Below are 72,089 nucleotides of genomic sequence, written 5' to 3' on the forward strand. Positions count from 1 at the left end.
GTAGGCTCTCAACATTTATAGGAGTCAGTTTCCACCCACCAGGTCTTTAGAACACCAATAAAATGGCCTCTTAATACTATAATTACAAAGTGAGTGGTTCCTGGTTGTATTTGGACCACAATTAGACAGTTGGTTTAGGGCCCTTGGGATCCTAAAGTTTATGCATGGTCTTTTTACTCACCTTGTTTTGGACCTGCTGTAAAATAGGCTGTTTGTTTTAAAAGTGCCAAGTGATTGGGAGATTGCCAGTTGTAATCCGACAGAATTGGGATGGTTGGCTTTCGACCCTCAGGCTCTTAACATTTTCACAAGGTGTTTTTCACCCATTTTGGCATTTTGGGACTGCCTTTAAAATAGGCTCTTAGTTCTAAAAGTGTCAAGTTAGTGTTTGTTTTCCTTTTCAAATAGGAGACACGGAGAAGGGTAGTTTTTGGCCAGTTATGAGGAGCAATGGTCACTGGTGGGCGTGGCAAATCTGCTAACCTGAGCCTATTAGCATGTCAGCTTTCATGCTACAGGTGTGTCATAGGTGGCACCAACTCATATTTAGAAGGTGGCAGGATCACTACCACCCTTGCATGAAGAATTCCATTAGAAGGAATAGTAGCTGAAGGCATACCTGGACAGTTTATGCTGTGTGAAAGCCATTGGCTTGGGTGATCAATCTCCTCATCTTCCTTGGGCGGGGTTCTTTATGCCATTTTAGAATTAATAATCTGATACTTGGCTGTGCTCCCATAGACGTTTTACGGCACGGGCAATGTGCTCTACTGCCTAGGGCCCCCACCTTCCAAGGGACCCCCTTGGAAAGTGAACTTTCAGTCCATTTGACCTCTGTCTCCCCTGCTTCTCTATTTAAACCTCTCTCCCTCTCTGCCTACCTCTACCTCCGATTCTGTCTCTATACCCTTTGTCAATTTAACGATATTTTGGGATCCTGAGAAAAACAGTTTTCAATGATTTTATTTGAGTTTAACATAGGGTTGGACGTATGACTATTTCGTTTTGCGAGTCTCTAATTGGGATTTTTTTGCAACTCGCTATTTGACATTTGCAAAATAAAATGTACTAATGTGTCTCAGACACATTAGCAATTTCCAATGGGGTTGCAATTGACCTGCCTCATCAATATTTATAAGGCAGGTCGCAATTTGCAAACCATTGGGAGTAGGCAGTAACACAGTGATGATGCCTTGCTGGTGACAACAGAACACCATGTCTGTGTTTACTTTTAAATAAAGCAACTTTAAAAAAAAAAATGCGCCTGTTTCTTTTAAAGGAAAACAGGATGAGTTTCAAAAAGAAAAAGCGACCCCATTCCGGCCGCAAAACAATTGTACATCGCTCTGTGACTTGTACCATGCCAGAACTGTGGATTTGTTTTAAACCAGCCCATACCAAAAGTGGTGTATGGGTGGGGTGCACATGGCCTACCCCATAAATATTCATTATGTATTTGTAGCACACACCTCTCATTACACATTATAGGGCGAGGAGGGACGGAAGCCTGCAGGAGACAGCATATCTCCATCCCTCCATGTGCATTTGTTAATGCTTCTGAGTCTGTGTATAACATTTGTACAACTTAGCTAGGTTTCACACTTCAAATGTTTTAACAGAAACATTCTCAAACTAAAATCTTTCTTTTTACACATGAATACGCATGAAAAAAGTAGATTTTAGTTAGTATTTTCTCACAAAAAAAAATTTGTTTGCAGCATTTTCCATCCAATTATTTTGTTACTTATCCAACTTTGTTAAGTCGGTGAAATAATAAATCTCCCAAAGTGTGTGAAAGCAAAAATGATCAAAAAGCACACCCCTACACACAATGTAGTTACCCCTGGTTCTCAGTGCAGTTGCCACTAGGGAGGCAGGTGGCAGTTCCAAGGAACCTATAGATGCATTTTCCAATGCCAGCAGCTGCTCTGAGAGAAGTTGAGTCTGCCCATCAGGATGGACTTCATGAAATGGAGGGTTAGTGCCTGCTTAAGCAGCTTTGGCACACGAATGTTGGTAGCCCCATTAAAGATGACAATTTGTTGTGTATGTATTTTTTTCCTTAGCAAGAATGTTGTTTATAGACCATTTGTTGCAATCTGATGCACTCTTATGGTAATTTGGAGACTCAAAAAAGGTAGCTATATACAATGTCCTTAACTGTAATATTGGCTCTATGCCTACAAGAAGGTGGTAACCACCAGGAGCAGGGCAAAGGGTTTGACATGATAGTTAAAATACTGGTCGGTCGTCCACTCCCCTGGCCATGTGACCAATGGTACCCTTGTGTTAAACAATCGCTGGACTGTGGTTGCCTTTAGCAGCCGCAAACCAATGATATATTCCCCTTGCGACATTCAAAAGGGAGGTTCTCTGTCTTGTAGCTCCCTTTTCTCTTCTGGCTAGTTTGAGGCCATAAAGAGACTGAAATTCCAAGTTTAAATTTCAGTTTACCCCCACAGTGAAACTACATACAGAGGCCCAGATTTACAAACATTTTGCATTGGATGTCCTTTTAATGAAAATCCAATGTTAAGTGAAGTGGTGGTATTTGCAATTCAACACAAATCACAATTTACGTTGCAGTGTAACCAAAAGTCACGCAAAGATGTGCAATGCTCTTACTTGCATTGGTTTGGGTCAAGGGGTATTCCTTGGATGATGTATAGTCATTCTCATACAACCACCTATATGATTGGATGCAAATCCCTATCTGTAGAGAATTGTAGACAAGGATTTGTGGAGAAATTCTCCACCTCCTTGAGACAAGCGTAACAATGAGAAATGGAAACGTCTTAAAGCAAAGTTTTAGTTCTGGAAGAAATCCCCTCCAATTCAAAAACTATGCTTCCCACAATTCAGACAACTTAAAGTGCAAGGGTATCTGTTTTCATGCATGGCAGCCAAGAAGGCACTGGCACAGGGAGGAAGCAGAACAGAGGCACATTTTTTGTAGATATGGTGCTCTGCCTCTCTCTCTTGTTCACACAACTCAGCACAACAACTTTACTTACTGTGCTGTGTTGCTTGAATTGTACATAGATCTGGGCCTGAATCCTGCCCTATGCCCAGCCTGGGAAAATATGCCCTCTTTATGCTAGTGATGGGATGGTTACTCTTCAGAATATCTGGATTTAAAATGTGATTGCCTTTCTACCTGCACAGCATACATGGAAACAATGGTACGCAAACTAAGGATACCATTACGATTTGCCCGCCACCGTAACGGTATGCGGGACCGTACGCCAGGGGTGTGGCGGTCCCGCACCTGCAATTAGGATGCCACCCCATTCCCAACATTGTGGTGGGTGGTGCTCATAGCACCGCCCACCACAATGCTGGGAATGCACATTGTGCCTTGGCATGCACAAGGTGACAGGCACCGAGCAGTGCCTGCCTGCCACCTTGTCCATGCCAATGTAGGTGCACCCCCCAACACTCAGGGGGCCCACAACAGGCCCCCACAAGTGGAAACCGCATGGCTTTCCAGAAAGGCTCATCTCCACCCTAATCATAATATGGATGGCGGTGTCTTGCAGACACGCCACCATGTTATGCCCTTTTTCCGCCCGGTCGACGAGTTGACTGGCGGAAAGGCGGCGGACGGTCTATTGTCTGCCACGGACCCCCAGCCATACTAATATGGGGGGGGTCATTCAGGCAAGGATGGCGTGCAGATTGCCCCCCCCCCCCCCCCGGGCCAGCGGTGGCTACCGGCCGCCCGGCGGGGGCGATCCTCACGCCATCCTAATGCACGATTCAAAATGTGAGAATCTTGCCCTCCGATCAAAGGTAAATTTGTAAAAACTAAATCAAAGTAAAGTTGTCATGAAGGTTAGTACAACATCCCTGCCAAAACTTTAGAGAGCTTGTAAGTATCAATAGAGTGCACAGAAGATGAAGTTCATCAAATAAGCTGACCATGGGGCCTAAGAACAATCCCTCAAAGAGATAAGTGGGGAGTACTGGACCATTCCTGTAGAGCTTTCATAATGACCAAAACAATGATACAATTAGGCAGCCTAGTTTTACAGTATACAAAAGGGATTTTAACAATGAACCTGGAAGCTCTGAACAATGCATGTTTCCACAATACAGTGCCAAGCTTTACACAGAGGTAGGGAGCAGTGCACACATGCAGTTTACTGGATCACAGAATACTATGACAGTCATGCTATCCCAGCATCAGCCTGTGTTAGACAGTCCATATCCTATTTCATTCCAGGTTGTCCAAAATGATGCAGACTGCACACGTGATTTTATTGCAAGACCGGAGGCTACCATTATACAATAACCTTTTATTGCTGCCCCAACATGCAGCCCTTAAAGAACATAAAGTGTATCATAAGCAAAACATTCCATTTTCAGAACTTACAAGACAGCATGTAACTCCACATTACTAAGCATTGTTCTCTTTTATTTGCTGCTCCTTGACTAGATAAGTGCCTTGATGTTACTAATGCTTTTATTTACAATGTTTACTTAATGTAAATATATCATTTTGCAGGTTTGGACACATCCCTACTTACTTCAGATAGGTTGGTGTTTTCTCACTCTTCAAATTTATGGCTGGGTTTCTTCGCGTTTTGTTCATTTTTGAATATACGGTGGCTGTCCTGTGGTTTTAAGGGGCCTGGCAGCAGGCCTGGGTGGAGTTCGTGGAGTTCTGCTATGGGGAACTCTGCATAGTGACAAAAAAACTATGCAGCATTATGCAGAGTCCCTCCAGCGGCAGAGTGCGTTAGAGTCATGCTGTTCATGGTGATTTTGAGTGCCGGGTGTTCATCTCACCCTGTCAAATCAACGCGAATAGCACCATGCACAGCGCCAGAGGGTGAAGCTTCCTTTTTGCTGTTTTAGTCGATTTTGTACTCAAGCAGCTGCTTTCTCAACGGGAACGGGAGGTTTCTCAACGCGAATGGTTGCGACCTGTAGCGACCACTCTCATTAGAGAAATCCAGCCGTCTCCGTTGAGATATCTCACCAAGAGGTTGATTTTTCTCGGTCGCGCTTGCCAACTGCACCTTGGGGAGTGATGAAAAATCTCACCAGGAGGTGGATTTTCCTCACTCGCACTCGCCAACTTGAAGTATTTGGGAACTCTGCGTGACTGTGAAGCGCAAAGTGCAGAAAACTCCGCAAACTCTGTGAATGGAGCAGAGGTCACTGCTCAGGGTTTCCTGGCAGCTCAGTTATCAACTGGGCGTCTCTTTTTCCCAATTGTTGCTCAGGCTTGGGGCACTCCCTACAGTTTCATAAGATTTGTTCAAGGCCCACCCACACATCTTTTAAAAGACACGCAGGCTTTCAGGCCTCAGAGACGCTCTCTTGCATTTCGGGAAGAGCACACAGATTGCAGGCATTAGAGGTGCTCTACCGTATTTCGAGAAGTGTGCCTCTGCCTCCATTGGCCGCCCATCTTGTCCTTACATCTTTCGAACATAGTCAAGTCCTTAGTTAAGGTTGAAAGAGGACTCGGCCTACCGTGGGCCATTTTCCCATGGGCTGTAAGCGCTGTGTGTAGATGCACTCAATGAGGGTACAGCATTGCAATATCAACGCGGTCTCCTGTCAATGGTTACTGTTTCAAATGCAAACCGGTAGGGAGCGTTTGTGGTAGCATTTTAAAACTGTCATGTTATATTTTTTTTAAATGGGGGTAGGGAAAGTGTTAGCAGAGCCAGTCTAGCTTGTTTCGAATTTGTGAAGCAGGTCGTACCATTATGTCTGATGAGACCTGTACCCAGGGGACCACTGACCCTGCGCTAAGTGGGGAAACTTTCAGAAGATTTTTTTTAAAAGAAGTTCAAATCTTCCCTGAAAGAAGCATTGTAAGCTGATTTTGCAAAAGGGGATTTACTCTTTGAGGAAGATTTAACCTCTTTTTTCAGAGGAGGAGATTCCTTCATTAGTCAGGAAAGGCTGTAAGGCAACTAAAAAGTATAAACACCTCATGGATGAGGAACACCCATTGGGTAGCCTGAGCGCTACTAAAGACAGTGGTGTCCACATAGCTACACAATTAGCAGAAGCAACAATGTTGGCTCAATTGATGTAGGTGTCCCTCACAGCACGAATAGAATGAGAGCCCTTCATGGCACAAGAGACTGCAGTTTAAATACTGATGATGGCTACTCATATGGCAATAAGGTAGAGGATGAGGTGGATGAGTATGTCTTGGATCCTCAGGAAACTTTGGAGACTGATTTCCTTGATGGGGATTTGGATCAGCCTTCAAGTTTGAAGGCTATCATAGACCCTCAGGTGTGGATATGTTCAATCCTACCTTTATTATGCTCCCAAGGGACTTGGACTGGTGGCCTATGGACCACAAGACTCCTTTATTAAATTCTGGATTCATAAGTCTCTCCATAAGGAGACGCAGATTCTGATGAAAGCTGAATGTCCTAGACCACTCCTGGATAATAAATAAGGAATAGCTCCTAATCTGGACCCGGAGCTATTAACCTTCCTTTTTACGTCAGAGAAAGATTGGAGGAAAGGCCTGGAGTGCTGTCTGAAGCAGTGCCAAGACAGATTATTGGACCCTCTGGGCTCATTGGCCAGGATCCTGGATATAGCGAGGAAGCCTCCTTTACGGGCATGCATGTAGATGTGGAACTACTCCAGGGCTGGAGCCAATGGGCTTTATGCCTGCTTGACAATGCCAATGCCTGGTTAATTACCTAGAGAAGGAGAGCTATACTGATGAGGATCCACCCAAAGTTGGGCAATTTAGTCAACAAAGAAACAACAGGAGTCAGTGTGGCCTTCTCTTTGGGGAGAGTTTTATTAAACTCTAGGAAAATATGTCTCAATTCTTACTGCCTTCAGTAAGGCCTAATCCAACATGAGACAGATGTTCAATAATAACATTTTTGGAAGGGCCGACCGGAGGTGCCTGGCCGTTAGACGTGGGCTACTAAGGCTCCGATATTACACTCAAGACCCCCAGGGATATGGAAAGAACTTTCATGAAAACAGTAGCTTCTTCCTGCAAAGAGGGCAAACCCCTCGCCCACGAGGAAGCAGGGGCAGATTCCAGGGAACTGGAGATCAAGGTAAGCTTCAATCCTCTAGTTGACTCTTCCCATAAAAAAGTAGGGAAAAGGTTACATTTTTTTGCCCAAAATTAGTTAGCCATAACAAAGGATTCTCTGGTGTTACAAATTGCGAGGGGTTTCAAAATAAAATTTTTGATTACCAAAGGTGTCAGCCAAGAGAGTTGTCCTTAGACCAGAAACAATTGACCCTGGTAGATACAGAGGATAACCAAATGTTACCTAATACTCAAGGATACAATTTGCATGGTTATGGACTCAGAAATTGATTTTGTAAGGACTGTCTTCCCAGTGAAGAAGGACAAGGGTTGGTTACCTGTAATAAACTTGAACGAACTAAACAGGTTTTTGGTTTACATGCACTTCAGGTTGAAAGGTAACTATCTTCTGCGAGACATTTTACATGAAAAATACCCGCTTGTAAAGTTGGATCTGAAAGAGGCCTAATTCATAATTCCGATGGATCTAGATTTGCAGAAGTACTTATGGTTCAGTTGGAGAGGTATTTTATACCAGTTTTCCTGTCTTCCCTTAGGTCTGTCATCAGCCCCTTGGTTCTACATCATGATGCCTTATGATCAGGGGGAATTGCTGAAGCACATGAAGTAGTCAACGAGTCTCTTAAAACCTTATGTTTTATTTAACCCCGGGCGTTGTACTCCGCTTCACCCACGGAGTGTACGTAGCGCTGCCTGCTTCGCGGTTTACGAAGTAGGCACACGCCAGGGCCACGCCAGGGCGAAGCAGAGCTGCCTGCCACCCACCGCTCGCCGCCCGCCTCCCGCCTCCCGCCTGCCTTCCTTTTAAAATAAGGTAAACTATGATAAAAAAACAAATAAAATGCCTTACCTGCAGCGCGGCGTCCCGGGGCTCCCTCTTCCTCATTGACGACAGCTTCTTTTCAAAAATGCGCATGCGCAGACGCCCGCGCATGCGCATTTCTCGCGAGAAATGCACATGCACGGGCGACCCAGGCGATTCCCTGTTTGATACCAGGGAGTCTGGGACTTTTGGCAGGGCAGGAAGGAGAGGAATGTTCTTTAGAGCTAGAAGGAAACTTGAACCTTCTTGTTTGGAGGATTTCTGGAGATCTGGTAGATACTCTGGGCTTTCTGGAGAGGCTAAGAATCTATTGGATGAACAAAGTGGTGTAGTTCAAGCTTGGAGTGGAATATGGATCCCATTCAGGCTCCTATAGTAGAAGAGGCAAATTACCTTGCCGAGTTGTTTAAATCAGACCTGTCTTATAGAACTGTTACCTGTTACATATTTAGTGTTTCGGCAGGACATTCCTTGGTAAATTACTTTGCTGTTGTCATTGATTCTTTGATCCACAGAGTAATGAAGGGAATAAAGCTTAAAGGATCACCTAGGGCTAGGTATGATTCTTTATGGAATATTAATCTTGTTATTGAACTTTTTGTCTCCTGGTCAGATAATTTCGATCTTTCTAGGAGACGTTGGCATCTTTATTCTGTCTAATATCTATTAGAAGAGTCTCTGATATCAAGGCATCAGAGGTTTGTAATAGGTTTTATTCCCCTAATGGGGTCTACTTTGAGATCTGGAAGAGGACCAAAACCATGTCTGAAACATTTGTATCCCTTTTTTAATGAGTGCAAGAAATTGTGTGTAGTGAGTTGCATAAGAGTTTATGAACAAAGAATGCTGGAATTTAGACCAGATAGTGAAGATCAGTTATTAATTTCCTATGTAAAACTCAATAGGGCAGTTTCAAAAGCTACTATTTCATGATGAGTGAGAGCAGAAATATCTGAGGCAGACATTGATTTATCCAAGTTTGGTGCTCATTCTTCTAGGAGTGCAATGGCCAGTAAAGTGTTTTGGTCAGGTGGTAAACTTACAGGCACTCTGAAAGCAGCAAAGTGGTCAAGTGCTAGCACTTTTGTGAGCTTTTATCTTAAGCCACTGGAGCATGTGAGCAGTGTGACGTTGGGGAGCTTTAAAGATACATAATGGTAGCATCTGGTCGTTTAATGAAATAGTGATTCTCCAACTTACATACAGAGAGAAACTTGATTTCATGAAAGGCTACTGAGGCTAACATTTTCCCAGCCACCACTCCCATGTAATTTAGTTTCATTTGTGCATTTCAAGTTATTCATTATGATTCATTGTGGTTTTATCATTAATTCCTTTACAGAGGTAGTGATTATTTACTTCAGAATGAATTTTTGAGTGGTATTGCTTGGTTTCTTCTTTCCTTCAGAAAACTCTTTGCAGTAAGAATTTTGTCCAAATAGGCAAAGGAACATCTTTTGTTTTCGTTGCAGCATAAACAAGGATTATGCTTACTGATGTGGAGGTATATACTGTCTTGAAAGTTTTAAAAATTGAATGTTTTGTTTAGAATGTATTTTATGTTCTTTGAAGGGTAACCTGTTGAGGCAGCAATAAAAGATTATTGCATAATGTTAGCCTGTGTTGTCTTTAATGAAATTAAGATTCTCTTTGTATGTTAATTGTATAATCACCATTCTCCTTGACTGGACAGGACCCCTTCAAAAACACAGAAATCAGCTCTAAATCGGTGAAAGGTGGCCAATAAGAATTTCCAAAACAATCTGCAGTGGTCTTCTCCTCAGAATTGGGCTAAACATTTAGACCATTCTGATGCCTCCTGGACAAAGAACGCGAATGTCCTGAGGTAGCCAAAGCTTTCTTGGTCTGTACATGAGCAGCCTGAGTGGAAGCAGTTTTCTGCACCTGTGGATGGAAACTACCCTTCACCTGGGGAGGGTGGGCCAATTTTTGCCATAATGCAAATCAAATTACGCTCTGCAAGCAATGTAAAAAGGTCTGTGTTCTGAAAAATTTGCATTTCACCTTATGTTTTTTATATACCCATGGAACAAGAATTTGTGGACAGGACAAGCTTCCAAGCCACAGATTCCTTTACTTGAAAAGAACTGTTTGCAAATGGTGGCAACAAATCAAGAAGTCAAGCTACAATATAGAAATTTATTAAACTATAAACAGGGCCATTGAAAAATGTTGTGCTGCTGCAACAAATGATGGACGGAATGCTGAATGAATCAAACATTCACCTCAGTCAAGCGATTTGGGGTATATCCATCATTCTTTTGTTCACTACGCCACCCCAGTTTGGACCCAGCCATATGCAAATCAGTCATGACTCTGTCCCTCATGGAAACAGTCCAGCCTGTACTGCCAAGCATTTTTTTAAAAAGATTTTGGCGGGAGTAGCTTAGAGTCCACAAATTCCACAGAATTTTGGTTTTTGAACGGAGTGTGGTCGCCCGCGCTTCTTTTCTTTTAAGCCTTTGAGTGAGCCAGTTCTTGGGGCAATTGTAATTAGATATGCGGAGGGTCCATGCAGCCCTGGGGACTGCCACCTCCCCGGGTCTATGTTTATTAAGTGTGGGGGAGCCACCTGGGCCCCCCACAGTCCTGGGGACTGCTACCTTCCTGGTGTTATTTATGTGAAAAGCGTGGGGGCCATGTGGCCCACCACAGCCCCGGGGACTACCACTTCCCGGGGTTATTTACTAATTAGGCATGGGGATTTCCTACCCCCATGCACCGCCCTGAGGACCACCACATCCCCGGGGCTATGCTCAAATATTGTATAGGGGCTCAAGCCCCTCCACAAAGCCCCAGGTACCACCTCCTCCCAGGACTTTAATATTGTTGGAGGGGGCCGCGGTGCCCCCTTCTGGAGTCGTAAATGGCCCTGTGGACCGCCACTGGGATATTGCAATTTGCTATGGCATGGCAGGAGCACTGCTCCTGCCGTGCCATAGCAAACTCTGGTCCGCTTCGTGGAAGTGAGAGCATGGAAAATGCTCTCGCTTCAATGAAGCGCAGTAGAATTTCTCTTGGGCAAAGGGAGCTGCATGTTTGCAGCTCCCTCTACCCAAAAACAATGCCAGCTGCAGCAGGAGGCAGGAAGCCGGCAGGGATCGCGGTGGCCTTGAAGCTCCACTTGCGGTCTCTAACAAGAGGCCAAGCCCGGGGAATGGGGTTCCTGGGGCCAAAATTGCTAGGGAGGGGTTCCGCGTGGCCCTCCTCCTTTAAAATAAAGAAAAGAAAAAGAAGTGGCCAAGCCCCAGTGGATGGGGTCACTGGGGCCAAAAATAGTTTGGGGAAGGAGCCCTCCCTTACATTTTGTTTTTTAAATGGCCGGGCCACGGAGGATGGGGTCTTCTAGGCGGAAATCGGTCTCTGGAGGGGGGGGCGCGTGGCCCTAATCCCTTTTTAGTTAAATAAAAAAAAAAAAATGGGTGAGGGCCCAGTGCTCCGGTCCCCGGGGCCAAAAAGCACCAAGGGAAGGGGAGCCACGCAGGCTCCTTTCATAAATAAAAAAAATACACGAACCGGTAACTCGCCGGAGGCCCTGCCGCCCTTCTCTACCACTCTACAAACGCACCTCCTGGTGCGCTCTTGCTTGGTGGGATGAAGTCCCCATCACTGCTGAGGCTCATTAGGGGCCCACTAACCCACCAGGTACCTCCAGTAAGCCCCACACAGTGGGATTGTTGAGAGGTGGTCAAAGGCCATGCCCCTTTTTACACAACTCTGAAAACCTCTTGTTGCACTGCTGGTGGGGGGATGAGGTCCCCTTGTATCCTGAGGGCCTCAATCTAATGTGGACTTCATACCCAAGCAGCAGTGCACCAGGAGGCGCTTCTTGGTAGAAAAACGAGGCATGGCCTCAAACCACCTCTCAGCAATCCAGCTATGTGGGGCTTATTGGAGGTAACAGAAGGGCTAGTTCGCCCCTATGGACCCCTAGCAGCGAAGGGGACTTCATCCCCCAACCAAGAGCGCATAAAGAAGCGAGTTTGCACAGTGGTGGACAAAGAGGGCATAGCCTGCTATCAGAACGCAACAATCCTGCTGTGTGGGACTTACTGGAGGTAATAGGATTGGTAGTTGGCCCCAAAGGACCCCTCCTGTTACCTTCAGTAAGTCCCACACAGTGGGATTGCTAAGAGGTCTTCAGAGGTCATGTCTCCTTTGTCCACCACTCTGCAAACGTGCCTCCTGGTGCACTACCGGTTGAGGGATGAAGGCCACTTCACTCCTGAGGGACCTTGGGGGCCAAGAAGCCCTCCTAGTACCTCCTGTAAGTCCTATGCACCAGAATTCTTGAGAGCTGGTTAGGATGCCCAAAATCTTTTTCCACCACTCTACAAACGTGACTGCTAGTTAAAAAACCTTAGAAATTCACTGAAAAAACAACAGGTTTTTGGGACTTTATAGTTAGGAATTAGCATTTTAAAAACCATAGAAATTCACTGAAGAAACCACAGATTTCAGGGAAGTTATAGTTAGAAACCAGCATGTAAAAAACCTTAGAAATTCACTGAAAAAGCCACAGGTTTCAGGGATGTTATAGTTAGAAATTAGCATTTAAAGAACCTTAGAAATTTACTGAAAAAAACACAAGTTTCAGAGACCTTATGGTTAGGCTGACATTTCACTCGTACAAGACCAGAGAAATTCAGCCGTTATAGTTAGCTAAGCCAACGTCACTTTTTACATCACAAATGACATCACTGATTACATCATTCAGTGACTGTGAGTGTTTCTAAAAAGTTTATTAATGTTATATATATATATATATATATATATATATATATATATATATATATATATATATATATATATATATATATATATATATATATATATATATATACATATATATATATACATATATATATTACCTACAGGCAGTCGCCAGTAGGTAGTTACAGTTAGGACCAAGTTTCCATAGGAAGAGCATTTTTTGTTTTGCTGATAACTTTGGCGTCGTTTGATGAATCTTCATGAAATTTTCCAAACTAATTCTTTGTTCATATCAGCTCCTATGTGGGAAGTTTGGAGGTGATTTGTCAAGGGGGGGCCAAGGAAAAAGGGGGGTCCCAAACGTGCGTTCTCCATGTTAATTTCCATAGGAAACTTTAGACAAGGCTACAGGTCGAACGGGTGAACGGAATTACCTCAAATTTGGCAGGGAGAAGGGTCTTGGTCTAGAAAGCACACTTTTGTTTATTTGGTGTAAATCTGTTCAGTAGTTTTTGAGCGATATCGAAATTTACAGATATGGATTTTTGGGAATTCTGCCATCTGATTGGCTGAGGCATTACGAGCACGAGCTGCTTATTGGCTGCAAGCGGTTGCAAGTAGGTAGTGTTGGCCGCCATTTTGTAATTCCATCGAAGCGAGAAAGAGGGAAAGGGTGAAAAGAGTAGGAAGCAGGAGGATAGGAGCACTGTAACCTCAGTGGGGGAGTGCAAAGTGAAGTAGTCACACCTACCGGTCTGAAAGTGCGGTGTTGCTCAGAGTGACATAGTGCTGAGATGAGATGATGCTACAGTCGGGTATGAAACCTAGAGCCTAAACCGGGAGGTATTTGCTGTAAAGAGATGAGCTCTGGTGTTTGTAGGATACCTGTTGAAGTAGTGTTAGTAGGCGTTTATACCATACAGGGAGTGGGAAGCGAACTACTGAGCTCTACCGTGCGTTTATACTGTACCGGAAGTGGGAAGCGAAGTACTACGCCTACCGGAGTGAAGACTCGGGGATCAAACCGAGCTGATTGTTGTAAAGTGATGGGCTGTGGGCGCTGTAGCATACTGGCCGCTGTAGTATAACTGTAAGTAGTGTTAGTATGTGTTTATACTATACAGGAAGTGGGAAGCAAACTACTCACCCCTATCGGTCTGAAGACTCGGGATTAAACCGTGAGCTCATTGTTGTAAAGTGATGTGCTCTGTGTACTATTTCAATGTAAGTCATAGTACAATGTTACTATGTAATGATACTATAATGTAAATATGTAATGTTAGAATGTAGGGCTGTCATGAGGGGAATATTGGGGAATTTGTACACAATGCTGGAGAAGACAGATGTCTTGGTGTCTGGTCCTGTTGGTGGCTGTTTAAGCTGTCTTCTTTTCCTGCAATAAATCTACTTATCGGATCCACTGCTGTCTTCCTGTTCACTACATACATTTGGCGATGAGCGGGAGAAGGTGAAAAAAAGGAAGCACTCACTAAGATTTTGCGCTTGCTTGCGTTGTGCTGAAGACCCATTTTTTTTGTGAATCTGTTTCTACTCATCCCAGGGTCGTGTGCTGAAGACCCGTTTTCTTGGTGAATCTCTTTCTACTCATCCCAGGGTCGTTGGCTGATCGAACTATGTGATCCTACCTGTAGTAAGATTTATATTTTTTTCATTTTGGGCTTCCTCTGCCTCTTCACTATTCTCTGGTTGCTGTACCACACGTGTGCAAGTAGTGTTAGTATGCGTTTATACAAATTCTGTAGTTATGCATTAAACAAAGCATCATGGTCCCATGGAGCGCCACCTCCCAGACGCAGGTCATACAATGTCCCGGGGTGTGCAAGCACGGGACATTTATGTTTGCTATTACAGGGCGGGAGCATTGCTTGCACCCTGTGACAGTAAATTCTTGTTTGCCTCGTTGAAGCGAGAGGAGGAAAACCTTGTATTGTTTCAAGAAAGCGGAACCGGATAGTAAAAATGAAGGAAATAAAATGAAGCGGGGTCTCACCCATTCATTTAAATGAACACCCTGGTGGGTAATGTTCCTGGGCCAATCCTATTATTATATTGGGGTCTCTGCAGCACTGGGGATCGTAATCTCACATGTAAATTAGGCGCGGGAGGGTACAGAGAAGTTTTGCAGATTAGGGGATAGACACCTCCGCGGGTATTGTTTAAGAATTGTTCGGGAGCCTTCGAGGCCAACTCAAGACTGGGGATCGGCAAACTCCGGGGCTTTATTTAAATATGGAGGGTGGGCCTCGCCAGTCCTTGAAGCCTTGGTGGTCCTAGGGAGTGCCATATTGGTTCTGAAATCACACGGGCAGTACTCATTGTGTTATAAAGTGATACACTCATAGAACTCTTGCGGTTGTACAATTACCCAGGCTTCATTTGTGTAATAGTGTGTTGGTTTATATTTGGTAGGTGCACCGGAAAATTAAACAAAATTTCCCTTATAACCTACTATCAACCGCCGATTTTCACAATAAACTACAGACAAGTGTTGTCAGAAAAAGAAGAGCCATACACTCAGTTATTTATTGGTAAAAAAAAACAAAACTTTTATTTACCAGGTAAGCAACTTATTTTCTTCTCCTGTATTGGATATTTCATAGATTCACATGCTTGAATCAGAATAACGATCAGTTACAGTATTTGTAAAATCTTTATACTAACAACACAAATAGTGGAGTGTGGGCATGGAGACAGATACAGAGAAATATTCATATTAGTGTTTTTATTGGAAGAAGTATGGGAATGCTAGGTGTTAGGAATTTAATGAACCCTCACAAATAAATGGAAATTTAACTTTATTTTAGAACAACAGTAAAACATGAAAGAAGTGGGTGGGACTCCTCCGGAAGCAGCATAAAAAACCTGCAAGACAAAAAAAAACATATGTATGTGTGCCATGTCTAAGAGAAAAAGAACGGTAGTGAGAATGAAAGGAAGAAAGTGAGAATGGGACAGAGAGCGAGTGGGTGGAAGGGATAAGGGGAGGGAGAGTGAAAAGAACAGAGGGAGGAGGATACAGAGCACCGGCCTACTGCACCCAGGCCTCACTGTTCACCTCCCGTCACCCGTGTGTCTGGGACGCTGGGGTCCGCGAGAAAGAGTGCGGTCCATATGAATGAGGCCAGAGATTACATTATTATCTATGGCAACATCGCTTGCCTGCACCTGTGCACCCAGGCTGCTGCACCCCAGCCCCTTCCCCCGCACTGTGTTCAATTGCAGCTCCTGCACGCCGAGGCTTGACTGCTCACCTGCCACAACCGGTGTGTCCAAGGACGTGCCAGTGCGAGCTCCAACTCCGGGATGCCGCTATCAGGGTGGCCCAGCAGGTCTCCGGTCGGGGACGGTGTCTTGGCTCCACTAACCCAGTGTCTGAAAAGGGGGAAAAAATATAATGTTGGAAAGGTCTTGAGGTAAATGAAGGTTTCTTTCAACGTTAAAAGAGAACACCAGTTGAGTGCATCCTTCCTTCTTGAAGTACGATCTTTGAACTGCTAGTGGTAATCGTGGTTCAAAGAGGAGTTGGAGTGCACGAGAATACACAAGGTTAAATAATAATATGTTATGCCAACGTTCACATACAAAGGAAAACAGCGCATGCTAGAAGTATAATTTGCATGTGTATTGCAGTGGCGCAAGCCTGTGTGCATGTACACTTAGTAATCAGCTCACTACAATGCCCCAAAAGCCAACACCACGTGTCTGTAGGGCAGCGCTGCCCGCTGGCTCAGGCCTACAGTATGGTTCAGCAGGTCCTTAAAATGAGACAGAGATGTAACTGAATGAGGTCAGAGATCAAATCAGTATGCAGGTTAACATTGGTTGTACGCACCTTTGCACACAGGTTGACGCACCCCACCCCTCCCGCAGCACTGCGCTCAACACGTGTCTGTAGGGCAGCGCTGCCCGCTGGCTCAGGCCTTCAGTACAGTCCAGCAGGTCCTTAAAATGAGACAGAAATGTGACTGAATGAGATCAGAGAACACATTATTAAGCAGGGCAATATCGCTTGTTTGCAGCCCCTGTGCACCCAGGCCACACTGCTCACCTGCTGTCATTGTTGTGTGTCCAAACACGATAGGCAGCAGTGTTCACAATTCAGGTGCAGTGTTGATTGCGACGATGGTGTACGCCTCATGGATCCCTTTTTTTATTGGCAATTGTGATATGCACGGGGGATGCGGCGATTTCACATGAGGCAATGTAGAAGAACTGGGACATGTGGCGTCATCGTTATCCTATTTATACGTTCGCAAAGTGGGCTGGGCTTGCATATGCCAGGCGAGCGTAGGGGTGTGAATAATAGTACCAGGGACCTGAGCATTGTTCAGTTCCTGCCTGGCCAGGAAGTGTACTTATTTGTGTTTCTGTTGCAGTTTTGATGTCGCAGAATGCGCAATTTACATTAATGTGGCATGTACCGGTAGGGCGGGAACTATCGCTAATGAGATGCTGTTCGAAAACATTGAATGGCCAACATCACATCTCGTTGTCAAGTTTGTGGATATGCGCATCCTTTACGAGTTTAAGATTCATGTGGTGATGGAGCTTGGTACACTTCCGGTATGGGAGTGCAGTTTTCTCAACAAAAAAAAAGATACACATATTTTTTGGAGAAGATATAAAACATTACTTAATTTTTAAAGTTAAAAAAAGAAGTATAATAGAGTTGCAAAATATTACAATAAAAATAGAAAAAATATAGGTTTTATAAACATTAAAATATGAAATTAATATTTAAAAAACCTTCAAAATTCACTGAAAAAACCATAGGTTTTACAGACAATATAATTAGGAATTAGCATTTAAAAAACCTTAGAAATGTACTGAAAAAACCATAGTGTTCAAGGACGTTATAGTTAGTTGGACATTTAACTCATATAAAACCAGAGAAATTTGCCCGTTAACGTTAGTTGAGCTAACTATAACTTGTGCGCCCGCAATGCACTGCTGATGACGTCACATATTACATCACTCATGACATGGTCAGTGACATCACTGATGACATCTCAAATGACATCACTGATGACATCACTGATGGCATCATCCACGTGATAATCTGATGCACATGCTGAGGGCCTAATATAAATTTTGATACACACACTCTAAAATACAGACTACTATTTTTTAAATCATACACACAACAATGCCAGATACTACATACCACCCACTATTTCCTAGGTCTACACTCACATCCACTCTCTTATACATACAGTACTATAATATGCACTCATATACCTATACATAGAGTCACAGTCCGACACTCATCCATAGAGTTACTCACACACCTAGTCAGTCATGCAAAGAATCAGTCACATAGGCATTTACTCATGTATACAGTTAAACACACCAACTGTGTTATTTATACACACACCACATCACTTATTTATGCAGATACTAACACATACTTACTGTCTTTTACAATCACTGATACAAGCAGACACTCTTTTATACACCCACTCTTCAAATAACTTACTCTCACGTATAGTCATTTATATACTCCAACACTCACATATACTGCCTTAAAACATATGTAGTTACTCACACATATACCAGTGAGACATTCACTCACCAACACACCCATACACACACTAACTCATCCATGCAGCCCTTCCCAGATGCACTTTTTAATCCATACAACCAGTGAATCACCCACTCAGACATGTATGCCCAGAGACACACACCCCCAGCACCTACCCATACAGACACTCAGGCACCCATACAGATACACAGACAACAAATCAATAACCCATATAGACACTCATGCAGCTGCTCACCAACCCATACAGCTGTTTATACACCAACTGAGACACTAATGCAGACTTTCACACAGTTTAGTCACTAACCCATACATTTAGTAACACATGTTCAATCACTCACTTATACAGTCAGTCACGCACCTACTAAATAATCCATTCAGGGACTTGTAAATTCACTCTTTCTTCAATACACCTTGGCATAAATATATATGAAAAATATTTAAACTTTACAGAAACACACATTCACTGGATGATGTCATCAGTGATGTAATTTGAGATGTCATCAGTGATGTCATCGGTGATGTCACTGACTATGTCATGAGTGATGTAATATGTTACGTCATCACCAGTGCATTGCGGGCACACGAGTTATAGTTAGCTCAACTAACTATAACGGGCGAATTTCTCTGGTTTTATATAAGTCAAATGTCCAACTTACTATAACGTCCCTGAAACCTATGGTTTTTTCATTGAATTTCTAAGGTTTTTTAAATGCTAATTCCTAACTATAACGTGTGTGAAACCTATGGTTTTTTCAGTGAATATATATATATATATATATATATATATTTTTTTTTTCACTGAAAAAACCATAGGTTTCACACACGTTATAGTTAGGAATTAGCATTTAAAAAACCTTGCAAATTCACTTAAAAAACCATAGGTTTCACACATGTTATAGTTAGGTGGATATTTCACTCGTAAAAAACCAATGAAATTCCACCGTTATAGTTAGTTCAGATAACTATAACTCACGCAAATTTGTACGGTTTTTTAAATGCTAAGTTATGTATGTATTATTATTTTTTTTATATATCTATTTTTCAATAAAGTACGTATTAAACATTTTTTTTGGTTTCGCACCCCCGCGATTTAAAAAAAAAAAACTTTTAATGTTTTTTTCTGCCTTCGGGGTCCTTCAGGGACCCCCTGACAAAAGCTAGGGGGTCAGGAACTCTCTACCCTGCCCCCTTTTCACGTTCGCCACCTTCCTTTTCCACTCTCGCACTGAAAACAAACAAAATGGCGGCCGACACTTCCTGATTTCGACCGATTCGAACGTTGACTGACATGTAACAACCAATCAGAATAACGCTCGCGCACGTTAGGGTGCGCGCACGGTGCGTGCACGGTGCACGGCTATAGATATGTATGTGCTTTTAAATGCAATTTTCTCAGGAACTACTGAACAGATTGACTCCATATATGCAAAAGGCACATCCCTGACCTGAGGATTACCTCTCTGCCAAATTTCAAGTAATTCTGTTGAGCCGTTCGGGCTGTACATTCGACTAAAGGTCCTATGGGAAAATGCATGTGGAAAACGCGTTTTGGGACCCCCCTTTTTTCTCGGCCCCCGCTTGACGAATCCCCCCGAGACATTCAGGGGAGGAGCTGAGCGGAGCGCCCCATTAGTTTTGAAAATTTCGCAACGATTCGTCAACCGGCGCCAAAGTTATTCAAAATAGAATTTTGAGATTTCCTATGGAAACACGGTCCTAACTATAACTATCTACTGGCGACCGCCAGAAGATAATATACATATACATATACATATACATATATATATATATATATATATATATATATATATATATATATATATATATATGCGCCAGGGTGTCTTGAAGAATTAATGGGGGTATGAGTATCTGTACGAATGATTCATTGGGTTCATGACTGACTGTATAAGTGAGTGAATATATGTGTCTCAGTGAATGTATAGGTGACTGACTAATGTGTGTGAATGTCTGTATCAGTCTGTCAGTTGGTGTGTAAGTGGCTGCATGGGTTGGTGAGTAGCTACATGAGTGTCCATATGGGTTATTGATTGGTTGCCTCAGTACCTGTATGGGTGCCTAAGTGTCTGTGTGGGTGGGTGGAGAAGTATTAGACTTTCTGCATAGATGTGTCTGGGTGATTCACTGGTTGTATGGGTTCATGAGTGCATCTGTGAGGGGCTGTATGGGTGAGTGAGTGTGTATGGCTGTGTTGGTGAGTGAATGGATGTCTCATTGGTATATGGGTGAGTAACTGCAAATGTGAAAGGCAGTATGTGTGAGTGTTGGAGTATACAAGTGACTGTATGTGAGAGTGAGTGATTTTGAGAGTGGCTGTATGGATGTGTATGTGCTTGTGTCAGTGATTGTATAAGAGAGTATGTGCTAATATCTGTATGAATAAGTGAGGTGGTGTGTGTGTATAATTGTGTAGGTGAGTAAATGGCAGTGTGATTGACTCTTTGGGTGACTGACTATGTGTGTGAGTAACTCTATGGGTGAACGGCAGTGTGTGGGAGTCTGTATGGGTGTATGAGTGTATATATCAACAACTGTAATGGTGAGTGGCTGTATGGGTGGGAGAGTGAGTGAGTGAATGTGTATGTAGACCTTTAAATTAGTGAGTGGTTATGTACATACTTGTATTGTTGTGTCTATGGTTTCAAGAATGGGAGTCCGAAATTTGGAGTTGGCGTATGAAAGATTATATTGCGGTGGGAGTAGGTGCATTAGAGATTATGTGGATAATGTCATCACTGATGTCATGAGTGATGTAATTTGAGATGTCATCAGTTATGTCATCAGTAATGTCAGTGACCATGTCATGAGTGATGTTATATATGAAGTCATCAGTAGTGCATTGCGGGGGCGCGATTTATAGTTAGCTCAGCTAAACTATAAAGGCTGAATTTCTCTGGTTTTGTACGAGTCAAATGTCAGCCTAACTATAACGTACTTGAAACTTGTGGCTTTTTCAGTAAAAGTATGTGTGTATATATATATATATATATATATATATATATATATATATATATATATATATATATATATATATATATATATATATATACATAAATATATATATACATATATATATATATTCACAGAAAAAAAGATAGGTTTCAGGGGTGTTATAGTTAGCTGGCCATTTCACTCGTACAAATCCATAGAAATTCCTTCCGTTATAGTAAGTTCTGCTAACTATAACTCACGCGCCTGCAATGCACTGCTGATGATGTCACATATTGCATCATTGATGAAATGGTCAGTGACATCACTGATGACATCTCAAATGATATCACTGATGACATCACTGATGACATCATCCAGTGAATGTGATTTAGTTTGAAATTTAAATATGTATTATATATATACCAATCTGTATTGAAGATTGAGTGGATATTTAACTGTCTGGATGGAGGATTTAGTAGCTGTCTGACTGTCTGTTTAAGTGAGTAATTAAAAGTGTCTCACTTCATACATGGATTAGCAACTAAACTATGTGAATGTGTGCAGCACTGTCTCTGTTGTTGTATAACATGCTGCATCAGTTGGTCACTAACTACATGAGTGTGTATATTAGTTATTGATTATATGGGTAGGTATTTGTATGGGACACTGAGTTTGTGTGTGGTTGGATGGAGTGTGTGTAACTCTATGCATAGATGTGTGAATGGTTGATTGACTAGGTGTTTAGGTTTAAGAGTGCATGTGGAAACAATTGTTTGGGTGACTGAGTGTATTTATTTGTATGTTGGTGAGCGAATATATGTTTTAGTTGTACATCTTCTACAAAGTAAAAAAATATAAGGCATTGTATCTGAGAGTTTGTGTATATAAATAAGTATGTGTAAGAGTCAGTGATTGTGAGAGTAACTATATGAATGAGTGTATAATAGTAATGGTGATTGTTTAACATATTAACTATGAGTTACTATGTGTTTGAATAAATGAGGTGTTGTTGGATAATTATGTGAGTGAGTAAATGTAAGTGTGATTAATTTTTTTCATGAGTGAATAGGCTGACTGCATAACCGACTAAGATGATTGCTGATATGTCAATGTCTATATATGTGTATAAGTGCATTTGATAGTGTTCTATAAATTAGTGACTGCATGTATAAATGATTCTGTTGTTAAATGGGTAGTTGTGTGTGTAGACTTAGGAATCAGTGAGTGGGTATGAAGTAACCGGTATTGGTGTGTCAATGGTTTCAAATATGGTACTCTGTATTTTACAGTGAGTGATGAAAGGTTATACTAGTGTATGATGAGGTGTATCAGATTGTCACATGGATGATGCCATCAGTGATGTCATTTCAGATGTCATCAGTGATGTCATCAGTGATGTCACTGACCATGTCATGAATGATGCAATATGTGACATCATCAGCAGTGCATTGCGGGAGCACGAGTTATAGTTAGCAGAACTAACTATAACGGAGGAATTTCTATGGTTTTGTATGAGTGAAATGGCCAGCTAACTATAACACCCCTGAAATCTATAGTTTTTTCTGTGAATTTATAAGGTTTTTTAAATGCTAATTTCTAACTATAACGTCTCTGAAACCTATGGTTTTTTCAGTGAATTTCAAAACTTTTTTACATGCGAATTTCTAACTATAACACCTCTGAAACCTATGTTTTTTTCAGGGAATTTCAAAGGTTTTTTAAATGCTAATTTTTAAGTGTGATATTAGTTATACCTATTTTTTTGTACTTATTTTCTACAGTTTTTTAACTGTTTATTTATAAATATTGTATTCATTAAATAACATTATATAATTTTTAGAAAATTGCACATAAAAAAATTTCAAACTGAAATATTGATTAATTTTGTTGTTTTCATTTTTTATTTTAATATATTTATATTATTTTCTTTAAAAAAAAAAAAATTTTTTTTTCTGAGTCGCGCACTCAAATCGTACACATAACGGTGGGTACGCGCATTCTAACCGCCATTTTAGAAAAGTCGTGAAGGATCCGCGTACGGTGTGCGACGGCTGCGTGTTTTTCAGTTACATCATATACATTTAATATTACGTGATGTGCGTGATTGGTGTGCGACCAGTCCGCGAATCCTGCTCCCACGCATTCGTGACACATGCGCATTACGGTAAGAGATGCTTGCGCCTTTGCGGGTCCCGCGTGACGTCATATACGTGCTGGGGCGCGCTGGGTGCGCAACTCCCGCAAAAACATGTATGTTCCAAAATTATATGTATGTGTCTTTAATATACATATTTGGGCAAGAGATTATCTAGGATATTCAAAAAATAATATATTTGTACTTATAATAAACTTATATTATTTTTAAATATATTTTCGTGAAGTCGGGTGCGTGCATCGTGAGTGCAGAGAACCAGGTCAGCAGAGCTGCTGTAGAGCCAGAGAAACCAGGTCAGCAGAGCCGTTGTAGACCCAGAGAACGAGGTCAGCAGAGCTCCTCTAGAGCCTAAGAAGCAGGTCAGCAGAGCTGCTCTAGAGCCAACGACCCAGGTCAGCAGAGCTGCTCTAGAGGCCGAGAACCAGGTCAGCAGAGCTGCTGTAGAGCCAGAGATACCAGGTCAGCAGAGCTGCTCTAGAGCCAGAGAACGAGCTCAGCAGAGCTGCTTTAGAGCCATAGAACCAGGTCAGCAGAGCTGCTCTAGAGGCAGAGAACCAGGTCAGCAGAACTGCTTTAGAGCCAGAGAACCAGGTCACCAGAGCTCTTTAGAGGGAGAGAACCAGGTCAGCAGACCTGCTCTGGAGACAGAGAACCAGGTCAGCAGAGCTGCTCTAGAGCCAGAGAACCAGGTCAGCAGAGCTGCTTTAGAGCCAAAGAACTGGGTCAGCAGAGCTGCTTTAGAGCCAGAGAACCGGGTCAGCAGAGCTGTTGTAGAGCCAGATAACCGGGTCAGCAGAGCTGCTCTAGAGCCGAAGAACCGGGTCAGCAGAGCTGCTTTAGAGCCATAGAAACAGGTCAGCTGAGCTGCTGTAGAGGCAGAGAACCAGGTAAGCAGAACTGCTTTAGAGCCAGAGAACCAGGTCAGCAGAGCTCTTTGGAGGGAGAGAACAAGGTCAGCAGAGCTGCTTTAGAGTCAGAGAACCAGGTCAGCAGAGCTGCTCTAGAGCCAGAGAACCAGGTCAGCAGAGCCGCTTTAGAGCCAGAGAACCAGGTCAGCAGAGCTGCTTTAGAGCCAGAGAACCAGGTCAGCAGAGCCGCTTTAGAGGCAGAGAACCAGGTCAGCAGAGCTGCTTTAGAGGGAGAAAACCAGGTCAGCAGAACTGCTTTAGAGCCAGAGAACCAGGTCAGCAGAGCTGCTCTAGAGCCAGAGAAACCAGGTCAGCAGAGATGCTTTAGAGCCAGAGAGCCAGGTCAGCAGAGCACTTTAGAGGGAGAGAACCAGGTCAGCAGAGCTGCTTTAGAGCCAGAGAACCAGGTCAGCAGAGCTGCTCTAGAGCCAGAGAACCAAGTCAGCAGAGCTGCTTTAGAGCCATAGAACTGGGTCAGCAGAGCTGCTTTAGAGCCAGAGAACCAGGTCAGCAGGGCTGTTGTAGAGCCAGAGAACCAGGTTAGCGGAGCTGCTCTAGAGCCAGAGAAGCAGGTCAGCTGAGCTGCTTTAGAGCCATATGACCAGGTCAGCAGAGATGCTCTAGAGGCAGAGAACCAGGTCAGCAGAACTACTTTAGAGCCAGAGCACCAGGTCAGCAGAGCTCTTTTGAGGAAGAGAACTAGGTCAGTAGAGCTGCTTTAGAGCCAGAGAACCAGGTCAGCAGAGCTGCTTTAGAGCCAGAGAACCAGGTCAGCAGAGCCGCTTTAGAGGCAGAGAACCTGGTCAGCAGAGCTGCTTTAGAGCCAGAGAACCAGGTCAGCAGAGCTGGTCTAGAGCCAGAGAAACCAGGTCAGCAGAGCTGCTTTAGAGGGAGAGAACCAGGTCAGCAGAGCTGCTCTAGAGGCAGAGAACCAGGTCAGTAGAGCTGATTTAGAGGGAGACAACCAGTTCAGCAGAGCTGCTTTGGAGCCAGAGAACCAGGTAAGCAGAGCTGCTTTAGAGCCATAGAACCAGGTCAGCAGAGCTGTTTTAGAGCCAGAGAACCAGGTCAGCAGATCTGCTCTAGAGCCTAAGAACCAGGTCAGCAGAGCTGCTCTAGAGCCAGAAAACCAGGTCAGCAGAGCTGCCATAGAGCCAGAGAAATCAGGTCAGTAGAGCTGTTTTAGAGCGAGAGAACCAGGTCAGCAGAGCTGCTTTACAGGGAGAGAACCAGGTCAGCAGAGCTGCTTTAGAGTGAGAGAACCAGGTCAGAAGAGCTGCTTTACAGGGAGAGAACCAGGTCAGCAGAGCTGCTTTAGAGCCAAGGGACCAGGTCATCGGAGCGGCTCTAGAGCCATAGAACCAGGTCAGCAGAACTGCTTTAGAGCCTTAGAACCGGGTCAGCAGAGCTGCTTTAGAGCCAGAGAACTAGGTAAGCAGAGCTGTTGTAGAGCCAGAGAACCAAGTGAACAGAGCTGCTCTAGAGCCTAAGATCTAGGTCAGCAGAGCTGCTCTAGATCCAGAGAACCAGGTCAGCAGAGCTGCTTTAGAGCCAGCGAAACCAGGTCAGCAGAGCTGCTTTAGAGGGAGAGAACCAGATCAGCAGTGCTGCTTTAGAGCAAGAGAACCAGGCCAGCAGAGCTGCTTTAGAGCCAGGGAACCAGGTCAGCAGAGCTGCTTTAGAGCCAGAGAACCAGGTCAGCAGAGCTGCTCTAGAGCCAGAGAACCAGGTCAGCAGAGCTGCTTTAGAGCCATAGAACAGGGTCAGCAGAGCTGCTCTCGAGACATAGAACCAGGTCAGCAGAACCACTTTAGAGCCAGAGAACCAGGTCAGCAGAGCTCTTTAGAGGGAGAAAACCAGGTCAGCAGAGCTGCTTTAGAGCCAGAGAACCAGGTCAGCAGAGCTGCTCTAGAGCCAGAAAACCAGGTCAGCAGAGCTGCTTTAGAGCCAGAGAACCAGGTCAGCAGTGTCACTTTAGAGCCAGAGAACCAGGTCAGCAGAGCTGCTTTAGAGCCAGAGACCCTGGTCAGCAGAGCTGCTTTAGAGGCAGAGAACCAGGTCAGCAGAGCTGCTTTAGAGGGAGAGAACCAGGTCAGCAGAGCTGCTTTAGAGCCAGAGAACCAGGTCAGCAGAGATGCTCTAGAGCCAGAGAAACCAGGTCAGCAGAGCTGCTTTAGAGGGAGAGAACCAGGTCAGCAGAGCCACTTTAGAGCCAGAGAACCAGGTCAGCAGAGCTGCTTTAGAGCCAGAGAACCAGGTCAGCAGAGCCGCTTTAGAGGCAGAGAACCAGGTCAGCAGAGCTGCTTTAGAGGGAGAAAACCAGGTCAGCAGAACTGCTTTAGAGCCAGAGAACCAGGTCAGCAGAGCTGCTCTAGAGCCAGAGAAACCAGGTCAGCAGAGATGCTTTAGAGCCAGAGAGCCAGGTCAGCAGAGCACTTTAGAGGGAGAGAACCAGGTCAGCAGAGCTGCTTTAGAGCCAGAGAACCAGGTCAGCAGAGCTGCTCTAGAGCCAGAGAACCAAGTCAGCAGAGCTGCTTTAGAGCCATAGAACTGGGTCAGCAGAGCTGCTTTAGAGCCAGAGAACCAGGTCAGCAAGGCTGTTGTAGAGCCAGAGAACCAGGTTAGCGGAGCTGCTCTAGAGCCAGAGAAGCAGGTCAGCTGAGCTGCTTTAGAGCCATATGACCAGGTCAGCAGAGATGCTCTAGAGGCAGAGAACCAGGTCAGCAGAACTACTTTAGAGCCAGAGCACCAGGTCAGCAGAGCTCTTTTGAGGAAGAGAACTAGGTCAGTAGAGCTGCTTTAGAGCCAGAGAACCAGGTCAGCAGAGCTGCTTTAGAGCCAGAGAACCAGGTCAGCAGAGCCGCTTTAGAGGCAGAGAACCTGGTCAGCAGAGCTGCTTTAGAGCCAGAGAACCAGGTCAGCAGAGCTGGTCTAGAGCCAGAGAAACCAGGTCAGCAGAGCTGCTTTAGAGGGAGAGAACCAGGTCAGCAGAGCTGCTCTAGAGGCAGAGAACCAGGTCAGTAGAGCTGATTTAGAGGGAGACAACCAGTTCAGCAGAGCTGCTTTGGAGCCAGAGAACCAGGTCAGCAGAGCTGCTTTAGAGCCATAGAACCAGGTCAGCAGAGCTGTTTTAGAGCCAGAGAACCAGGTCAGCAGATCTGCTCTAGAGCCTAAGAACCAGGTCAGCAGAGCTGCTCTAGAGCCAGAGAACCAGGTCAGCAGAGCTGCCATAGAGCCAGAGAAATCAGGTCAGTAGAGCTGTTTTAGAGCGAGAGAACCAGGTCAGCAGAGCTGCTTTACAGGGAGAGAACCAGGTCAGCAGAGCTGCTTTAGAGTGAGAGAACCAGGTCAGAAGAGCTGCTTTACAGGGAGAGAACCAGGTCAGCAGAGCTGCTTTAGAGCCAAGGGACCAGGTCATCGGAGCGGCTCTAGAGCCATAGAACCAGGTCAGCAGAACTGCTTTAGAGCCTTAGAACCGGGTCAGCAGAGCTGCTTTAGAGCCAGAGAACTAGGTAAGCAGAGCTGTTGTAGAGCCAGAGAACCAAGTGAACAGAGCTGCTCTAGAGCCTAAGATCTAGGTCAGCAGAGCTGCTCTAGATCCAGAGAACCAGGTCAGCAGAGCTGCTTTAGAGCCAGCGAAACCAGGTCAGCAGAGCTGCTTTAGAGGGAGAGAACCAGATCAGCAGTGCTGCTTTAGAGCAAGAGAACCAGGCCAGCAGAGCTGCTTTAGAGCCAGGGAACCAGGTCAGCAGAGCTGCTTTAGAGCCAGAGAACCAGGTCAGCAGAGCTGCTCTAGAGCCAGAGAACCAGGTCAGCAGAGCTGCTTTAGAGCCATAGAACAGGGTCAGCAGAGCTGCTCTCGAGACATAGAACCAGGTCAGCAGAACCACTTTAGAGCCAGAGAACCAGGTCAGCAGAGCTCTTTAGAGGGAGAAAACCAGGTCAGCAGAGCTGCTTTAGAGCCAGAGAACCAGGTCAGCAGAGCTGCTCTAGAGCCAGAGAACCAGGTCAGCAGAGCTGCTTTAGAGCCAGAGAACCAGGTCAGCAGTGTCGCTTTAGAGCCAGAGAACCAGGTCAGCAGAGCTGCTTTAGAGCCAGAGACCCTGGTCAGCAGAGCTGCTTTAGAGGCAGAGAACCAGGTCAGCAGAGCTGCTTTAGAGGGAGAGAACCAGGTCAGCAGAGCTGCTTTAGAGCCAGAGAACCAGGTCAGCAGAGATGCTCTAGAGCCAGAGAAACCAGGTCAGCAGAGCTGCTTTAGAGGGAGAGAACCAGGTCAGCAGAGCTGATTCCATAGTAGGGGTGGGCGGAATTTGCGTAATTGCGTTACGCAAATCTCCGCGAAACGGTGAAAAATCTCTGCGAACACGCAGAAATTTCGCAAACACGCGGAATTGCTTGTTCGCGACGCTTTTTTCCTGTTCGCAATCGCTGTTTGGGTGCTCGGGGGAAATATCTTGCGAACACGCATTTTGAGAACGCGAACAAGCAAAAAATGTTGCTAAGTCGCGGAACGCAGATTTTTGGACAATTTTACGTTCTCCGCCCAAATTCCGCAAATTCCGCGAGCGGAACAGAATTTGCCGCCCAGGCCTACTTCAGAGCCAGAGAACCAGGTCAGCAGAGCTGCTCTAGAGCCTAAGAACCAGGTCAGCAGAGCTGCTCTAGAGCCAGAGAACCAGGTCAGCAGAGCTGCTGTAGAGCCAAAGATACCAGGTCAGTAGAACTGCTTTAGAGCCAGAGAACCAGGTTAGCAGAGCTCTTTAGAGGGAGAGAACCATGTCAGCAGAGCTGCTCTAGAGCCAGAGAACCATGTCACCAGAACTGCTTTAGAGCCATAGAACCGGGTCAGCAGAGCTGCTTTAGAGCCATAGAACCAGGTCAGCGGAGCTGTTGTAGAGCCAGAGAACCAAATCAGCAGAGCTGCTCTGTAGCCTAAGAACTAGGGTAGCAGAGCTGCTCTAGAGCCAGAGAACCAGGTCAGCAGACCTGATGTAGAGCCAGAGAAACCAGGTCAGCAGAGCTGCTTTAGAGGGAGAGAACCAGGTCAGCAGAGCTGCTTTAGAGCCAGAGAACCAGCTCAGCAGAGCTGCTCTAGCTGACACTGACTGACTGACACTGACTGATTGACACTGACTGACACTGATTGACTGACACTGACACTGACTGACACTGATTGACTGAAACTGACTGACTGACAATGACTGACACTGATTGACTGACACTGACTGACTGACACTGACTGACTGACTGACACTGACTGACACTGATTGACTGACACTGACTGACTGACACTGACTGACACTGATTGACTGACACTGACTGACTGACTGCACTGACTGACTGACACTGACACTGACTGACACTGACTGACACTGACTGACTGGCACTAACTGACTGACACTGACTGACACTGACTGACTACTCTCTACTACTGTACTTCTCACTCTGTACTACTCTCTCTCTACTACTCACTCTCTACTACTCACTCTACTACTCTCTACTACTCACTCTCTACTACTCTCTACTACTCACTCTCTACTACTCTCTCTCTACTACTCTCTACTACTCACTCTCTACTACTCTACTACTCTCTACTACTCACTCTCTACTACTCTCTACTACTCACTCTCTACTGCTCCCTACTACTCACTCTCTACTACTCACTCTCTACTACTCTCTACTATTCACTTTCTACTACTCACTCTCTACTACTCTCTACTACTCAATCTACTACTCTCTACTACTGTCTACCACTCACTCTCTACTACTCTGCTACTCACTCTCTACGGCTCTCTACTACTCTCTCTCTACTACTCTCTCTCTCCTACTCACTCTCTACTACTCACTCTCTACTACTCTCTACTACTCACTCTCTACTACTCACTCTCTACTACTCTCTCTCTACTACTCTCTTCTACTCCTCTTTACTATTTACTCTCTACTACTCACTCTACTACTCTCTACCACTCACTCTCTACTACTCTACCACTCACTCTCTACTTCTCTCTACTACTGTCTCTCTACTACTCACTCTCTACTACTCACTCTACTACTCTCTACTGCTCACTTTCTACTACTCTCTCTCTACTACTCACTCTCTACTATTCACTCTCTACTACTCACTCTCTACTACTCACTCTCTACTACTCGCTCTCTACTACTTACTACTACTCACTCTTCACTACTCACTCTTCACTACTCACTCTCTACTACTTGCTCTCTATTACTCTCTACTAGTCACTCTCTACTACTCACTCTATACTACTCTACTACTCTCTACTACTCTCTCTACTACTCACTCTCTACTACTCACTCTCTACTACTCTACTACTCTCTACTACTCTCTCTACTACTCACTCTTTACTATTCTCTACTACTCACTCTACTATTCTTTACTACTCTCTACCACTCACTCTCTACAACTCACTCTCTACTACTCACTGTCTACTACTCACTTTACTACTCTCTACTACTATCTCTCTACTACTCTCTCTCTCTACTCCTCTCTCTACTACTCACTCTCTACCACTCTCTACTACTCACTCCCTACTACTCACTCTCTACTACTCTCTACTGCTCACTCTCCACCACTCACTCTCTACTACTCGCTCTCAACTACTCTCTACTACTCACTCTACTGCTCACTCTCTACTACTCTCTCTTACTCTCTCTACTCCTCACTCTCTACTACTCTCTCTACTACTCACTCTCTACTACTCTCTCTTACTCACTCTCTACTACACACTCTTTACTACTTTCTCTCTACTACTTTCTACTACTCTCTACTACTGCTCTCTACTACTCACTCTCTACTACTCTCTACTACTCTCTCTACTACTCTCTACTACTCTCTACCATTCACTCTCTACTACTCTACTACTCACTATCTACTCCTCTCTACTACTCTCTCTCTACTACTCCCTCTCTACTACTCACTCTACTACTCTCTACTACTTACTCTCTACTACTCGCTCTCTACTACTCTACTACTCTCTACTACTCTCTCTGCTACTCACTCTCTACTACTCACTCTCTACTACTCGACTGCTCTCTACTACTCTCTCTGCTACTCACTACTACTCACTACTACTCACTCTACTACTCTCTACTACTCTCTACCACTCACTCTCTACTACTCTACTACTCACTCTTTCTTCTACTCTCTACTACTCTCTCTCTACTACTTACTCTCTGCTACTCACTCTACTACTCTACTACTCACACTCTACCACTCTCTCTACTACTCACTCTCTACTACTCTCTACTTCTCACTCTCTACTATTCACTCTCCACTACTCTGTACTACTCACTCTCCACTACTCACTCTCTACTACTCGCTCTCTACTACCTCTACTACTCACTCTACTACTCACTCTCGACTACTCTCTCTACTACTCACTCTCTACTACGCACTCTCTACTACTTGCTCTCTACTACTCGCTCTCTACTACTCTCTACTACACACTGTACTACTCTCTCTTTACTACTCACTCTACTACTCACTCTCTACTACATTCTACTACTCACTCTCTACTACTCCACTACTCTCTACTACTCACTCTCTACTGCTTACTCTCTACTAATCTACTACTCCCTACTACTCTCTCTCTATGTCTCACTCTCTACTACTCACTCTCTACTACTCTCTATCTACTACTCTCTATTACTCTCTACTACTCACTCTACTACTCACTCTATACTACTCACTCTCTGCTACTCTCTACTACTCACTCATTACTACTGTCTACTACTCTCTACTACTCACTCTACTACTCACTCTCTACTACTCTCTACTAATCTCTCTCTGCTACTCACTCCCTACTACTCACTCTCTTCTACTCTCTACTACTCACTCTCTACTACTCTCTACTAGTCACTCTCTACTACTCTCTACTACTCACTCTATTACTCACTCTCTACTACTCTCTACCACTCACTCTCTATTACCCACTGTCTACTACTCACCCTACTACTCTCTACTACTCACTCTCTGCTACTCGCTCTACTACTCTCTACTACTCTCTACTACTCACTCTCAACTCTCTACTCTTTATTACACATCCTCTACTCTCTACTTCTCTACCTCTCTCTCTACTACTCTCTATCTCTCTACCTCTACCTCTCTACCTCTACCTCTCTACCTCTACACCTCTACCTGTCTACCTCTCTCTACCTCTCTCTACACGCACACATATGCACATATATATATATATGCATATAGATGCGTATGCATTTATATGTATGTATGTGTTTATATATTCATATATAAACATAAATATAATCTCCATATCTATATCTGTTTCCACCTCATTCATTGCAATCGCTGCTTCATTTTCAACAATTGGTTGTCCTAGTGGATCTTGACTCAGTGCAGCAGAACTTTGACTGTCTTGAGAACTGTCTCTAGCAATCTCAGCTGCAAATGTAGCTTCTTGATCAATTTCATCATTCAACATTTTCACATAATTTGCGAAAGCACTGCATTGTATGCTATCTTTACAAGCATTAAATGAATCTTCATAGCTGGGAAAATCTCCAAGTAATTCCAGTTCAGAACACCATGGTTTGAACATTTGCAAAAGGGCTAAATAGTAAAATTCCCTTTTGCCAGCAGTGTCGCAACTCAGTTTTCTGTGATTAATTAAATTTCCTTTCCTGTGTTTCACCAGACATCCTTCAGAACCAATCACTCCATATTTTCCATCGCTGATGTTCTCTGTAATATTCTGTTTAAAAGTGTAGTTTTGCAGCACTTCATAGAGACACATGTTCTCAAGATGATGACTTCTCTTTGGATAGTATGTGTCCAACATATTGTTTTTCAAAATATCTGTACTTTCAGGGTCATTTTCTGCTAAATATTCAATTTCTTGAACAGATTTCAGTACCCGATTTCGCATTCCTGCAAGACCTAGACTCACCCAAATGATTCTTCTACTTTTGGAATATAGACTTGCAGATGATAACCGATCTGAACATTCATATGCTCCAATTTCACAATGCGATAACATCTTCAAACTTAAACTGTATAATTTCTTACTTAGACTCTTCTCGTGAGAAATCTCTTCCCACATTTCTTTCAATTCAGTCTTTTCTGATTTAGTGATGTAAGACGTTACATTTCGAGCAACAGCAATGGAATTGTCCGCAACATACTGAATATCCAGGTTAGCGTTCCACATGGATAAAATAACTGGATTGTAGTCATTTATGTATTTCGATTCTTCGCTTCTTCTTAAGTTGTAGGTGTTTTTCTGAGACTTTCTTGTGATGGTATGTCGTACAGCTGACATAAAACTGTTCACTCTTCCTTTGGCTAATACAGGACGTGGAAATCCAAAACGACATTTGGTATAGAACTTATCCTTTGACTTGTACTTTCGTCGACAGTATTTTCCACACCTGTGGCTTTGAAATTGTAAGACTTGTTGTTTTAAGTTTTTCTCTTCTCTGCTATTTGGAAGAGCACATGTAGCATAATCTTCAATGAAAGACAAAACAGTTTCATCTGAATCTGTTCCAAATTTGGGGGCGTCCTTGACCCATAACAACATATGTATGTGAGGAGCACCTCTTGCTTGATACTTCTTTCTCCACAAGAAATCCACAACTTCTCCAAGAGGAGGATTCTTTTGATTACAGATGAAAGACTTCATAGCTTCAAATCTATGATTGAAATATCTGCATACATTGACAGGATCCAAGGAGCACAATTCTCCAGGTGTCTTGTATTCAATATTTTTTATATTGGAATTTGCCTCTCGAAGAAATTCAAGTAAATCATCCCAAGCGTACTCAGCACAGCTTAGGGTAAGAAACCACGTAGGAGTTCCCAAGTTCCGTAGCATACATTTCAGTTCTCCATGTCGACGGTACCAATATTCATTAGTCTCACGCTGACATGCCATCAAATTAATCAACTGAGATTCTAATTGATCATCTCTCTGATGCACTTTATCCATAAAATCCTTTGCAGTTACATTTTGCAGATGCATTCCAGTTTTTAAAATGTGATTTACTGCATATGAAAGTCCAGACAAGTCACTTTCAAACAAAAGATGAAACATATAAGGGATACATTGTCGAAATCTTGGATCTTCTGCATATAATCTTGTTGTCCGATATTCAGATGCAGGAATCTGCACAGGACGTTCATCATATCGTCCACCTTTTCCTGTTCGAAACAACTGCGGGAAACAACGAGCTTCCAAGCTCTCTTCCCATACACTCATGGGACTTCCTGTTGCTTTTTTCATTTGAAACAACTCAATTATATTCCCCATTACCTCTTTGGTATGAAGTGGATGTACACTGTAATGTTCATAGATCTCTTCACATCTGGACATGTCCACTTTTAAATTTGTCCACTTAATGTTTCACTATCTTCTGCTAAATCTATTTCTTCTTCTCCAACAAACACATGTCTATAGTACTCATTATTTTTTATCAGATACAATGATGCCTTTTGCACTTTTCTAACATCCACTAACTCTTGCCAGATTTTCTTATTCTTAGTAGGAACACCATTAACTAGAATGACTAGTGGCTCATTTTCTGCATGATCTACACCAATAGTTTCAACATTTTTCCTTAAATCTAATGGTAAATACACAACTCTTCCTTTCAATCCTCTTTGCAACTCTGATGGAGGTAATTTACTTCTTTTGGGCTCCATACGAACGAAAGCCTGAAACGGGTGAACACATTGTATCAGAATAGACTCATACGTATTTAAATCAATCAGCTCTGGAGGAATAGCAACCAACTCTAGATTATTATGAACAGCTCTAGCAGGCATTTTATTCTCATCTAATTTATTATAACAATATTTGCAAATACGCTGCTCACATCCCAAATCAAAACAATCCTCTACCAACAAATAAGTTGCAAATTCCATCCACTTATCATTATCTTCTATTTCACTTTTTAAATACAGATTGGCACCCCTAGTCTGATTTTTATAGTGACTTCGCCGACAACAAATACAAGAAACATTTGGTCTTTCACCTGAAATTACCTTAAACTGTGTGATTTCATCCTCAAATTTTTCTGTAATTACAGGTTCTACATTGTCTTCAACATTTTGTTCTACTAATGTGTCAGTTTCTTCACTCTCTTGCTGAGGCCCAAAGTAACAAAACTCAATATCCTCACAGAGCTGCTTCACATCTGAAACTGACCCACGTAAAAGAGCACTGTTCAACTCACTTAACTTTAGTGCTGGACTTTTTGCATAATACAACCTTATCACTAACTTCCGCATTTGAGTATGATGAACTGCCAGCATTCTGAAATGGTGAAAAACACTTTCACAAACTTTCCTAGAAAGACAAGCCAGAGAATGACCTTGCAAACCAGTATGTTTTCTCACTCTGCATGGGTCTTGTCCTTGCAACAGCTTAATCTTTTGTTTTACACTTTTATTAGTATAGACTCGTAAAAAACTACATAATTTTTCAATATATTCCTGTCGTACACTACAAACACTACTGCAATCCCAAGTGTACACAGGGTTTTTAGCACGTCTCCCTAAAACTTCATCAGCTATCCCTTCTTCTGCATTTCTTTCAATCATTTTCTCTTTCTCCATTGAACAACCATCACTAACCTCATAACCTCTACCACTGGTGTCAACTGCATACAATAATTTTTCACTTAGTGAATAACTCTCTTCATTAAAAAAGGCTCTGAACTAGAACTGTGTTTCCATTCTCCCAAAAAAAATCACTATTTTTTTTTATTAATAACTCTTTTCCTCCTAGTTTTGGCCTTCATTACAAATATTGGTTTATCTAGTGATCAAATTCCGTTTAACAGTAAAATAAACAGTTTCCTTTTTACTTCAAAAGCCTTTTCCACAATGCTTTCAATATGCTTCTTCTTTTTATAAAATAAAGCTCTCTTTTTATATTTCTTCACATCTTTCAGCAAATTATGCACTACTCTCTTGTAAAATATTTTTTTGCGCAATTCCTTATACTGATTTTGTCTTCTTTTACCATACTTTATCTCCTTTGACTGAACATTTGCTTTTCTACTTTTCCTCTTATTTTGATTTTTTTTCTTACTTAAACAATTTTCTGACGTTGCAGCATTCTCTACATTCTGTTTGCTTCTACAAACATTTTTAATAAATTGCTTCGTGATCTTACCAGAATTTTTTTCCTTTCAGCCACATTTTCTTGTTCATTCAATACTTGTGGTTGATGTTTCTTCAAATAATCCTCCTGTCTCTGTTCTTTTCTTTTTTTTTTTTTTCTGGCATAATTTCTCAATTTTAACGTTAAAAAACAGTATCTGCAAAAAAGAATCACAAATAAATGTATATTAATAACTTTCAAATTTACAGTATTCCATTACTGTACAAACACATTTTATATAAAAACAGACTAAGAAACTATAGCCCTGAACCACAAGTGTGACGATGATTAAAACACTACATACATAGTGCATACTACTTTGAAGCAGTTCATGCCCTAAAGCCTACCTCACTAAAAGACTACATGCTAAGTGACTGAATGATTACACTACTAAAAGGAGACACACTGGGTGAGTACCAGGGTGTTTGCTAGAAGTATATGAATACTAACTGGGGAATTGAAGGTGCAAAAGACAACTGTGTAGCTGACTAGAGAACTGAATGCATACTGCATACGCATTTAAAGCAGTCCATGTGCTAAGGCCCGGCTCACTGCATGAGTACTTCGGTACTGACTGAATGATTAGACTACAGCAAGGAGACTGCCTGGATGAATTTATAAGTGGTTGGGTTTTCACACAGCAAAAGGATTAGTACTTGGTACTGAATGGGTCACTAGAAGAGTGCAAAGGGAGTGACAAGATGTTTGCTGGACTATATGGATACTGACTAGGGAATTGAAAGTGTAAAAGACAAGTCTGTAGGTGGTTAGAAAACTACATGCATAGTACATAGGGGTTTGAAGCAGTCCATGTGCTAAGGCCTGGCTCAGTGCATGAATACTTAGACAGTGACTGAATCATTACAATACTGTAAACAGAGTGTCTTAGTGAATTTATAAATGTTTGCGTTTTGGCACAGTGAATGGATTACTACATGGTGCTGAATGGGTCACTAGAAGACTGCAAAGGGACTGACAGGGTGTTTCCTAGAAGTGTATGGATACTGACTAGGGAATTGAAGGTGTGAAAACAACTGTATAGGTGGTTAGAGAACTACATGCATACTGCATAGACATTTGAAGCAGTCTATTTGGTAATGGTTGGTTCACAACATAAGTACTTAGAAACTGACTAAATCATCAGACTACTTCTAGGACAGTGCCTGGGTAAAAATTTAAAATTTTCAGCTCTGGTGCAGTGAAGACAATACTACATGGTACTGCACTTTAGTGTCAAATCATGACTTATTTTATCAACACATAAGCAAAGACTGGCTTCTAATGCTACTAAAAGTTGACAACATGACATGTTTTAAAACAGTTATCTGTCAGCAAATACACAATGTTACCAAACGCTTCTCTCACAGTGGTTCCCAAATGTACACAGACTCACAGTGTGATTCTAGACAAGCACCACTATCCCTAGGAGTTTACCAAAACTCATTCACTACACTGGAAGTGATAAGGGAACTGCACACAATCTACATATTTCACGACTACACTTTACTGTCAATACCTAACTCATTTAATGGAAGCATAAGCCATAACTGTCTTCTAATGCTACTAAAACTTCACAACATGACATGTTTTAAAACAGTTATCTGTCAGCAAATACACGATGTTACCAAACGCTTCTCTCACAGTGGTTCCCAAATGCACACAGACTCACAGTGTGATTCTAGACAAGCACCACTATCCCTAACAATTTACCAAAACTCATTCACTACAGTGGAAGTGATAACCGAACTACACACAATCTACATATTTCACGACTGCCCTTTAATGTCAATGCCTGACTAATTTAATCAACGCATAAGCAAACACTGACTTCTAATGCTACTAAAACTTGACAACATGACATGTTTTAAAACAGTTATCTGTCAGCAAATACCCAATGTTACCAAACGCTTCTCTCACAGTGGTTCCCAAATGCACACAGACTCACAGTGTGATTCTAGACAAGCACCACTATCCCTAGGAGTTTACCAAAACTCATTCTCTACACTGGAAGTGATAAGGGAACTGCACACAATCTACATATTTCACGACTACACTTTACTGTCAATACCGAACTCATTTAATGAAAGCATAAGCAATGACTGGCTTCTAATGCTACTAAAACTTCACAACATGACATGTTTTAAAACAGTTATCTATCAGCAAATACACGATGTTACCAAACACTTCTCTCACAGTGGTTCCCAAATGTACACAGACTCACAGTGTGATTCTAGACGAGCACCACTATCCCTAGGAGTTTACCATACTCATTCACTACAGTGCAAGTGGTAAGGGAACTGCACACAATCTACATATTTCACGACTGCACTTTAGTGTCAATGCCTGACTCATTTAATCAACGCATGACTGGCTTCTAATACTACTAAAACTTGACAACATGACAGGATTTAAAATAGTTATCTGTCAGCAAATAAACAATGTTACCATATGCTTCTCTCACATTGGTTCCCAAATGCACACAGACTCACTGTGTGATTCTAGACAACAACCACTAACCCTATGAGTTTACCAAACCTTATTTACTACTATTGAAGTGGTAAAAGAACTGCACACAATGTGCACTTTTCTATCATTGCCTGACTCATTTAATCAACGCATAAGCAAACACTGGCTTCTCATGCTACTAAAACTTGACAACATGACAGGTTTTAAAAGAGTTATCTGTCAGCAAATACAACATATTACTAAATGCTTCTCTCACAGTGGTTCCCAAATGCACACAGGCTCTCTGGGGGATTCTAGACAACCAACACTATCCCTTGCACTATACCAAAACACATTTCTTCATCTACAAGGAGCACTACATTTTACTGCAGAAACATAACTCATTTCACAAATTCATAAACAATGACTGGTTTCTAATTGTACCAAAATATAAAAACTGCATAGTTATCTGTCTACAAACACATGAAAAAAACAAATCCTTATCACAAAATGGTTTCTACATGCACACACACTGTCAATAACATTGTAGAGAAAAAAAGTACTCCCTACACTTTAGCAGAAGAAATACATTTGTCTGATAAAATAAAAATAGTCTACATACATCCCCTCACAATTAAATAACTCACCTTTCAAGTTGTTTTGTAGATTAAGAAGTATATCAGTCACACACACACCAGATTTTCTTATACAGAATCTCTGCACTGTGTACCTGTCAACAGAACCAAAGAATGGCAAAGTTTCCCTGTCATTTTCCACACATATACATGTAAACATCAAATCACATTCCTTCCCACATAAATTCAAAAGCAAACACACATTTCTATTGGTTAAACATTTCAACCCTTTCCAAATAACATAAAGTTCAACCCTTCCCCCAATCTGCCTTCTGCCCGTTACCATAGAAACAGGTCATGGAACACTGTACTGAGCACACAGGTCACATGTTCAGCACACACAATGTTGCTAATCAAAACAGCAAGTGTGCTTGACTTCTCAACATATCAGCTTATCATATATAATGTTCCTTACTATCAGTTTTTGTTAACCAATAAGAATCATGCGTTTAAAAAACAGAAATACGCACCCTACCTTTCAGTGTAGAAGGTTGTCAAACAACCAATGATTTCTTGTCTTTTTCAAAATTGCATCTTAGCCACCATTTTACAAACATCTTACTTTCCAAACTGCCATTTCATTTACAGAGACCATCTGAGTGCATCCAGACCTCCTTACAAGATGCTTACAGTGTGGATTGTGGGGCACAGCTACATTTTCTGGAGCCAAAGGTATGCAGAAAACAAAGGCATTCACAAAGACCTAGGTTTGCCAAATGTAGACATTACATGGATTGGACAGAGAGGGTTAAAGTGGCACCAATTGATGCCATTGGTGAAATCCTTCATGCAAATCCAACACCCTGACCTCATAATAGTGCACTGTGGTGGCAATGACCTAGGCACTTTGACTGGGGTAGGTCTGGAAATGCTTATGAAGGACACCTTTGCAGAACTAATTTCACTTTTCCCTAAAACTGCCTTTGTGTACTCTAACATATGCCAAAGGCAGAAATGGAACTGGTCCGATCATTTTTGTCCACAGATTGAGAAAGCTAGGAAACATGTGAATAAAACTGTTTCTGCTTTTCTCCGAGACTACAGAATGGGGTCCATTTACAATAACAATCTGCGCTTTCATATGCAAGAGATGTATAGGAGAGATGGAGTACACTTTACTGATAAAGGAAACAGAGTCTTCCTCAACAACTTTAGACTCTGTATAGGTACTTACTTATAAGTGCCAAAAACTCTCAATGAACACAACGGCTCTTTTTAGAGCCACTCAAGAACAAAACACTTAAGCTTAATCTTTATCTCCCAGCTATTTCATATTTTTTCCCTTGGATCCGCGAACCCACCACGGAGGATCCGTGCATCCAACGCGATAGGATGCGCGCACTGTGCGCGCATTTCGCCGTGTTTTTTTTTTAAAAAGGGGGGCCCCAGGGGGACCTTCTGGGACCCCCTATGCACCTCTAGAGGGTCAGAGTATTTCCACTCTGCCCCCTTTATATGTTTTACACACTTATTGCTCTTGCTTCTTTAGCCTCGCTTCTACCGAGGCAGAAACAGGCCGCCAACAGTTCCTGGTTTCGAATGTAGAGAGACACTCGACAGCCAATTAGCATTCAGTGCGCGATCGGGAGGGTGCACGCTCGGTTCGAGGAGGGTGCGCTTACGGTGCATGTACGGTCCGCGGATCCTCCGCGGCCATAGATATCACTAACTTTTTTACCCTAATTTTCTCAGGAACTACAGAACAGACTCACACCATATATGCAAAAGGCACGAGTCTGAACTGAGGACTACCTCTTTGCCAAATTTGGTGTCATTCCGTTCAGCGGTTCGGGCTGTAGCTGCGACAACAGATCCTATGGGAAATTGCATGGGGAAAACGCGTTTTGGGCCCCCCCTTTTTTCTTGGCCCCCACTTGACAGATCACCGCAAAACTTTCAGGGTAGGAGCGGAGCGGAGCTGGCCAAATGTTTGGAAAATTTTGCGAGGATTCGTCAACCGGCGCCAACATTATTCCAAATAGAATGTTGCGGATTTCCTATGGAAAATAGGTCCTAACTATAACTATCTACTGGCGACCGCCAGTAGATAATATATATATATATTTCTATCAACCAAAGAGTTAACCCCAAAGGAAGGAAGCCATCTGGCAGGTAAGTAATCAATTCTTTATTAGCAGCATCTTGCAAGCAGGAAACACGTAGAAAAAGGCATCCAAATCTGAACTGAGCCAGACGTGTTTCGGGTACTAACATCCCTTCTTCAATGGCATTAGTTCCTGCTGTGTTAACCAGACAGCGTTCATGGCACATTAAATATCCCAGGGTCCCGCCCCAGTGGGCGTAGCAATCTGCATTGCATTGTGGTTCCTGAAAAGCCATGCAATTTTTCTCCTGTGAGTGTGTCTTGATTAAAACAAATACACTTTAAATGAAACCTTAGTGGGTTGATTGCCAGTCTCTCGATGCTGCCTACACCACTTTATAGTTACTGCATTTTGATCCTGCCGACCGCTACACTGACACCATCATAGCGCCAACACGGTCCCGCTACCGAGCGGTGTGCCTCACTTCCTGCGGCTGAGCTCAGCCGCTTACATCAACCGAAGAGTTAGCCCCAAAGGAAGGAAGCCGTCCGGCAGGTAAATAATCAATTATTTATTACCAGCATCTTGCAAGCAGGAAAATTATTTTTCGCGGCCCCCCCTCCCTAGAAGTGCAAAGCCCCGGGGAGGTGGTGGTCTCTGGGGCTTGGGGGTCTGTAATAGACCCCCAAATTTAAATATACAGTGCCCCAGGGAGGTGGTAATCACCAGGGCATGCTCGTGCCCTCCCCACACATTTTTTTTAAACTGAGCCCCGGGGAGGTGGCAGTCCCCGGGGCTGTGTGGGGGCTGCATGTCCCCCCGCAACTCATAAATCTTGCCCTGGGGAGGTGGCGGTCCCCAGGGCAGTGTGGGGGGGATTGTGGCCCCCCACACATTTTTTTCAGTGCCCCCGGGACCTGGCCAACCTGGGGGCTTAAATACAACGAAGTGCAGGAGCCCGCGCTTCGGGTTGTTTTTTATTTTATCGGCCTGATTCGCGACCCCAGCGCGAATTTGGCCGATGTTTTTTTTTTTAATGCTTTCTTGGCCCTGGGGGTCCTTGTTGAACCCCCTGAGCAGGCCTAGGGGGTCAGGATGTTTTTACCCTGCCCCCTTATCTTTTTTTTCACCTTTGTTTTTCTGTTTTCTTGTGACTTGGTTCTACTGAGTTACAAGATGGCTGCCAACACTTCCTGGTTTGGAGTGTTGACAGCCAATTAGAATAAAGCTTGTGGTCGTGACTGCACTGCGGCCATAGATATCAAAACTTTTATTTTTATTTTTTTAATTTCTCAGCAACTACTGAACAGATTTATACCATTTAAAAAAAAGGTCGCTTTCTGATCCAAGCACTACCTTGTTGCCAAATTTGGGGTAATTCCGTTCAGTAATATCGGCTGTAGCCTTGCCCAAAGTTTCCTATAGGAAATTGATTTTTTGACTCATATTTTTTTAATTTCTCAGCAACTACTGAGCGGATTTACACCATTTAAAAAAAAGTTGCTTTCTGAACCAAGCTCTACCTTTTTGCCAAATTTTGGGTAATTCTGTTCAGCAGTTTGGGCTGTAGCCCGCCTCAAAAGTTCCTATGGAAATTAACATGGGGAAAATGCATTTTGACACCCCCATTTTTCTCAGCCCCCGCTTGATGAATCACCCCAAACTTTCAGGATAGGAGCTGACTTGGATAGACTTTTTTGGGGCAGAATTTTGCGAAGATTCGTCAAACGACACCAAAGTTATTAGCAAATCAAAAAATGCTTTTCCTATGGAAACTAGGTTCTAACTATAACTCCCTACTGGCGACCGCCAGTAGGTAATATTCTCTGCTCCAAAACCTACTTAAATAGCCGAACTCACCGCGGATGCTAGAGTGACTTGAGGGTGGGACTCACGGAATATACAACGCTAAAGAAATACGAAGCACTCACGGGTATGGTGATTACTGTTTTAATCCTTAACAGATGCATTTCGGCAGAAATGCCTTTGTCAATGTTATTCCATCAAATGCAGCCATAACGCAAAGTTCATGTTGTTTTAAAATGTCCAAAACCACTTCCATTGGCCGCTTAGCACAGTAAACCGTGACAAAGGACTACACGTTGTCGTTTTGGATGCCTAATTCATTTCCTCCATATTGGCATGATGTTAATTTCTCACAATTCAATTAGCCGCCTTTGTATCCATGCTTACTGAGTTCCAATTTTCAGTTTAATACCTTTATACACCATTAGCTCTCTCATAGGTATCTAGATACTCCAGGTCTCTCATTTAAGTGGACATCCATAATGTTACATTGGCACAGTCCCGTCGCTTTCCATTTCAGGCATAAACTGCATTCCTATATGTGGAAAACTTACTTTGTGTCTACCTTATAAAGTGCTAGTGCCTATGAAGTGTTATAGTTATTTTTAAAGTGCAAGACAGTTCCAACTATTTCACTGTTGTAACCTTAATTTAATTCAAATAATGTCCCTACATACATATATATATATATGTAGATGTGTGTGTGTGTGTGTGTGGGGGGGGGGGCGTGGGGGGGTGTGTGTGTGGTTGTGTGTGGGTGTATGTGTGTGTGTGTGTGTGTGTGTGCGTGCGCGTGTGTGTGTATGGTTGTGTGTGTGTGTGTGTTAAGGCAATGGCATTTTTAGGGTTTTTGGCAGGCAAGGGAATTTTTTGAGTTTAGAGAGGGTATAGGTTTCTGGGTGGCAAGGGAATTTTTAGGGTTTAGGATATGTATGGGTTTTGGATTGGCAGGGGATTTTTAGGGCTTAGGATAGGTATGGGTTTTTCGCTTGTAAGGGGAATTTTAGGGTTTAGGGTGGGTATGGGTTTTTGGCAGGCAAGGGATTTTTTTTTAGTTTAGGGTGGGTATAGGTTTTTCGGGTGGCTAGGGAATTTTTGGGGGTTTTAGGGTGGGATCAGTTTTGGGTGGCAAGGGTATTTTCAGGGTTTCAGATAGGTGTGGGTTTTTGGCAGGCAAGGGAATTTTTATTTAGTGTTTAGGGTGGATATCGGTTTTTGGGTGGCAAGGGTATTTTTATTGCTTAGCGTGGGCATGGGTTTTTGGCTGGCAAGGGACTTTTTAGGGTTTAGGATGGGCATGGGTTTTTGGCTGGCAAGGCTATTTTTACGGTTTAGGGTGGGAATGGGTTTTGGGTAGCAAGGCTTTTTTTAGGGTAGGTATGGGTTTTTGCGTGGCAATGGATTTTTGAGGGTTTAGGGTGGGTATGATTTTGGAGTTGTGGGTTAATAGAGTGATGTATACATATTAAATATATGTTGCTCTCGATAGTTGCTTCACTCAGCCGATCTGCTTCCTACGATGCCGATGCCTGCGATGGCGGCAGCAGCAGCCGTCGAAAATTCGAAATGCAAGGAATTCTGTGGAATCCAGTAAAGAACCAGCGGCACACCATAGGACAGCACAATAGACTTTATTGTGCACACAAGCAACATTTTTAGGCGAAGCCTTTCTCAAGTCAGTGATGTGTGCTCCATCTCCCTTAGAAATACAGTTCAGTGTTCATAAACAGTAAGAACATACTGTCATATCATGAATAGTAGTTGTACAATTTCATCAAAAATAAATCGACATAAATCAACCAACATCTGTGAAATCATATATAACTACATAATTAAACATCGCAGCTAAAAATGCATCCAATCCATGCATTCTTTCTAGAGTGTAGTTCACAATCATCAACAGTGAAGAAATACTGCAAGATTGACACACGCTCAATAAGTGTAAAAGCAATTCATAGCAAGCCATAATAAGCATAGGATCCCCATTATTAAATCTGAATTGCGAGCATTACATCTTCGTAATAATTCCTTATGCAAAATCTTGCGTTAGTCAAACACAGGCAATAAGCCTAATTCTGAGGCGCTGCTAATGAAATAATAGTAGACGTCATGGCTACTGAGGCCATCTGCACAAACCCAATAAATTCATAATGTGTGCGACTAATCAAGGGTAATGTACCCCCACATTGTGCTGGTTGATCTATGAGAGGGAAAGAGATGTTATGGAGAACTCATACGACACAGGTATTCTCTTTCTTCATTGGCACACTTTACCTAAATTGACAATGTGTGTGGCTCATCACGGGTAATGTACCCCTACAGTGTTCTAGTTACTCTGCCAAGATAGATATCTAGAGGTCTCTATATGTCTGTAAAGTTCTCGTTCTCATCCAAACCTTATCTGTGGAGTGGAGACAGGATTACGTGTGTGTGCTCTCCTACGGGAGAAAATGTGGTGTATATACAAACAAGTATTAAAGGGGTTAAAAGAAGTGGAGTGATACAATCCTACACCCCCTAGCTGCCAGAAATTGATGCTGCATTCCTTACGCAGAGTGGAAGAACAGAATTTACTGTCAATCCAACCAGCTTGTATCTCCAATAAGCCAATGATACTGGTGTCAGATCAATATAGATAATAAAGATCAGAGAATCCTATGCTACTTCCAAACCCCTATCAAAAGTAAGTGCAATTAAAACCAGCCATGGCTTTCATCAGAGAGGAAGGTACGGATAGGAGGGGAAAATTACCCTTGTCCTATATGTGTAGCTAATTCTTCCCCGCTATTGAGCCCATGGGGGATTTTGGTATTGAGCTCGAGGAGGCCTCTCGATTCCATGATACGCAGTTATCCCTATCCCCACCCATTGGATGTGGAAGTATTCTATCAATGAGAAAAAATTGAATCAAATTGCTGTTGCTCTTGTGTTTTCATGGACATTTCTGGCCACAGGATAGATGAAATCTAGATTGGTAACAGCTCTCATATGTTGCAAAATTCTGGTCTTAAGTTGTTACTTAGCGCTCCCAATGAACCCAAAGCCACATGGACACTCTAATTGTAAGTTGTAAAGGCATGCTTGGTAATGGCATGCATGGTTCCATCACACATCCGTCACTGGAAGCAACATGCCAACACACCCACATGAATGCATTACATCCATCTGTACCTTAATCATACCTAATTGGAATAAACCTCATGGAGGACTCTAACCACCTACACTTCACATAACTTATGAACATGCAACTGTTTGTTCTTCTCGTTGATTAAGCTCTGTCACGAGGACACCTTCATTCCACAGCTGAACACCACTTCACCTTGAGAAAGGACAAATACTAAAGTGAGTCATCCATTGTCTGAATGTTAGTCTTCTCAATGGAGAATAAGCATAAACATCTTCATGTTTTCCACACCATTCCGAGTGCATGAAACCTCCCGCTGAGTACGACAATGGAGTGCATCTGTAGTTACAAAGAAGCATGCCGCGTCCCGCTCAAGGGCGAGCAACTATTTAGAGGATCACAACATGTTAGCGACCACCAGCCCACATTGGAGACAATCATGTCTGCATCCTTGTCACACTTCTTTAGTGTGGTCACTATTCTGGTGCCTTTAAAAGCCAGTGAAAGGAATTCAAACTGTTATTTTTAGGGTCCTTTGTGGCAGATGGGTGATCAGCTAACGAAGTTAAACTTCTGATTATAATCCTACCTGTTCTGAAGACTTCATCCCTCCTTAGAAATCATGCAGACTGTCAGTCTGTTGGGTTTAACCTGGTGCCTCTTTAGCCAAGGGTGGAGGGCTTCTCTAGCAGCTGGGCATCTACACCACCTGAAAATGACTACTGATTAACAACTAGAGCAGGGGAGACAAACTAAGTCATCCCTTGGCCCTGCTGCTTCGACTTGGCCTGCATGAGTTTGATTTCCAGTCAAGAGCAGAAACAGGAATGTGACATATTGCTCACTATACCATCTCCCTCAGGGACAGGCGGCAATACAACCAGCTATTATCTTACCTGGAATGTCACTCTACTGCTCTTTCTGGTCAAATTCAGCAATTCTGCCTCCCATCTCACCAGTAGCATACAAATACTTTCGATCAACTAACCAAGACGGGTTCTAGCACCAGACATTATTGTGCATGTGGAGAAGGCTCAGTAGCCATGTGGGTTTCCTCTGTCTGGGCTAGTGTTTCAAAGTAGTACAGTGCCCCATGCATCCACAGGCTAACAAAGGGAGCATATGTATGCCACTACTCAACTGCTCCCCCACTTCCTCTGTGCAAATCTATCTACCTAATCTCCTTACATGCCTTGCACAGATTGGACAGATCTCAAGATGTTTAGCGCCAGTCTTTATGACTTTTTCTTTTCTTGTGTTCATGAATCCCCTTAAATGGTCCTGTGGTGGATAAGCATTGCTTTTATATGGTATTCAGCACTCTCCATCCATGGAGGACCTGGCACCTACACAGTATAGAGCAGCCATTGTGTGACTACACCTTCTTCTGGCCATCACTTTTATGTATGTTGGCTACTCAGTGCCAATCAAGTAGAGAAAAAGTAGGAACATCCATGTCATGATCCATATAATTGTCCTTGATGTGCAGGTACTTGTAGTGCAGGTACATCTAGACCAGCAGGACCAACTTGAGATCACTGTAGGTGATGGTCATACCTGTCCTAGCTGAAGCGGTTTGATGTTTCTGCATCAATGTAAAGCAGCCCTCACTCTGTCTCATATGCCATTCACAAGCAGATACCAGGCAATCCACCAGCCCTCGATACACCCCTTCAAGATACATGAAATTCGGGAGGCTACTCAAGACCTGGCTGTTCGATCAGTAGCGCACCCCCACCCCCCCCCAGCGCCTTGAGACCCTTGCGGGTATGTAGTGCGCTTTACAAGTGACTGATTGATTGATTGATTGATTGTTTTCATTATGGAACAAGCATGGCTGTTGCAGCCCTGTTTGAAGTTTAGCAACCCTGCTACAAAAGTATAGATATTGGTCCATTAAGAATGTACAGCAGGTGTCAGGCGTGTACCCCCAACCCACTGACTCATTCAATGTACAGCAGTGTGCTGGCAAGAGTTGGTCCAGGCGGATGCCCTTCTGAGAAGCAGTCATCTGAGAAATGTTGTCACTTTCCTATTAAAAGTTCTACATAATAGTGCCTATTCCTCCCCATTAGAAGTAGTTGTGTGTAACATGCACCTATTTATCAAGGCCCTGGTCCAGTCAGCTAAACACACTTTGCATCTTATTCCTACTGACAAGGCAGACCAGCCTCACAAAAGTCCCCCATTTTACCATGTAACACCCAGATGTACATGAAAAGAGCAGTACATCCAGACCAGAAACTAGGGGTGGGCGGAATTTGCGAAAGTGACTTTCGCAAATTATCGTGAAAATGTTAAAAATCTCCGCAAACACGCAGAAATATCGCGAAGATGCGGAAGTTTTTTTCCCGCCCGTTCGCGGTATTTTCTGCGTGGTCGCGGCTCGCCAACTTACCCATGTGGTTGCTCGCGGGCGCGCCATCTTGTTTTCACTCTTCTCGCGGTGCATGATCGCGAGAAGAAAGACGTGATCGCGCGACCAATGACATTACTGCAGGCGCGAACTGTCGCGAGACAGCGCAAATGGCTACCAACAATCCAACATCTCGTGGAGAACGCGACCGGATCGGGAAAACTTGTCGGCGAACGTGGGGATTCAGGTAAGCGATCGCGCACGCGCGAGAATGTATTCTTTTACAGCGCGATCAAGAAGCAAATTATCGCTAAGCTGCAGAATGCGGAAATTTTGACATTTTCACGCTCTCCGTGGAACGCGAAAATGTCAATTATCGCAATTTCCGCGAGCGGAACGGAAATTTAGCCCAGGCCTACCAGAAACCAACAATGCCTGCTCATGGGTATTGTTTCTACCTCTACTACTATGTTCTCTCTTATTTCTCTCTGACAATCGGGGTCCAGGAGGGTACCCTAGTGCTGAATTTGCAAGCAGGCATTAAATATAGCCAGGGCCACTAGAATTAAGTGGCAGAGGAAGGCCAGATTATGTGGCAGTGTTGAGTAAGTTATGGGCCAAGAAAAGGCTATGGTACATAATGCTGCACATGTTGTGATAGTATTACTTCATTATTTTGTCATTTGTACACTTGTTGCCTGAGCATTGGTTGCACATATTTTGTACCAGTGTAACACCCAAACACAGCCATAAGCAACAGAAAGGTGACCACTCAAACTTTTGCAAAGGGCTTCTGCAGCGGGGCAAGACGTGTCACTGTGTTAATAGTATTTCTTTAACCGTTTGAGCTAGAAAAAAATATTATGTGGCAAATGCTGAAAATCGATAATTATGTGCAAAATGTAGGGACATCTGAATCGCATAATTCTAGTGGCCCTAAATATAGTATTTCTTCCATTTCTTCTACAGCAGCAGGTCTTTTTTGCATCGCCAATGTCATTGTCAGCGTAGAACGGGGGACAGCCCATGGCACCCTGGTTTTACTGCGGGCTCTCTGTGCCCCTCGCCTGCAAACAAATGGGTCTGTTCGAGTTCTCCATTAGTACAAAAAATACCCATAAAACAATTTCAAGGCCGAAGCACGAATATGTTCCTGGCCAAGATAAAAAAAAAAGTATTTCAAAATATGGGCACCAGGTGTAGAGTGGAAGAGAGTGTTTCGAACACTATCCGGAACTCCTGGCTGCACACTCAAAAAATAACAGGGGTACCTGATAATATTCAGGGAACCTGAGAAAATGTATATTAATAAAACAATGTTCCGCATGTGAAATGCTTGGATTATGACTGTCGGACATCACTCTGTACAGTGATCGGTAAATGACTGAGTTATTCCTGAATTCTGTTTGTTCATTTGCTGTAATTAAATAGCTCCATGAATAGATATAAAGCAATATCAACAAACTTAGCGGCAAATGATGAATAAAACACAGTCAAAGGAAGGTGAATAGGTACTAGAAACATGCATATAAATGAATCAATCTATTCATGGGTGCGCGCACACACGCGCGCGCCTTATTGAGAAGTAACACTGGTCAGGGGTACACATACATTCTCTAGTTCGTCTTCCCACCCCTCACTTCTTAGAAGTTTAGGCTGGGCGCGTGCCAGACTATATTACTCACTTGTCGCACTAGCGAAGCAGGGGCACAGTAATATGTGGGGGCCTTGTACGTCAACAACATAAGGGAGTGCTGATCATTGTCTGAGGGCATTTGGGTGAGATGTGCACGTCTTTGTGTAGCCATGCGTCATGGCAAGTCACAACGCACGTTGGTGGCTGTTTTTTACCTGCCAATTACTGTATCTATTAATGTTTCACAATTCTTGTCAAAGTCTGGTATGAAGGCCTCCAGGCTCAGAGGCACACCTTCCAGAATTCCGGTTCTTGTCATCATCAGTCTCAGCTTTGATGTAAATAGTAAATACTCAAATTGAAGGGCTCGGCCAATATTAACAGAGCTTAGAGACCAAAATAGTTCCATAACCTCTTCTGCCTTGAGGTTTGTTCTTTCTTCCACTGAGCAATTTTTCCCCCTAGGGCCATTAGTTAGGTAGGTGGTTTCTGTGAGAGTTGCAAGTGAGCTGTAGGAGTTGACGGCCTTTGTTTAAAATGGGGCAACTCTGTTCATTTTACACTCTGACCAGGAGCGCCAATGTCCACTTTACTGTGTAACTCTGTGGGGCATATTTACAATCGCCTATCGCCACAACAATGTCACTTTTCAGGACGTTGTCGTGGCGAGAGGGGTTTCGCCTTATTCACAAGGCAGCGTTAAGCCACTTAACCAGGCTTAACGCTGCCTTGTGAATAAGACTTCCTTTAATGCTATATTTAGAGTGAAAGGGGTGGGCAATGGGAGTTGCGGTGGACATTTCACCGCAACACCCATTGATTTTTAAGCTGTCCCATATTTACAATGGGGCAGTGCCAAAATTAAGACTAGAGAAAAAATGGTCTTAAACAGGCATATTGTTTTTGCTGTTTCTGTGTATGCTGCATTGTGAGCAAGAGAGCATTAATAGTTGATGTGCAGGAAGGATCACCTTCCTGCACATAAACAATCAGTAACAAAAATGGCAGCACACATAGAAGTTACAAAACACCATTTAAAGATTGTTTATGTTCAGCAAGGGACACCTTACTGTGCATAAACAATCTTCCCCTCAACGCAGACATTCTTGCACTATGGTGAAAAGATGCCTGCGTTGGTGCTGGGCTGCTAAATGTAGCGCGCTGAGAAGGCGGAAATGCAGGGCTGCACCATATTGTTGTAAATATGGTGCAGCCCTGCATTTCAGGAGTGGCAAAATGCGTCGGTAAGCCAAGGGGGCTAACGCCGTGCTCCACCACGTCGTAGTAAATATACCCCTGAGATTTTTTTCAGTGCTATTGTGTACATTTGGTACCCACATACCCAAAAGTATATCCTAACACCATTCATCCAAGCATACCAATATCACCAAAGAGTGCTGACCATTTGCAAAAATCCAATATATGAATGCATATTCTATAAAATCATTTTAAAAAGTCATATAAGGAGTGCGTATAATAAAAACATGGATTATTTCAAGATAAAATAACTCTTTAAATAGAGATCCACATCAAAATTTCACGAAGATTATACACATTGTTACAAAAATCACAATAAATAAACATGAGAGAATATCATAGACATTAATGTTTTACATACACAAAGGAAAGACGACCGAAGTGAGGCTGAAGGCAGACGTGTCCCGGCTCACAGAGAGAGCCCCACAATTGATGGGGATACTCTAAAAACAGATGGGTAGCACTTGATCTTGAGGAGCCAGTTCCCAAGAGTGATTATTGAGTGATAATACATCACTAATTCCAATCTGCAGTTGTGGAAGACACCAAGGGCCTGATTCTGATGCGGTCAGGAAGGCCTCCTAGCGGCATTTGCTCCATCCAAATCAGATCGGAAATGTGTCTTTCCAACCGACTCGGAAATGTTTCCAACTGACCGAGTATGATGCGAGTTAGGCGTTAGGAATATCCCAAACCAAACCCGACGACATTTGGAATGACCAAGCCGTACGCAGCAGAATTGTCCGTCTCTACCGGCCGCATTTCCAAACGACCGAGTACGATGCTAGATTTGGACATCCTTTCTGAATCGTACCATCCGACTCGACGTCCGCACAGTGTGGCAGGCACGAGGGGGTGCCCGCCACAGGGTGCCCGATTTTCCCCAGCCACCCCTTTCTTTAATGGGAGCCTATGCATTTGGTTGGACCAAAGGCTCCCATTGAAGTCAATGGGAGTCCAACCAAATCGTATCTGGAAACATCCGGATGCATCGTACTCAGTCGGTTGGACTCTCCTGATCTGATTCGGTTGGAAACCATTTCCAAACCCATTAGGTTGGGAAGCTTTCCAAACTGCATCAGAATCGGGCCCCAAGTCTTTTTCCTGAAGAAGGTGGTCGAATTCTTTTAACACACCGAAACGCGTCGTGCTGGTTCTACAAAAGCACTAAATCAACCCTATCTTGGCCTAACAAGCGACTGTACAAAATAGTTGTTTGACCAATTAATTTCTTTGTGATTAGTGTGTAACAATGTCAAAAAATTAAAGTCTATGATATTCTCCCATGTTCATTTATTGTGATTTTTGTAACAATGTGTATAATCTTTGTGAAATTTTGATATGGCTCTCTATTTAGAGTTAATTTATCTTGAAATAACCCATGTTTTTATTATATGCCCTCGTTATATGACTTTTTTAACTGATGTTACATAATAAACATTCATATATTGGATTTTTGCAAACTGTCAGCACTCTTTGGTGATATTGGTATGCTTGGATGAATGGTGTATGATTTATTATCGTTTTGTTCAAATAAACACAAAGGGAATTATCGTTTTTAATTATTTGTCAATTTGGCGTCCTGTCTCTTTGTGTAAGGTGGACCCCTCTCTTGTTGTTTGAGACATACACAAAAGTAACCAGTGTTTCTAGAAAGGTAACAGGAAGTATTGGCCTCAGCTGCCAGTGGCACGATTTGTGGACATCAATAAATGGGGTACTGTGCTAACTCAGAAAACTCAGGGGCATATTTACAAGCCCCATTTGCCAGTGGAGCGTCACTTTTTTGACGCTCCGGTGGCGTAGCACCATTTCCCATGTTCACAAGGCGGTCCTATGTCAGTTAACGTGGCTTAATGCCACCTTGTAAATATGCCCCTTTCCACCGCAGTCCTCTGTGGCAAAGTGGCATGCAATGGGTGTTGCAGTGGGCGTTTCACTGAAACACCCTTTGACCCATTGCTTTTTGATGTTGCCTCTGATTTACAAGGTCGAGGTGGTGCAAAAACTAAAGCCAGGGAATACCTGGACTTAGCATGGCGATACGAGGAGAATTTATGATTTTCTCGTTTTTTGCTCTTTATATGTGTGCTGTATTCTGCCAATCACCACACTTGATTGTTTATGTGCAGGAAGGTGTCCCTTCCTGCACATAAATACATGGGTGCGCCCTGCTTTTAAAAAAAGGTTAGAGTGCAGCATTGCCAATTTTAGCCTAGCACCGTGCTTGGACATTTGCCCCTTGGAGTAAGATGAAATATCAATATTTCCCATACTGATCCACTAATGTTAAGACAGGGTACACTTATTTTGAGGTGGATCGCAGCTGTGCTTACACAGGTCTTCTATCGAGAATTTCTTGTAGGCATTAGGAGGCAAGTTTTCTTATAGGATCTTGTGCACTGTTTTTGAGCTTAACGATATCCACTTTGTAATCCCACAGGGTATCCAATTTATCAACACCTTTTTAACAGGAATTGGGATTGCTGATTTCCTCCAAACTAGTATGCTTATGTCTAACTTTTCAAGAAGCAGTAATTTCTTTCGGAACCATATACATCTATCACAAAAAAATGTGCACTAACTTTATTATTACAACATGGAAACTCAATTTAAAAAAAGAAAGAGGCTAAACCTTCAGTTTCATCATAGCTGGCACATTGTTTGCACGTTATTTAGCCAGTAATGATTAGTGCATTCATCAGGAGTCGCTCAGCTTTCTTACAACACTCTAGAAGCAGTATTTAGGAGATGGAAATTGTGTTGAGAAGCCTCCCTGCATACTGAAAGCCTGACTCATCCCAGTTTAAGTCCAGGTGTGCTCGAATGCAGAAATAAAAATAATTGGTTTTGGGCATTACTCAAATCAATGTTTACACGCATTAATTTAACTCACAATAAGATATAATATAATTGATCATGCAGCGTTCACATGTTGTATGCACAGGTTTTCACACTCTATACACATTTTGTCCAATGTCTTAACATACATTCATCTTAAATGTGAATCAAACCAAGCAGCGATTAGAATGAGACGTCAGTGCAAGTAGCAAATGTGTCCCCAGAAAAACATAGTTCAAACAGCAAAAAGAATTTGACTCCCGGCAGACAGTAGACAGGAAGTAGTAAATTCCGACACTCTTCCCCTCCAAACCCCTAACTTCGACCGACAACAAACGCACACACCCGGATCCAGACTTTCCCAGGCAGTGCTTCTAAAGTATGGAATTCTGTTCCAACTGATATCTGCCCATCTGCTTCTAGGCACTCGCTCCCCCCACTGAGACCTACTGGAGCTTTTAGAGTGATTTTGAATGTATTACTGTTAGCAGATGGGTTTGCAGTTTTTTTCAGCTTGTGTTGACCTCTGCTTGGATGAATCCCTTGTACGTCTTTACATATTGACGTATTATTTTACTGATTTGTAGGCCGCCTGGCTTGTTAACTGCCACTACTTTTGCTTTGCTCACTGAGCTGTCTGTGATCATTCCCTTGTAAAGCCCTCTAGTGAGCTAAAATGTCTACTGGGAAGTGGGTAGGACCAGGGCAGGGGCCTAAGGCTGAAGAAAGAAATGTTGGTTAAGGTCACAGCCGAAGAAATGTTGTCAAAAATAGAGGTATTTTTAATTTCTCGCTCTGTAAGGTACACTAAATGAAAGGCTTCGACGATACTTAGTTGGATATTTTTTGCTGCGCTCATTTGAAAAGCAGCTAGTTTGAGAGACACCTGCCAAGTGGGAGAGGATGTGCCGCCTCTGGTGCAGGAAGCCAGGGTTCGAGCCTCGAGGTCGCGTCCACATCCTGTGATTCTGGGCAAATCACTTAATCTCCCCGAGCCTGAATGTAAATACGGTGCTATGTAAAGCGCTCCAATACTTTCGGGTTGAGTTTGCGCTATATAAATATGCAACAACAAAAATAGTGGCAGTGGACGAGGCTTTCCCTCCGTTGCCAGAACCTTTCAACCCAATTGCACACAAATGGGGCCATATTACAGTTTGAAGATCATTTCTCTTAGAGGCCAGTCGGGCCACCATTTTCTTTCCTGTGTGATAACACCTTGTTTTACTATGCTCGCCTCTTTACCATCTTCACACCATTCGAAAGTTGTAAATCACAAGATCGCAGGTCACAACATTGGGAGTCACAACATCGTAGCCACTACAAAGGGAGTATCGGAGTAACATTACATTACAACTTCGAAAATAAGTTTGAAATGTGTGTGTGTGTATACATATAGATATATAGATAGTCTTACGTGGTAAGGAATGGCGAACAGGACCTGCCAAGAGCAATTCAAGAGTTCCATGCGTAGGATGAGTCTAGAAGTAAAAATACGGACATTTCACTGACAGTGATCTGTAAGTACTGGTGGAAAAATGGGTAAATAAAAATAACAAGTGCAGGCTTGTGGGAATCCTTCTGATTCCCAACCTTGTCACAGCTCATTTAAAAAAATGTGAGTACTCAGGGAGCACAGGATACATGCTGCTGGTGTCACAGGCAGAAATATGCACGAGATTCACAAGAGGAGATATGATCCGTGTTTAAGGGAGAAGCCAGAACATGTAAACACCCCCCACTTTCAACCGGAGCTCTTATGGCACCAAGTAAGCAAAGCAAGTCAGTGCAACCCTCCTCAGAAATGCTTTCCTGTCCCTTCCATCCAAGCATCTATTCATTCTTCCATTGATCCTTCCACCCACATGCTGATATCTACCATTTAAGTTTTACATTTTTTCACTCATCAACCTTTCATCCATCATTAAGTCTGTCACTGTTCCGTCCATCCATCTGTCCGCACATCCATATCCAAACTTATCCTCCATCTTTAAACCTATCCACCCATCCTTCCATCCATCCAGCCATCCTTTCATTCTGTCATCCACCCTTTCACTTATCCATCCCCCTTTCATCCATCTATTCTTTCAATCATCCATCTGTTAGCTCATCCATCCACCCTTTCACTCATTCATCCATATTCCACCCTTTCTATCAGCCATCCATCCTTTCACTATTCCAACCACCCTTCGACCAATCCATCCTTCTACTCATCCATTATCCATGAACTCTTTTACTCATCCATCCATCCACCCTTTTGCTCATCCTCCCAGCCACCCTTTCATCCAGCCATCCATCTACCCTTCCTTTCACTAATTCATCCATCCCTTCTTTCACTCATCCATACTTACATCCATCCTTTCACTCATACATCCATCTATTCATACTTTCACTCATCCAACCATCCACCCCTTCACTTCATTCATTCAGCCTTTCACTCCATTCATCCATACTTCAATCACTCATCCATCCTCTCTTTCATCATCCATCCATTCACCTCTGCTCTCATCCATACATTCACTCATCCATCCCTGCATCCAACCCACTCATCCACCCATCCATCCAACCACCCATCCATCCATCCGTCCATCCATCCTCCCTTTCACTAATCCACCCTTACATCCATCCTTTTACTCATTCAATTGAATTCAATTCAGTTGTATTTGTATCGTACATGGCTACCCCAAATGGCCTCCCAGAGCTAGGTGACACACAACTCTTCCACTCAGTCTAACTGTGCATTTCCTTTACCACTTTAAAATAGGTGGGTCTTCAGCATTTTCCTAAAGGAAAACTCTTATGGCTGATTTCTAAGGAAAGCTGGAAGAGCATTCCAGAGCTTCGGAGTAAGAAATGCAAAGGAACGTCCTCCACTTTTTGCTCTCTTGATCTTGAGCACCACCAAGAGTCCTTGGTTACTAGAGCGAAGGGCTCTTCCTGCTGCATAGAGTGTGAGCAAAGAGCGAATGGAGGGTGGGCCTGTTCCGTGAATGGCCCAGTATGCCATGCAGAGAGCTTTAAACTGAATTTGTTTCTGAACTGGTAGCCAGTGCAAGGCAACTAGAGCTGGAGTGGCTGACTGATGCTTTGGCATTTTTTTGAAGGATTCTTGCAGCTGCATTTAGTACCATTTGGAGCCTTTTGATCACATATTTCATGCTCCCACGGTACAGTGAGTTGCCATAATCGAGGTGAGAATTTATCAGACTCTGCACCACTGTTCTTTTAGTGGGAGAAGGTAACATCTGCAAGACTCATTCATCTATGCATCTATCCATCTACCCTTTCACTGACCCAACAATCCACCTGTTCACTCACACATCCATCCATCCACTCGTCCTCCCACCTGTTCATGTTAATTTTGAGCCTTTCTCTGCAAAGGTGCAGACAGAAGAGGCCCATCAAGAACCTCACCCCTGTTGTAGCTGCCAATGTCCCTGTCTGTGTTTATGCGCTATAGAGAAGGCAGCCACCTGGAGACAGGAAACTTGCTTGCGTTGGACCAAGCACAAAACCACCTCAAACCCCTGTCAAGAGTACAATGAAAACATCTAACCTGAAGCATTTGCAAGAGTTTGAAGCATTAACATAACTGCTCATGAACCCACAGTGACAGGTGAGTAACAAGCATTGGCAAACCCAATAGGCCTCACCCCTGAGACCTATTGGCTCTGTCAAGCCTTTTGGCAATGCTGTACAGCATCGAGAGGGAAAAGCAAAATGCTGCGAAGCATTGGTAAAAATAAATGTAAAAAAAAAGAAGATGCAATGATGTGATTGCTACTGGAGGTCTCATCATTCAGCTGGAGTCAATGAATGATGATGCCTCACAATGCTCCCACATACCAGAGGAATGACGGGAGAGCTATTTCCTTTGTTTTTTGGGTCGAGCATTTGAGACCTCTTGTATATACTTTAACATATACTTATATGTGTATGCACTTTGTGGGCTCTGGAGATCAGCCCTAGGACTTGTCTGCTTCCGCTTAGGGACTTTTTTTCTGTTCAACTGCCTCTATGTAACTGTCTTAATAGAAAACAACCAGTAGAGGTCAGTAAAATACGGCAATTGATTTTTGCTTGTTTAACTGCCTCTATTTAACTGTCTTGATGGAAAATAACCAGTAGAGATCAGTAAAATACCAGAATTGCTTTCTGCTGAGGGACTTTAATTTTTAATTTTTCTGGCAACTGCCACTATTTAACTTTCTTGATAGAAAACGACCAGCAGAGGTCAGTAAAATACCAGGATCACTTTAGCATTACCTGGATCCCAGTCCATAGAAATTGTCTTATACGAGCACCCGTAGACAATTATATTTTTTCAAATCTTGTATTTTCAGTGATATGACCACCGAAGGCCCTAATTTTATATTAAAACAGAGCTTTGGACTATACCATTTCCCGCTGAAAGGCAATATTTCTCTCCATGTGTAAGCATACCTGGCGTGTCACGCAGTTTGGTGCGTACTTTCCCTCCATGTTAAAGAACAGTAGATGTTTAAGCACCCAGGCTTATGTGCTTCATAGCTAAATAAATATAAGGTCCCAAAGGCGAGACCGATTGCATTGCAAATGCTTGTTTTACCTAGCCATGTTGCAGAGTGCAGTACCATATGTGGCCATAATTGGTCACATGTGAACTCTTTTGGCCACATATGGTACTGCGCCCTGCAACATAGCAAGGTAAACAAGCATTGGCATAGCCAATAGGTCTCGCCTTTGGGACCTTATAAGTGTTTAGCTATGCAACAGTTGCATAACTAAATACTTATAAGGTCCCAAAAGCGAGACCTATTGGCTATGCAAAGCGGCCGCGATCAAACATCAAAGCGGCCGTGCGGCCGAGAAAGTGAAAGTAATCGCGGTAAAGCGCAGCGCGTGCGCCCGCGCACATGCACTGTATCTCTAGGCTGGCCTGGTAGCACTTTTTGGAGCCCTCTCAATAAGTCTCGCCAGACCAGCGCATGCGCTGGGTCAGGCGAGACCTAAAAATATTGGTATTTAGAATGCTAACAACTCCAACTTCCCACAAATGCGAGACCTATTGCATTTGCAATGCTTGTTTTATTTATCAATCCAAAATAGTGTACACCACTTGGTAAATAAAAAGTTAAGAATTCTCAGTGCAAAAAGCAAAACTGAGAAAAAAACGACTTCAGTGGTGGAGGGGAGAGGAGCAGAAAAAACACAGGGAATAAACAACATGGGGCAGGTGTCTACCTTCTCCAAAGTGCATGAACACAGATTAAATCATCTCTCGTGAATCTCCTTTATATTTCTGCCAGTGACACCAATCGCATGGGGGAAGAATATAGAGGGCAGGGTGAGAAGCACACAAGAGAGAACAGCACTCAAGGGGGACTGCATTGTGGGGAGCAGGAGGAGAAACACACAAGGGAGAGAACATGAGATAAAAGCACGGTCATTGGAACCCTATCAATTGCACTCTTATTATGGAGTGACATAAGGAAATATTCAAGGGATTACTCTCTACATGTTTGTGTCTGATATATATTCTTCTTATGATGATTGATTTTTAAACAGTGGATCGTCGTCTTTAGGAACGTTTTATGCACATGGGATCGTGTTACATTGCATTTCATCCTCCATTGCTACATAGACTCGTCTTTTGCCTTGAAGAAGTTCCGTTGTGGAACGAAACGCGTTGGCTGGTTCTTATCTTTCTATACTAGAAGAAAATAAAAAGGAAACACTAAAGAATACCTGCTTGGATTTGGACTTTCTTTACTGGTGCACCTTCCTCGTTTGTTTTTGTTCTCCTCATCTGGCCCCCAGTGGAGTTGTTCTACAGCGAACTCCGGAAGACTTGTGCACAGGAACATATACCATCTTGAGACTTTGGGATTTTAAGTGCTAAGCCAGTAGTCAGCCGTAGTTCATTCGTTTTAGCACCTCCCTGGATGTTGCTGCTAGCCCGTTGCCGTCTATGGGCTCTCAGGATGCTGCTCCATAGGGGCAGGGTCTGCACTTAACACTGACCAGTTGCTTGATAATAGATCATATAAAGCCTTTATTGCCGACTCCTTGCTCTTGTTCCACATTGTTTTTTCCTTTCCTATTGCTGCCTTATGCTGTTACAATATATTTAGTTAAAGTGTACCGCATTGATTTGTCTGTATGACATTTTGCCTTTCAACTTCAGGTGCTTAGCAAACTTCCTGGAATTTATATCAATGTATTATGCCTCTGCAACATCAATAATCAAACTGATCATATATTGTATTGTCACAAATGTTGTGTATTGCAAATGTACATGTCACTATTTATTGTTTTTCACTGCTGTCTACCAAAAATATTAAAAGAAAATAATAATAAAAAAAAAAAAAATAAGATCAACATCTAACTATTGCAAGGTTAACCAAGTATGACATAATAATTCTCATAGACCAAAATGTGACAATTAGAGGTTATTGTGCTTTAAATCCTGCCACTTCCAAAAGTAGAGAATAATATTAACAATGATGATGAAGAACATGATTGTTTGGAAGTCAGGGAAGTGCACTATTGAATCAAGCTGGTATAGTTGTATTTGCTGATGGGGTTTGTTTGTGTGCAAAATATGCTGTTTGCATATTGACATACATTGTTGAAGCATCATATTTGATCAATGAGTTTTCTGCCCAGGTTGCCAAATTGATTTATCTTAGTAGAGCCTGTTGTAATGCTTGTGTGCAGAGTGCTACAATTTACACTAATAGTATGCTTCTGAAGTTGTGCACAATTTTTGGACAGTTGTGGTCAATGTGTGGCTTCATGACTTCTGCTGGTACCTAATTTGAAATGAACCACACATACTTTATGTTCTGTATTCTTTGAGATTGCCATCTGCAATTGCAGTTGTGAAATGTACAGCTTGTGGTCATGGGAATGATGATGTTACTAAAGGAAATAATTACGCATATGGAGTTGTGCATTACTACATTGCATTGAGTATTGCACTGCCAATGAAGGTTGATAATCATCGGACACCTCTTTTTATTTGTGTGTCAATACAAGCATCAATTGAGTTGTGGGAAGCACAAGATGCAGTGTCAGATGTGGAAAAGAAAGAGTGGGAAAATGTGGGATGTAAACAAGAACAGGGTAGCTCCTGAAAAACTAATGATGAAAAGTTTGTCTTGCCATATTCACTTTTGCCACAAATAGTGAGATTGTTTTATGGACCTACACATGTGGGAAGAGATGGGATGATTGCCATAGTTCATCACTACTGGCTCAAGCCTCACTTTAGAAACAGTGCAGAAAGTTATTGTCAAATGTGTGAGGTGTGTCAGCAAAATCATTTTGAAAAGAAAGCTTATATATTCATGAGTCATTTGGGAAAGGCACAGGATCATTTCACTAGATTGGAGGCCAGATTTGTGAAAATAGACCCAGGTTATAACCTAAGGTACCTCTTAGCAGTGGTGTGAATGTTTTCAAAGTGGATAGAAGCATTGCCAACAAAGAAATGTGATGCATGATGCCCTGATATGTACTGAATGTTTGCAAAATAATTGCTCAGGGAGTTAATACCTCGGTATGGAATGCCATTGAGGATTGAATTGGATTGAGATGGACCCTTTACGAATGATGTCATGAAGGTGATCTGTGACATATTAGTCATTCATCAAACATTTCACTGAAATTACTAACTATAGTCATAGGGTGTTGTTGAGAGGCTGAATGGTGTGATCAAAACAAGGTGGTGAACATGTCCATCTACTTCCCTGAAATGGCCAGATGCACTCCTTAAAGCTTTGCTGAATATGAAGAGTACTATGAACAAAAGAACTGGTTTAAGCTCACTTAAAATATTGATGGGTAAGCCAATGTGGATTCCTGGTATCAATATTACTGGTTACTTGATCTTGGAGTATTACAAGCTTTTGTCTTAGGTGGTGAATTCTAACTCTCACTGGGTGGAGTTTGACACCTCTTATGTGCTCTCTATTGTAATCTACAATTAGGAAAGTAGATCCTTGTGAAAATGCCTGTGAGAAAAAATGTTTGCAACCAGGATGTAAGGGGCCTTATTAGGCTGTCCTTGTAACGAACACTACTGTAATGTGCAACAGACTATCTTCTTGGATTCATGCCTCACACACATGAAAAGTGTGGGTACCAGAAAGATTGTATTCTAAAGAAGTTGATTCATGAAGGCAGACTTCACATTGGACACAGAGGAATATATTACAGAAGAAGAAAGCAAAAACAGTGAAAACAGAAGTTTGAGTGAGAGCTCAGTTGCACAAAATCGAACTTAAAAAAACAAGTTGAAACTGAAGGCGATCGTTTGCAAAGAAGTGTTGCACAACGTAGTTCTGTATTTGGTGGTTCAAAGGTATTTGATGAAACAAGAGAAAGTTCTACTGGAGAGCTTGAAGTGAGCGCTGAAGAATTCTCATAGGGGAATGCAACATGTGAATCAATTATACAGGGAAAGCAACACAAGAAGTACATTTATTCTCACTGGGTATACTTGGGTAGAATTGAACTAGAAGAAAATATTAACTTCAACTCTTTTTGTTTGGAGATCCATAAATAGAAAAAGAAACTGAGAAACTCTTGAAAACATTTTACTGAAATACAGTAAACTGTTGACTGTTGAAAAATAAATGTTGAACTGTTTTTTGGAGCATTTTGGGCTGAATTCACACAAAGTTAACTTACACTTTTGAGTAATTTACACTTTTGAGAAAGTTTACTATTTCTAGATATTCACAAAATACTAGTGTAAGTTACCATTATAAATCAGTATAAGTTCAGCACCCCACATTGCCAATCACTTGTTCTGCAACACTATACCATTGAAAATAATGTAAGAATTAAAACAATTCTGTGCATTGTGTTACTTTTGGTTGCAAACCAAAGAAATTCGCCTTTTGCATGGTATGGAAATATTAACCTGGATTCCACTTTGGTAATGCTTTAAAAAAGTAGCGTAAACCAGATGCAAAATCTTTGCAAATCTGGGCTTGAGGGTCCTCTGTGGTAGCAGACATACAAGAGGGTCACTGTTCAGATGGAGTGATGACGTTTCATCAAGGATGGAGGCTTGCTACTGCACATCTGTATGACTATTCCTTACAGTTTCTGTTTTTCACAGTTATGTTGCTGTCTGGAATCTGCACATGTCCTTGGTAACAAGCTTCTCCAGATAGTGGGGGATGCCAACCTCCCTGTCCTGCTCCACATTTGGTGGGAGAATAGTTGGGAAAATTAGTTAGATGAGGGGGGGGGCCGCATTCAGCCAGCAACACCCCTAGGATTGGGGGGGGGCAGTGATGTGAAATCATCCTCTGAAAATCCACTATCTTGGTATGGTGGAGAAAGAACCTATCAGGGCTAGGGTAGGGCCTCTTCCCACAGGAAGTGATCACTTAGAGGGTGTAGGCATGCAAAAGGTAAGTAGCCCATTGGCTACTACCTGTCTCCCCTTGTAACAGCCTAAATTCAGCATTTAGGTGGTATCCCTAGACCTGGCACGTAGATTTGATGGACAAGAACAAAAACCAGGACAAAGAAGTCTCAATGCCCGAGAACTGAAGCCCCATGCAGAAGAAATTGGTGCCAAACTCTGCCTGCTGCCTCTAGGACTTTGACAATCATGGTGTGCTGTGTCATCCTGAACATGTGAAGACTCCAAGAACCCTGGAGCACCTCCACCCTTCACCAAAATTGCCAAGAACCACCCTTGGAGTGAAGGTATTACTCCCCTGCACACAGCAGGCGATAGTTACGTTAGTCAACTCGCTGCTCCCTAATGACTTTGATGCACAAAAAGTAGTACACAAGTTCCAGAAGTCAGATCAGTGTCCTCACCGTGTTTGGAGACACTAGGACTTTCCAGGTCCTCAGTGTACCATTGTCCGGGGTACCAGATGCCCAACTGCAAACAGCAAGATGAAGTGACTGTGCCAGACTCCAACATCAGAAGAAAGTACCAATGAAGACCTACATCCTGAGTGGTACAGCTGTCCCGAAATCACCTCTGCAAGTTGCCTCCACCTGACAGCGAGGACTTCTCAAGGCACAGGGCCCCACTGGACTGGTAATGATGAACCAGCCATGTTCCCATGGTCCAGCGACCTTTGCGACCTCATCGCTCCAAAGGAACCCACCGGACTTACCTCTAAGTCCCCATATGCAGTGTCCTTCCAGGTGGCCACCTTTGTCATAATGCACCAGCTACCAGCACCTTCAGTTCCCTCCTCCCACCCGAATCCAGGATGCTCCTGAACTTTTCCTGCTGGAACTTTGGACTTGGTCCTGCTAGTGACCTAAAACAAGAAGTTCAAGTTCATGAAAGCATTGCCTGAATTTATATGCATTTTTCTGCTTTTTTCCATTGACGTAAAAGGTGCTTAATTGCATACAAAAGTGATATATTTTACAAACTCTTAAAAATCATAACTTCTAAAGTATTTATTGTAGATTGAAGTTCTTGGTCTTAAAAAATACATAAAAATCAATATTATTTTTCTAACTTGTTCCCAGATTTATTCTTAAGTGTCTGTCTCATTTATTGCCTCTGTGACTACAACAAATGCTTAGCACTACCCTCTGATAAGCTTAACTTCTAGCCCACACTACCACAAAAAGAGCATTAGTGTTATCTACTTTTATGTCTGTGTACCAGTAAGGAATCAACTGGACTCTCACCGCAGTGTACTTCGTTTTAGTACTGTATATAGAGAGCCAGCTTCCCACATTGGTAGTTCAGCGGTGGGGTAGAAGATGTTGTCTTTGCTGGAACCACTTTGTCAATAAGTGAAACATGAGTAAATCCATCCCAAAACTGCAATTAGTCTAGTTTTTTTTTTTCAATCGGTCTATATTTTTTCAATATTTCTAAAATTAACTGCTAGGGCCTTAGGTAAGTTCCTGAAACTAAGTGGTTAGAAGTACATTACTACAGTTAGGAAAAAAGTATTAACTGTTAGATTTTTTTTTTTTACTTCCTAAAAAGTTCCCAACTTTAGTAAAATAATGTTTGATACCGATACCAGACTCAGAAGCTCGACCTGACCCCTTCCTTGGACCTATTCTATGGCAGGCTAGGGGCCCTCTGTAATGATTGTGTTATTAATACTGGCAAACATGCTAAAAAAAGACACGCTTAGAAGGCTTTTAGCAGAATTTGGAAGAGATCATCCAGAACTAGTGTCTCAATCTGATGAAGATGAGACTACTTGGGATGAATATGAGAATCAAGTTGAGGAGGTGGTCGAGTCTGCCACTCAGAACTAGATGAGATTCCCTTAGAGGAGGACCTCATGCTAAAGAAAATGACTAGGAGGCTGAACTTAGAAGCTCAATTCCTGGACATAGAAAGACAAAGAAAAGAGATGGGCCTAGGACCTATCTCTGGTTGCAGCATGTCTATAACTAGGGATAGAGAAGATTCCTTTGATTCCAAACTCCCCAAATGTATTGTCCCTCAATACTCAGAGGGTGATGACATAACCAAATGGCTCATTGCTTTTGAGAGAGCCTGCCTAGCTAGAAGGGTAGTCAGAAGAAATTGGGCTCCTGTCTTGTGGGAATTATTCTCAGGAAAATGCAGGGATAGACTCCTGACATTGAATGAGAAACATGGTGACCTCTCATGACCTCATGAATGGTACCCTAATTGAGGGTTTGGACTCACCACTGAAGAAAGAGAGTACAATAAAAAAAATCAGAGTTAGTCCTCGATTGAATTAATTGACTTTTCAGTCAAAACACTACATGGTTGGTTAACAGGTGACAATGTGCATGACTATGACTATGAAATTGATTGTGAAAGAGCATCTTTTAAGTAATTGCTACAATGAGAAGTTACATCAACATCCGGTAGACCTAGGTCTTCTTTCTTGAGTTTGGGAAGAAGGCAGACCACTGGGCCAAGACAAGGGAGACCCAAATTACCACTGGTGGGAGTGACCAAAACAAAGAGGCCATAAGACCCCACCCCAAGGAAGAGATGGTAACCAAAAGGATAAAAATAAAAACGAGTCTTCACTAGGCCCCCAAAACCATGCTCAGGAGAGAGGGCACAGAAACTCTTCCCAGTCCAAGGGTGGGTATCAGGGTAAAACATGGAACCCAAAAAGGCTTATATTTTTTTATTGTAAGACAACTGGACACTAAACTAGAAACCCTAGCTGTAAAAAGAAAGAACTCATCTAGCAAACCTACAGTAGATGCACTTGCAAGTCTCCAGATGGGATCACAGGTGGGCCCTGACTATTTCAGAGAGCTTAATGAGGCAACACTAGTCACAGAGGGTGAAGTGGTTATTGCAACCCTAGCTGTCTGGAGTAGTAACCTGTAAAAATACAGAAAAAAGATACATATTATTGGTGTGAAGGTTGAACCTCTGCAAGATACTGGTGCCAGTGTCACTATGGTGGCTGAGCAACTGGTGACCTCAGGCTAGTACTTGCCTGGAGAAACTTACACAGTCCTCAATGCTGACAATCTGACTAAGGTGAATCCATTGTCATTGGTGTCATTAGACAGGGGAGGGGTTACTGGCCACAAAAGGGTGGTGGTATCTTATCTCCCGCCATCCCTGTACAGTGTTTGCTTGGCAATGACTTGGAATACTCAGCATGGGTGGAGGTAGAAAAAAAACTGTAGCGATGCTGGGAATACCTGAATGGATGTGTATGAAAACCAGAGCACATAGTAGAAACCAGGGTGGAAAAGAAGTGTTGGATCCTTAAATGATGGGCCACCCTTCCAAGAGAAAGGACAAGACGTCTGGACAGCCGGCTTCCATACAGACACCAGATCAAGTACCCTCTCCTCAGGAGAAGACTTGAGGGAACTGAGCCCCAGGAGCTTGAGTCTCACACAGCAGAGCTCCTAGGTCCAAGAGAACCCTCTAGGGAAGATCTGTGCCGAGAGCAGAAAACGTGTCCCACTCTTGAAAGCCTGGGGCAGCAAGCTGCTTATCAGGAAAACGGAAGTGTCAGTGGTTTCCACAAGACCTATTGGGAGGGGGATTCCTATACAATGAGGCCAGAGATCCTAAACCTTGTGCCACTAGGACCATGGTAGTCTCTCCTAACATTGGCCCACAACATTCCCCTAACTGGGCCTCTTGGCCAGACTAAAACCGGAAGTAGGTTAGTCAACCACTTCTACTAGCCAGGCATGTTCCAGAAGTTGAAGACGTTTTGCAACTCCTGTGCCATCTGTCAAGCAAGTGGCAAGATAGGTAGCAACTGAAAGGCCCACTTAATTCCACTTCCAGTAGTTGGGGTACCCTTTTAGAGGGTTGGGATTTACATTGTTGGTCTCTTTGACCTCAAACAGCACCAGGAAACTGATTTATACTTGTAGGAGTGGATTGTGCCCCTTGGTATCTTTAAGCCACTCCCCTAAGGACAACCACATCCCCTGCAGTGGCCAAAGCTCTCCTTGGTATGTTTACCAGGGTTGGGTTTCCTAAGGAGGTACTATCAGACAGAGATACAAACTTTATGTCTGCATACTTGAACTATATGTGGACTGCGTGTGGGGTGGCCTATAGGTTAACTACGCCATACCATCCACCTACCAATGGGCTTGTTGAAAGGTTTAACAAAACTCTAATAGGTATGATTGGTGGACTACTTGAAAAACCCGGAAGGAGATTGAGTAACTTACTGTCATGCCTGCATTTTGCTTATAGAGAAGTGCCACAAAAGGGAGCAAGGTTTTCCCCCTTTGAACCTTTGTTTGGACACCCTGTAAGGGGACCACTTTGTCTTGTAATGGAAGGATGGGAGAGGCCTCTCAAATAGCCAATGTAATATATTGTGGATGATGTGCTTGGCCGTCATTCAAGGATGGCTGAGTACATGAAAAACGCCATCAAAAATCTTGAGGCCAGCCAAGAGCTCCAGAAGCTGTGGTATGACCAAAAGGCTGCCATGGTATAGTTCCACCCAGGACATAAGGGGGCCTATGGCACCTGTGGCCCTCCAGGACAAATGGACTGGGTCCTACCTTATGTTTGAGAGAAAAGGGGAGGTCACCAATTTGATAGATCTTGGCACATGTAGGAGCCCCAAGAGGTTCATACATGTAAATCTCCTGATATCCTATAATGACAGGGCTGACATGAAAATGCTCATGGTCACTGATGAGGAACAGGAATCAGATTATACCAAGCAGTTCATAGTGCAGACAGATGTCTTTGAACATAGGATAGAAGTGATCCTATGTCATACCAATGATGATGGCCATGACCAACCTGTCGCTTTTATAAACAGATGGCTTCCTCCCAGAGAGTACCGTTGGAGTGCCATAGAGAGGGAAGCCTTTGCTGTGGTTTAGTCCCTGAAGAAGCTGAAACCATATCTGTTTGGTTCTCACTTCCTTGTCCAAAATTACCACAGACCTCTTAGTTGGCTCATGCAGATGAAAGAAGAAAACCTCATATTGTTAAGGTGGTCCATTTACCTAAAGGGAATGGACTTCACAGTGGAACAAAGACCTGGGACTGACCATTCCAATGCAGATTGCCTTTCTAGGTTCTTCCACTTAGTCAGTGAGGACTCCCTAGGGAAAGGTTAGTTTCATCCTCTCGTTTCGGTGAGGTCATGAAGGAATGTGCCTATTTTTACATGGTTAGCTCCTATTTTTTTGCTTGATGCTTGATGTGATATCGAACTGTAAGTTCACTGTGTCCCTGTTAGCCAGGTTCCCAGTACCAGATCTCTTTTTCAAAATTATACCATGATTGGCACAACTTCAGCCACCATTGTAACTCCCTACTAAATGGTATCCCTGGTACCTAGGGCATGGTTGCTGAAGACAGCCCACTGGGGCTGCATTATGAAGTGTCACCCCAGGGACCCCTCACCAAGGCCATGCAAGCTGCCACTGCAGGCTGTGTATCTCAGTGCAGAGAAAACCGAAAAGCCAACATGGCACACTGTGCCACGTCCTCACATAATGCATGAGAGATTGGTAAGTCGCCCCAACTGTAGACCTTAAAGCCCTAAGTCAGGGTACACTATATCCCATGTTCCGATCATATGTGCATGAGCAGAAATGACCCTGCAATATACATACATTCTTGGATATTGTAAGTGCACAGGAAAACAATAAAGTGTACATGGGCGGCATAATTGTCATTACAAATTTCCTAGCCCCATGATGGCTTCACTGTACCCTAAGATGTTTGGTACCAAACATTTTGTCTTAATAAATCCTCACTGATGCCAGTGTTGGATGTATTAATAAATGCACACAGGAGACCCCTTAGAAGGTACCCTGAAAAACTAGCAAGCACTGGTGTGATCTCTGACTAGCCATAGCCAGTCTGCCACCACCAGACATGTTTCTGACCTCATGGGGTGAGAGCCTGTGCTCTCAGATACCAGAAACAAAGCCTGCTCTGGGTGGAGTTACTTCACACCTCCTCCAGACCAGCTTGGCCTTCCAGAGCGGGAAGCTTCGAAGGCGTTGCCACCATTAAAGTTCAACCCAGGATTCCCCAGATAGCGGAGGATGCCAACCTCCCTGTTCTGCTCTCCATTGGCCAGGAGAACATAGAGGAAAATGTATTACATGAGGAGGAGGGTCCACACTAGGACAACAATACCCCTAGGACGGGGCAGGCAATGTGAACCCCTCTCAAAAAGATCCACCATCTTGGGCGGGGAAGCAACCTGTTAGTGCCTCTTCCCACAGGAAGTGATCACTTAGAGGGAGTTGGCACAATTAGGGTAGGGAGCCCATTGGCTACTACCTGCTCACCCTGTAACACCCCTAAAAGCAGTATTTAGGTGGCATCACTAGACATGGAACTTAAATCGACAGGCAAGAAGAAAACCAGGACAAAGATGACTCGATGCTTGAGAACTGAAGCCCTGCTGCAGAAGAAAATTGGCTCCAAAATCTGCCTGCTGCCTCTAGGACTTTGGCAAGCATGGTGTGTCGGGTCTTACTGAGCCTGTGAATACGCCAATAATCCCAGAGCTCCTCCAGCCTTCGTAAAATCCCTAGGAGTGAAGGTGTCACTCTCCTACACCCCGCAGGGAGTGATCCCACTGAGTCCAGTTTGTCGATGTGTTGCTCCCCGATGACTTCGATGCAGCATTCACACCAACAGTGGTACATCAGCTCTGGTGGATCAGATCTGTTTTCTCACCAAGGTTGGAGACACCAAGACCTACTGCAGCTGCACTGCACCAATACCCAGGGTACCCAACCACCAATTGTGAAGAGCAAGATGAAGAGTCCATGCCAAACTCAGAATGACATCAGAAGCAAGTATCTTTAGAGGGACGTAAGGATCCCTGAGACCCACATCCTGAGTGGCCCGCCATCCAGAAATCACCTCTCTAAGTTGCCTGCTCCTTACTGCAAGGACATCTTGACGCACAACACACAGCTGACCTATCTGCTCTTTTCCCGGCCCTGGTGGCCCTGGTACTCATGATCCAGCCATGCTCCCATGGTCTTGCGACCAATGTGACCTCCTCCCTCTGGAGTAACCCACAGGAGGTACCTCTAAGTCCCCCTGTGTAACCAGGTGGTTTTCTTCATAGTAGTGCACCAGCTACCAGCACCTTCAGCACCATGCTCCCAGCAGAATCCGGGATGCTCTGGACCTTCTCCGGCTGGAACTTTGGACTTGGTCCTGCTATCGACCTAAAACAAGAAGGTGAAGTTAGTGAAAGCATTGCCTGATTTTATATGCATTTGTCTGCTTTTCTGTCTAGCACTGTATCTCTCCTGAGGCTGTACCTCTCTCCTAGCCCTCCCTGGCCCAATACCCTCCCCTTTACCTCCAAGGTACAGCAACAACTCCTCACTCATACCAGAGAGGCACTCATACACCCACTCACAAACCCATTCAGAGACTCATGTACCCACTAATAGAATCAATCAGACAGTCATGTGCCCACTCAAAGAATTTCTTGGAGACTCATGCACCCACTCATAGACCTACTCGGATACTGATGCACCCAGTGACACACCCACACAGACCCTCACACACACACACTCACTGACCCACTTAGACACTCATACATCCACTCACAGACAAACTCAGAGATTCATGTACCCACTCACAGATCCATTCAGAGACTTAGGCATCTACTCACACCCACTGAGAGACATGCAGATACTCAGAGACCCACTCAGATACTGATGCACCCAGTGACACACCTACTCAGACACTCGCACACTCACTTACATACTCACTCAGAGACTCCCATATCCACTCACAGACCCACTCAGACTTATGTACCCACTAACAGACCCCCACTCAGACACTCATGTACCCACACACAGACACACTCACAGACCCACTCACAGAACCATTCACAGACTTGTATATCCACTCACACCCACTAAGAGACTTGCAGCCACTCACAAACCCTCATACATTCATGCACCCACTCACAAACCCACTCAAAAACTCATGCACCATCAGAGAACCACTCAGACTCACGTGCCCACTCACATACCCACTCAGAGACTGATGGAGTCAGCACACTGAGAAACATATGCACTCATTTAGAGACCTACTCAGAGAGTCATACACACACTCATAAACCCACTCATGACCCTCTTTCAGATTTTCATGCACCCACTCAGATGCCTACTCAATCACAGAC

This window comes from Triturus cristatus, chromosome 3_2 (assembly GCF_964204655.1).
Source record: "Triturus cristatus chromosome 3_2, aTriCri1.1, whole genome shotgun sequence".
NCBI classification, from domain to species: domain Eukaryota; kingdom Metazoa; phylum Chordata; class Amphibia; order Caudata; family Salamandridae; genus Triturus; species Triturus cristatus.